Source organism: Jaculus jaculus, chromosome 8 (genome assembly GCF_020740685.1).
Source record: "Jaculus jaculus isolate mJacJac1 chromosome 8, mJacJac1.mat.Y.cur, whole genome shotgun sequence".
In the NCBI taxonomy this organism is placed as follows: domain Eukaryota; kingdom Metazoa; phylum Chordata; class Mammalia; order Rodentia; family Dipodidae; genus Jaculus; species Jaculus jaculus.
Window position 1 is genome coordinate 109,295,927 of NC_059109.1, and position 70,997 is coordinate 109,366,923.

Consider the following 70,997-nt stretch of genomic DNA (forward strand, 5'->3'; position numbering starts at 1 on the left):
GGATTGGTTTTAGCTTGCAGTTTGAGTCAGGGAAGGCAGCAGGAGCTTGAGGCTGTGTTCACAGTGGGCCCACAGAGAGGAAGCAGAGAGCAATGGCTGCTGGTGCTCAGCCCTCCCTCTCTTTTTTATCCAGTCCAGGCCCCCAGCCCATGGAGTGGCACTTTCTATGTTAAGGAGAGTCCCCCCACCTCAACCTGAGCTACATAACCCCACACAGGTGTGCCCAGAGGCTCATTTCCTAGGTGATTCTAGGTCCTGTCAGGTTGCCAATCAATGCGAGCCATCGCACACTGATCCACACACATGGGCTCACTCGTTAGTCGCACTGCATTCTATCATCCCCACAGAACACACTTTTTTGTTGTTCCATGATATCTCAGATTGGATGCAATGTGCTAATGGTATTTCACACAATTGCCTCGGGGCTCCATAGTACTGCCTGTGATGCCAGGAGGACCCCGATGAGCAGGAGGTGGGGCTTGGCATTCTTGCTGTCACTACCCCACTACGATGTCCCAGTGTTAGTCTCAATGCCCCAGGCTGGCTATAGTCACCTGAGGCTCCCCTCCCTAATTTCCACCTGTGCCTGTTTAGTCTCTCCCTAGGACTGATCTGCCTCATGTGAATGAGTCCCCACCTCTTGCAGGTTCCCAAGTCCCAAATAATGCTACCTACAGGTGGGTGACACCTGTGAGGCCATTGCGAGATGGACTTAGCAGACCTTTGGCAGACCCAAGGGACCCCGCTCATTTCTGTCCTAGACTCTGGCCTGGCCCTCTGTGGCCATCCTGCCCTTGTCCTAATCTGAAACCTTCCCTAAAGTTATGTCCTATGGGGTTCTGGCCAGCCAGGCAAATTCTTTGTCTCAGGGCCCCTCAAGCCTAGTGACATGGTGTACTTCCTGAGCCTGGATCCTTCTGGCCTGCCCCTGGGGCTTGTACCACCCTCTGTCCTCCTGGGCTCTCCACAGGGCATTCTCCCTTGAGAAATGCCACTCAGCTCAGGGGACAGGGCAGGGCAGCAGCGCAGAGGGGCTGAGAGGTCACTGATGTCGTTCCAGCTCCCTGACCTCAGGATGCTGTCCTGCACACTGGCCCTCAACTGGCATCTGCCATGAGCTACCCCAGTCACTGATGGACACCAACGGCAGCAGCGACGGGTGACAAACTCAATTACCCACTTTCAAGTGGCAAGCTGAACCATCTCCCCAGACATGCTGTCTAGTTTTATTGGATTGTTTGCCTATTACTCAGTTTTGACATTTCTTTATATATTTTGTATATAAATCCTTCAGATATAGGTTTTGCAAATATTTCCTCTTAGTCTACAGTTTGCTATTTCATGAGCTTATTCTAGTAAGAAGAATAAAACAAGGGGCACGAGAGATGGCTTAGCAGTTAAGGTGCTTGCCTGAGAAGTGTTAAGGACTCAGGTTGTAGTCCTCAGTACCCACATGAGCCAGATGCTCAAGGTGGTGCATGTGTCTGGATTTCATTTGCAGTGGCCAGAGGCCCTAGCATACCCATTCCCTCTCTCACTCTCTTTCTCTATCTCTCTCTCTGTCTGTGTCAAATAAATAAATAAAATATTTTTTTAAAAGAGCTAGGCAAGGTGGTGCATGCCTTTAATCCCAGCACTCAGGAGGCAGGGGTAGGAGGATTACCATAAATTCAAGGCCACCCTGAGACTACATAGTGAATTCCAGGTCAGCCTTAGCTAGAGTGAGACTCTACCTTGAAAAACCAAAATAAATAAATAAAATAAATAAAAGAGAAGAAAAAATAGTAAGAAGAATAAAAAAAGCTAATTGTGGTGATTCACTTTGCCAGTTGTTTATCTTATGGGTCATCTTGGTTTATACGACGCATTAATTACTTTGTGTCTCTGAGATCACAATACCTGATGTAGACAACTTAGTTACGGGAGGAACGATTGCATATTGACTGAGTTTCAGGGAAGGCACTGTGGCAGGGGCTTCTCATGTCAGTTGACCAGGAAGCACAGGGAGGCAGGAGCCAGCTGGTTGCCACCTTCAAAGTCCGCCTCTCATGACCAGGCCTCACCTCTTAAAGGTTCCACAGCCAGGATAGTGCCGCCAACTGGAGAGCAAGCATCCAAGCCATGAGCCATTGGTTCAAGGCATCCGTGGGTGCTGTCACTACTGACACGTGGCCACTCGCTTTCTGCCACCCTCTCATTGCTAATAGCTCTGATATTGCGGCCCCCCAACTTGCTCTGGTTTCCTGTCCCTCTGTGGAGGAGGCGGGTCCAGGCAGACACCCACCAACTCCCAAGACTGAGCCTGTAGGGACCTCCTTGAGGTTCAAACAACAGCCAACCATGCTCGTCTGTCGCATAGCTTTGGCACGGTGCCTACTGCATGGTCACTCCAAACCCACTGCCTGCGGAGTGGTGCTGGGGGCTCATTTGCCAAACAAACCCCCCAGGAGCACTGAGAGGATGGATATGACGGGATGAGCATGTGCCTTCCGCCCGGAAACTCTCACAGAACCCACCTGGGAGGACCGAGAGAGGTCACCACTGCTGTCATGTTGGTCTGTCCCTTCCTCAGGATGCCAAAACAAAGTACCACAAGTTGGGTGGCTTCAAAGTAACAGAACAGGAAAAAAAAGGGGGGACTTCCGGTTAAGATGGCTGCATAGGAACCATGCCAAAGTAGCCTAGGGGAGAAAAAGCCAAAGAAAACCCAGCAAAATACACACTTTTACTAAAAGGTGTATGAGAAATTAAAACGGCAGCAGAGAAGCAGGAGAGTCCCAGAGCATCCAGAGCCCGCACAGGCAGGCCGAAGCAGCTCCAGCAGCGGCGCGCAGGCTCCGGAAGTGGAAGCAGCGGTGGAAGCTGCTGCTTCGGCTCTGGCAGCAACAGCAGCGGCTCCAGCAGTGGCAGCAGCAGCTCCAGCAGCGGTGGCTATAGCAGCAGCAGCAGCGGGCCCAGCAACAGCAGCTTAAGCAGCAGCAGCAGCAGCGGATCCAGGAGCGGGGATGCCAATCTGCAGGGCCACAGTTGCCAGGCTCAGTTTGCCCCGCAGGAAAAGCCAGTGCCCAGCTCCAGAAAACAGAACAGTAGTCCAGTGACCCAGTCAGACTACTTGACTGAGACCAAAATCATCCAAAAAGGTAACTGGGATTGCACCAGGGAAGGGTCTCACTTGGTCACAAGCTGACTTGGAACCCTCAACAGAGCAGAAATCTTAACCTCTTTGTTGATAGAGGATCTGGTTGTTATAACACCTACTCTTGCATAAATACTTGGTGCTGTTGTTGACTGAATGTGTACAGTGTTTAGTTAAATATTAGAATCTACCTGTATTTTGTTCCACTCATCTTACTTGAATACTCCCATAGCAGGCAAATTCAACCCCTAGGAACACTTTCCTAGATACTCTGAGAGTGTTAAGATCCACACCTAACATCTTAATCTCCTACACCGAAGATATATTACATCAGATCAATTGATACAGCTAAGAATACCCAGAAAACTAGAAAATCCAAGCATTAACTTAATCCAAGATGCAAAAATATATACATTATAACACAAGAAACACCAAAAATCAAGACAATATAAATCCACCAAAAAGTATTAATGCATTAGAGATGACCTCCAGTGAGAACGAGTTGGAGGAAATGCCTGAGAAAGATTTCAAAAGAATGATTGTAAATATGTTCAAAGAAGTCAAAGAACACATCAAAGGAATCAAAGAGGAAATCAAATGAATCAAAGAGGATGCAGGACAACAATTTAATGAAATGAAGAAAGCAATGCAAGACACAAATAAGGAAATAATAAAGAAAAACCAGTCCAAATTACTAGCAATGAACAACACAGTAAATGAAATAAAAAACCCTGTAGAAAATCTCACCAGTAGGATGGATGAGGGAGAGGACAGAATATCTAAGCTAGTAGAACAAGTGGCAGACCTAATACAGTCCAACAAAGAGAAAGACAAACTAATAGAAAAGTATGAATGGGAATTTCAAGATATTAGGGACACTATGAAAAGATCAAACATAAGAATTCAGGGCATAGTAGAAGGAGAAGAATTTCACTCCACAGGCATAGTAGGCGTCCTCAACAAAATCATAGAAGACTTCCCACAAATTGGGAAAGAGGTGCCAATGCAGATACAGGAAGCCTTTAGAACACCAGCCAGACAAAACCTGAAAAGAACCTCTCCTCACCATATTATAATCAAACTACCAAACACACAAACCAAAGAAAAAATATTGAAAGCAGTCAGAGAGAAAAATCAAGTTACCTACAAAGGCAAGCCCATCAGGATTACAGCAGATTACTCAACACAACTTTAAAAACCAGAAGGGCTTAGAGTGATGTATTCCAAGTTCTGAAAGATAACAACTGTCAAACAAGGTTACTTTATCCTGCAAAGCTATCCATTCAAATAGACAGAGAAATAAGGACATTCCATGACAAAAGCAGTCTAAAGGAGTATTTGAAGACAAAACCAGCTCTACAGAAAATACTTGAAAGATTCCTCCATGCCGAAGAGAAGGAAAAGCACACATATAAGGAACCTGGAAAAAAAACAATTAAAATTCAAATACTAATCAACACAAGAGAACAAAGTTAGAACTGGAACCACAAAAAAAAAAAAATGGCAAACATAAATACACACCATTCAATAATATCACTTAATATCAATGGCGTCAACACCCCAACCAAAAGACATAGGTTTGCAGAATGGGTTAAAAAGCAGGATCCGGGCTGGAGAGATGGCTTAGCGGTTAAAGCGCTTGCCTGTGAAGCCTAAGGACCCCGGTTCGAGGCTCGGTTCCCCAGGTCCCACGTTAGCCAGATGCACAAGGGGGCGCACGCATCTGGAGTTCGTTTGCAGAGGCTGGAAGCCCTGGCGCGCCCATTCTCTCTCTCTCTCCCTCTATCTGTCTTTCTCTCTGTGTCTGTCACTCTCAAATAAATAAATAAAAAATTAAAAAAAAAAAAGCAGGATCCTACAATTTGTTGTTTCCAAGAAACTCTCCATTCTATAAAGGATGGACATTATCTTAGGGTGAAAGGCTGGAAAACGGTGTTTCAAGCAAATGGGCCTAGAAAACAAGCAGGGGTTGCTATCCTAATATCTGACAAGGTAGACTTCAGTCCAATGTTTGTCAAGCAAGATAAGGAAGGTCACTTTATATTGATTAAGGGCACACTCCAACAGGAGGACATTACAAACCTAAACATATACGCACCGAACATGGGGGCTCCCAAATTCATCAAACAAACACTATTAGAACTAAAGTCACAGATAACACCAAACACAGTGGTAGTGGGTGACTTCAACACCCCACTCTCATCAATTGACAGGTAATCCTGGGAAAAAATAAACAGAGAGGCATCTGGACTAAATGAGGTCATAGAAGGGATGGACCTAACAGATATATACAGGATATTTCATCCAAAGGCTGCAGAATATACATTGTTTTCAGCAGCACATGGAACATTCTATAAAATAGACCATATATTAGGACACAAAGCAAATCTTAACAAATACAGGAAAACTGAAATAATTCCTTGCATTCTATCTGACCACAATGGAATCAAACTACAAATCAGTAGCAAGAAAGGCTATAGAGCATACACAAAATCATGGAAACTAAACAATACACTACTAAATGATGAATGGGTTAATGAAGAAATCAAGAAGGAAATCAAAAAATTTATAGAGTCAAATGATAATAAGAACACAACATACCAAAATCTCTGGGACACGATGAAGGCAGTTCTAAGAGGTAAATATATAGCTTTAAGTGCCTATATTAAGAAATTAGAAAGGTTGCAAGTAAATGACCTAGTGCTTCACCTTAAAGCCTTGGAAAAAGAAGAACAAGACAAATCAAAAATCAGTAGGTGGGAAGAAATAATAAAGATTAGGGCAGAAATTAATGAAATAGAAACAAAAAAAAAAAAAATCCAAAGAACCAATGAAACTAAGAGTTGGTTCTTTGAAAGGATAAACAGGATTGATAAACCCTTAGCAAATCTGACCAAAAGAAAGAGAGAAGAGAGCCGGGCGTGGTGGCGCACGCCTTTAATCCCAGCACTCGGGAGGCAGAGGTAGGAGGATTGCCGTGAGTTCAAGGCCACCCTGAGACTACATAGTTAATTCCAGGTCAGCCTGGGCTAGAGTAAGACCCTACCTCGAAAAATCGAAAAAACCAAAAAAAAAAAAAAAAAAAAAAAAAAGAAAGAGAGAAGAGACACAAATTAATAAAATCAGAGATGAAAAAGGTAACATCACAACAGATGCCAGAGAAATTTAAAAAATCATAGGGGTATATTATAAAAGCATATACTCCACAAAGTATGAAAATCTGAAAGAAATGGATGATTTCCTTGATTTATATGACCTACCTAAATTAAATCAAAATGAGATTAATCACTTAAATAGACCTATAACAAGCATGGAGATCTGAACAGTTATCAAAAATCTCCCAACTTGGGCTGGAGGGATGGCTTAGCAGTTAAGATGTTTGCCTGCAAAGCCAAAGGACCCTGGTTCCATTCCCCAGGACCCACATAAGGTGGCACATGCATCTGGAGTTCGTTTGCAGTGGCTGGAGGCCCTGGTGTGCCCATTTTCTCTTTCTCACTTTCTCTCTCTCTCTCTCTCTCTGACTCTCTCAAATAAATAAATAAATAAACTTAAAAAAAAAAAAAAACTCCCAACTAAAAAAAGCCCAGATGGATACACGGCTGAATTTTACCAGACCTTCAAGGAAGAGCTAACACCATTGCTTCTTAAGCTTTTCCATGAAATAGAAAAAGAAGGAATTCTACCAAACTCCTTCTATGAAGCCAACATCACCCTGATACCAAAACCAGACAAAGATAGAACAAAAAAAGAAAATTACAGACCAGTCTTCCTCATGAACATAGATGCAAAAATTCTCAACAAAATATTGGCAAACAGAATACAAGAATATATCAGAAAGATCATTCACCTTGACCAAGTAGGCTTTATCCCAGAGATGCAGGGATGGTTCAATATATGCAAATATATAAATGTAATACATCATATTAATGGATTGAAGGACAAAAATCACATGATCATCTCATTAGACGCAGAGAAAGTATTTGACAAAATCCAACATCACTTCATGATGAAAGTCCTACAGAGACTGGGAATAGAAGGAACATATCTCAACATAATGAAGGCTATTTATGACAAGCCTACAGCCAACATATTACTAAATGGGGAAAAACTGGAAGCTTTTCCACTAAAATCAGGAACAAGACAAGGGTGTCCACTGTCCCCACTTTTATTTAATATAGTTTTGGAAGTCTTAGCCATAGCAATAAGGCAAGAGACACACATAAAAGGGATACAAATTGGAAAGGAAGAGATCAAGTTATCATTATTTGCAGATGACATGATTCTATATATAAAGGACCCTAAAGACTCTACTAGCAAACTGTTAGAGCTGATAAAAGTAACAGAACAGACTTCAACATGTGGGAGAGGAAGGATTGGGGATACAGCTCAATTTGCTACCAACATAAATAGCTCAAAGTACTGGGGTACCCCCACATGCATGAGGACCTGAGTTCAGATCCCCAGTACTCACATCAGTGATGGATGTGGTGTTATGTCCCTGTAATCCCAGCACAGGGGAGGTAGAGACAAAAGGATCCCTGGGCCAGCCAGTCTAGCCTACTTGTGAGCTCTAAGCCAGTGAGAGACCCTGTCTCAAAATAGGTGGACAGTGTTTTTGAGGATGACATCCAAGGCTGCCCTCGGACCTCTGTAGGCACACCCATACACGTGCACTACACAAACATGAAAACACAAACACGGGCTGGAGAGATGGCTTAGTGGTCAAGGCATTTGCCTGCAAAGACAAAGGACTCAGGTTCTATTCCCCAGGACCCACGTAAGCCAGATGCATAAGGTGGCACATGCGTCTGGAGTTCGTTTACAGTGACAGGAGGCCCTGGCACACCCATGCTCTCTGTCTCTCTTTCCTTGCAAATAAATAAATAAAATATATTTAAAACACACAAACACACAAGCAGACATACCACACACATGAAAAATAGACAAATAGCTTGACATCACAAAGATTTTTTTTTTCTTTCTCTTGCTTTGTGTCCAATGAGATCCCACCAGTGAACCTTGGAACATGGAACCCATGCAGGGAACAAGGGCAGAATATGGACCGTTTGATGTCACTTGCTGCTTCCACTCCAGAGTTTGGTTCCCTGCAAGAAGGGAAGAGAGTGTGAAATCACAACAGCACTTTGGAATGTCTGCTCCCTTTTGTTGGTCAAAGCCAGGGCACCTGCCCACAGGAAGTAAGGTTCCAAGAAAAAGCACGTGCCATCAGCCCTGGGCAGGTCCCTCCACAAGACCTGGATGGATGAGAGAGTTCAGAATAAAGGGGCAGCAGGAGAATTTGGGAAAGAAGAAAAATCATAGGTCCCACCTGAGACCAGACATGGGCAGGAACTGTGGCTGTCAACCTTCCCCATGTGACATGACCTATGCCTCTCACTCCATCCCACAGTGACTATGGGGCAGACATTTGTACCCCTACTTTATAGAGGAGCAAAGGAGGCTTAGAGTTGCACACGAGGCTCACAACCTATGGTCACCAGCTGACCAGAGCCTTGCGGACTCCCAGAGTGAGTGGCTTAAAGCAACCCTCTTCTCTACTTCTCCCTCTGAGGGCCAGCCAGGCTCCATAAAAGAGGATGGGCTGGCTCTTGGGTCAATGTCTCCTGGGATGACAGGAGGACATGGCGACATGTCCCACCCTGTAGTAGGTTGGCCAGCCTCATTTCACAGTGGCCACAGGTCCTGAGAAAGCAGAAAAAAAGAGCTCCAGGGTATAAGCCCTCTCCAAACCTCTGCCCACCTCTCTTTGAAAGCATCCCTTTGGCCAAAGCAAGTCACAAGCCAAAACCCGAGTCAAGAAGGACCGAAGACAGTCCACCTCTTGGAGGGAGGAGCCTCGGGGCCCTGTGACACAGTACGTGCTCATAGGGAGGGGGCAGTCTGTGGTCAGCTTTGTAATCTACCACACAAACAACCCCACTGTCCAACAGCAGCGGATCAAGTAAGAAAACTGCAGCTGCGTCCACTGGAGGCATTTATCACCACCAAACATGCACTGACGACAGAAAATCCAGCCGAGCGAAGTCTTTCCGAATGCATCATGAAGTGGGAAACGTGGTTCCAAGGCGATGTGTACCCCTCCCCAGCCACAAGTCTGGTTTGCAGGTCAAGCTTGACAGTCCCCTTGGCCTGGTGTGGAGCAGTGGGCCTGACTGGTGGGAGGGAGCACCCTGCAGCCACATTTCAGCAGGGACACCCTTCGCTCACCCTCGCAAGAACAAACCCTTGCTCTGGGCCAGCCACGGGGCTCTGGAGAGAGAGAGAGAGAGCAACCACAGCATCCCAGGAAAAGCAAAGGAGCTAAATGAAGCCAGCATCTCTCTGCCTGGGCTGGAGGACTAGATGGCCGTGTAATTACATGATGCTGCCCCATGGGAGAGAAAATGGCCCTGGGCCTGAGCCCAGATGTACAATTTAGATAGACCTGGAAATTGTGATCAGAACCCACACCCCACTGTGGGCCACAAGTTGGGAAAACACAAGATTGTGTGCACATGACAGATGTCTTTAGGAAGGCGCTAGAGAGGCATATACATTTCCTGAACTGTTTTGTTTCTTTCAGGCAAAGAAAGACAAATATGCAAAATGTTGACCCTAGCCCAGTTGGAGCAAGGGATGTATGCAGCATGTTTTCCTGTGTGGTTGTCTGACATTTTTCCAAAAGATAAATCCAAAAAACTAAAATAAAGAGCGATTTAGAGACTATTCCTCTGTGAAAGAGAGAGAGTTTGGAAACCCCACCGCACATGCATGGATTTAGATGACTGCGGGAAAGCAGGCAGGATCCGCTCACTGTGGGCTTTCACCCCAGGCCGGGAGAGCAGCAACGGAACTAACTTTCCGCCTCTGGCCAATCTACTTTCTAACCTCCCCACCAGGACATGCTGTGCTTGTTAAACAAAACAAACTGAATCCAGAGGGGGCTGTTGGTTCTCTGGTCACAGGCTTCTCTGGGCCTCTGCAAGGGCCCAGGCTCCAAAATAGATCTGCCCCCCCCCCCTCCAACCTGGCAGGCTTAGCCTTCTCACCCTGGAGGAATGCCAGGGCCAGGCCGGGCTCTCTGCCTGAGAAAGGACGGGCATGGTTGTGGCCCAGGCTGGCCAGAGCCAAAAGGGCACACGTCCTCCATACTGGCCGAATGGGCCTCTGAGGCAGCAGGGCCAGGATAACTGCATTGTTCAGAGGGTGAGGGAGGCTGGGGATATGAACCTCTGGAAAGATGGGGCAGCTGTGCCTAAGCCAGGGTCCATGTGCCTGGTTGGAGCTCTGGCACACTGGGTGACTTGGGACAAATCCCATGCATTGCTGGGCCCATTTCTATGACAGCAGCCATGAAAATAACCCTACCTTCTACTGTACCCTCAGCTGTTCCAGGGTCTGAAAGACTGGTGCAAGGAGATGCACGTCTTTCCAACAGCAGCAGAGGTGACAATGACTGCTACCAGCCACGGAGCACTGAGACATGCTAACCATTTAAAGAGCATCGCCTTACTCTTGCCCCACAAGACCAATTGCACCTTCCAGAACGGCCACACCAGCATTTCCCATCCCACTCCCCATCATGGTGTGATCTCGTCTCTCTCAGAAAACTGGGCTCTGTGTGACTTGGGTGTCACCTGCTCTGCCCTCTCTGGAGATGCTCGCACTTGAAAGTCACAGGGCCAGCACAGGTGAGGAAGACCTGGGCGTGGGAAGACCCGTATGGGGTTGTGCTAGCCAAAAGTCACAGCTGAGGCGTCACGTAAATGAGGGAGGAGATATCTAGTGACTCGGATGCCAGCCTTCAAGGGTCTACTTCTAATCCCAGATAGCACAAAGGTGAGCTCTGGCCACTGAAACTGGCCAAACCACCTGTATCATTGTCACTGTCCTAACCACAACATATCGGGGTACTCTGTGATTTCGCCATGACCTCGCCCATTTAGCAGATGAGGAAACAGGCCCGTCTGCTAATGTAAAGTCCACAGCCAGCTCCAAGAATATCTGGTCTGGGCCTTTAGTGGCCTTCTGACCCATCAACTGCCCCATGCCTCTGGATTTGGGTGCTGGAAGGGGGGGGGGCACAGGGGACACGTGACACAGTGTTGTATTGAGTGGAAAGATTTGGCCACAGCCTGCTGCACAAGGCTCACCCTGAGCCTCCTGAGGACATCGGCACACCATCCCCCAGGGTTATTATCTGGCCCAGAGCTTCCTGCCAAGACCTCACCATGCCCACCAGTGCTGTGGAATGAGGTGCCCATGTAATGTCTTTAGGGAGGTGGGCAGGGCAGTGAGGCCTGGGCTGACCTGAAACCCTCAATCAACAGCCTAGGTGTCAAAGACAGTGCCAGACACTGGGCAGTGGGGTGATGGCCGGCAGTGGGGACTCTGATTGGTGCCATTCATCTTCTTTCTGCTCCAGATACTTGAGGAGCCCAAGCTGATAAGTGGCCTACCACAATGGCCCCCGTCTCACCTCCATCCTCTGGAAAGGAAGGCCAGCTCGTTGAAGCCCAAGGGCCCCTGTGTGTGGCTCTGGGCCCAGGCCTCCCTCTCCCTCCCTGGGCCTCCGTTCCCAGGGAGCTAAGTGCAAGCCAACTAGTGAGACAGCCCAGACCCTGAGACCCTACGGATGTACGTACGTGGCCAGAGTGAGACAGGGGGAGGTAGGTGGGCAGGGGCTCTGTGGCCCTCTCCTGCAGACTACCTTTCAGTCCCAAGAGGTCGGCCCTGTCCCACGGCTTCAGGCCCCGACAGGAGGTGCAGCCCGAGCAGCCCCATCTGGCCTTCCAGCTGTAGCAGTCGATGCAGCAATGGCCACGTGACCCGAGCTGGAAGGCTGCAGAGTCATCAGGAGAGAAGCATTCCATTTCTGGGGTCTGCTGAACTGACAGGAGACAGCTGCTGCTCCCCCCGCCCCCCGGTGATAGAGATGACAGTGACAGAGACTGTCAGAGGATGAGGCCAACAGGAAATGAAGAGTCAAGAGAGGAAACTCTTCGTTATCACAAGAGCACCTAGATCCAGCCGTACCTGAAGTGAGAGCTGAGCTTCTCAGTTACATTGGCCACCAAGTTCCCTTTTTGCCTCGGCTCTTTGTGCAAAGGCTGAAGTCTTCAGAAGCTTGGGAGCATGTCGGCCACACTCTGATTCCCTGCTGGCAACAGGCTGGCAAAGTGGAAATACACCTGAAGCGTTGGTTGGTTCTGTATTTGGAGTCAGGTCACTCAGAACGTTCCAAGCAGAATCTCCCTGCTGTCCTTGGCCTGGAGCAGGAAGGTGACACCAGGTTTCTCTACTGGGTTTGCACCGAGCCAGCTCCTCCCTGGTGGTGGGGGGCGCATGGCTACGAGCCTGATACTTGTGGGTGATACTTGCGGGTGATGCTGTGATGTGCGTCCTCACATGACCCTGTAGGATGCAGGGACACGCTGTGATGCGGGTCCACTGGCAGGGGCATCGGTACTCCCACGGCAGGCAAGGGGATGGGAGACACACGACCTACGGGGGAGGGGATGCCAGGGCAACACAGGGCAAACACATCTGTCTCTAAGACTGTGGGCCCCAGGGCTCTCAGATGGCAGAGTGCACACAGAGAGGGCTGCCTTCATCACAAGCAAGCAGGGGAAGTGACAAGGCCAGAGGCCAGACCCCTGGGACCAGTGACCCCCTAGAGTGGCGGTGCTGGTTGGGGGAGAGGGAGGTAAAGCCAAAGGCTCAGTCTACAGAAGTCAGGGCTGCACCCATGTCAGGGAGACAGGCCGGGGCCCCACAGTGACGGGAACGGTGACAGCAGGGTGCCCTAGTCCCTGCTCCTGATTCTGAAGGTGGAAATTCCAAAAGCAAGGTGCCAGTCAGAGATCTTGTCAGGGCACCCTGCGCTTTTGCAACTCCGATCTCTCTCATGTCTCCTCTCTCCCTTCCTCCTTCTCTCTCTCTCTCTCTCTCTCTCTCTCTCTCTCTCTCTCACACACACACACACACACACACACACACACACACACACACGTGGGGCCAAACTCCACCTTTGCCAGGCAGTTACTCTGCCACTGAGCCCCACAGCAGCCCTTCTTGGTCTCTTTTCCCAGGGCAGTGCTCCGGCTCACAAGGACCCCACCATGACCTAACCACCCCCCCCCACACACACACACACAGCCTCACCATCTAATAATATCATGGGCTTGATTAGGAGCCAACTTATGACTTTGGGGAGACATGACATTTTCAGACCACAGCAGGGGGAGTGTTGGACAGCTGTCCTTTATTGCACACAGAGTGACCTTTCTATATGGGCTTTCCAACCTTCTAAGCATTATCACGAAATGTTGCGTAGCAGCCTCACTGGACAGAGGAAACTGAGAGTCAGAGAAGCAAAGGAATTTGACCAAAACCGTAAGCGGAGAAGGTGGGAAAGCCAGGATGCCAATCCAGACAGGTTCCCAGCCTCCGTGTCCCCTGAGCAGTAAGGAGGGACGGCGGAGGGGCAGTGACACAGCAAGGCTGGCCGCGCGCTGGCCAGGGCAGGGGGCTCCGAGAGAGGCCTCGACTCCAGGACCAGGACTGGCTACGTAGTCTAGGGTTCCCATGCACAAAACAGGAGCTCAGCCTTTCTTCTTTACATTTTTTTAAAATTTTTATTTATTTATTTATGAGAGACAGAGGGAGAAAGATAGAGGATGAATGGGCATACAAGGGTCTCTTGCCACTGCAAACATGCTCCAGACATGTGTGCCACTTTGTGTGTCTGCATTTATGAGGGTACTGGGGAATTGAACTCGGGTCATCAGGCTTTGCAAGAACATACCTTTAACCACTGAGCCAGCTCTCCAGCCCAAGGTGTTTTGTTGTTTGTTTATTGGGAATGTGAAGGTGGTGATGGAGCACTAAGCCAAGGTCGGTGGGTATAACCGGAGTGACTGCTGAAGCCAGGTAGTAAGAGGCCATGTAAGGGCCACCTGGCTCCCCTGGGACTATGAGCCTCTGTAGCTCTTAGCAGTATCCTGAGAATCCTGGCTACCTGAAGTCACTATGCCCGAGATAGCCCCAAAGAGACCAAGGATGCCCAGTGATCACAGTGAGGGAGGAAACTATTGAGCAAACCCTACATCCACCATGACCTGATGGGACTCCACAACAGAACTGTCCAGGTAAACTGCTCCTACACTCAGACCCCAGAAATCTGAGAAATAATAACTGGGTACTTTGTTTGAAATTAGCAAGTGTGGTGGTGATGTGTGGGAGCCATGTTGAAAGGAGGAGCAGAGTAAGTGGGCAACAGTGGTCTGGACAGAGAACACAGCATGTGCAAAGGCCCTGAGGTGAGGGTTGCTCTTGCAATGAAGATACAGGAGGTAACAAGCCAGATATGGAGGTTTTCCAGCTCTGGGCAAGGCACAGCCAGGCCACATCCCACATCCAGGGGGTTAGGGAGCGAGCTTTGCTTTTGGTCCTGTAAATATTCTTCTCAGTGTATCTCTGTCTTCCTTCTCTCTCTCTCTCTCTCCTTTTGTTTTTTAGCACGTGTGTGTGTGTGTGTGTGTGTGTGTGTGTGTGTGTGTGTGTGTGCCAAAGAGAGAGAATGTGTGTGACATACGCAATGTGTGTGCTGTGTGATGTATATGTATGTGCAGATGCATGCGCTCCATGCACATGCGTACAGAGGCCAGAGGAGAGTGGCCGGTGTCCTTCCCTGATTTCTCATCTACATATTTCCTTGACACATGGTCTCCCTCAACCTGGACCTGTTGCCCATCAGCAAGCCCCAACAGCTCCCCAGTCTCTGCCCCTCACGCACTGGCCTTACAGATGTGCATGGGTTCTGGGGATTGAAACTTGGCTGTCTCTGGCCCTAGAGGCCCTTGCACTTAAGCAGCAAGGGCTTGTAGTCACTGAGCCATCTCTCAGCTATCTGTTTCTTCTTCTGCGCTGAGTGGAGTCCTGGGGCCTGGTGTATTTAACAAAGCCTGTGCAGGGAAGGCTGCTACATTTCCTTTCTCCTTTTGCTTCCTTCCTTCTTTCCTTTCTTCTTCTATCTATCATGAAGATCAAAGGGTCTCCTTGATGGAAGCAACTTGCCCCATTGGAGCACAGCCCTGGGATTATAGAAACTGACTCTTTGCCCAAGTGGACTGGATGCTTCTTAGAGCAGAGCCTGAGGGAAAACTGAGCCTTGGAGTTGTTTAACCGAGGGTGAGCCCGCTGCTGCCGCCACTCCGCTGCTCTGATGTTTCGGCGGCTCCAGCGCTGCCGACAGGCACGCCCTGGTGTTTTGTTGAACAGCAAAACAAAAAAAAAATAATAATAATATGTGAACAAATTGAACATTGCATTGAGCAAAGGGCAAGGAACGTTTGATTCTAAATTATTCTACATTTGTTAAAGGAAGGGACTTAGGGGTATGACCTGTTGTACTCTGCTGATCCAGAACACACAAGCGCACACACACACACACACACACACACGCACACTCACAAATTTGATCACACTAAGTCCACTGCTTGTTGCTTTGCTTTCAACAGTCCTGTGGCAGTTTTGTGAGCAATCCATCACTTTTAATGCACGTTGTCTTCAATGTGGTCAGCATATTTCACTTATGCACACTTGTTCTGGGTCAAGAGTGCAACCAGGTCCCTGAGGAAGTAGGGCAAAGAGCACAGCTTAAAATCAGTCAGCGTCTCCACAAATTCCTTGTCGATATTGGTCATCGGTGCTGTTCAGGCCAAAGGTACACCAAGGCAGAAGACACCTAGTCACATTGCGCTAGTCACATGGTTGTGAGATTAACTTCAGGGCAAGTAACAAGACAGAACCTTAGGGGACAAAAAGCATCTCATGGGGCTGAAGAGATGGCTTAGCAGTTAAAGCACCACTTGCCTAAGGACACAGGCTCGATTCCTCAGTACCCGCATAAGCCAAATGCACAAAGTGGCATATGTGTCTAGAGTATGTTTGCAATGGCTGGAGTCCCTGGCATGCCTATTCTCTCTCTCTTCTTCTGCTCTGTCTCTTAAATAAATGAATAAATAAATATTTTTAAAGCATCTCATAGCAATACTCTCAGAAAAGTTATTTCCACAGTTCATTTCCGTTCATTCATTCCCACAGCATCTCACTGTCATCAAGGGGCTACACAACCATCTCCGGGGGATCTGAGCAACATCTCAGATGCAAGTCCAACAGCGAGAGGTCTGGGGTCCTCATCCCACACTGCTGGGGACAGGCAGTGGGAGGCAGGAGCACTGGCTGGGTACCAGCGTGGCAGCTGCGCCTACGCTCTTCACTCAGTCCCATCCAAGGCCTCTCAGGCTGTGTGACTTTGGCCAGATCACTCCACTGCTCTGGGCGGACTTCAGGGTTCTCTGTTGTAACATGGAAGGGAAAAGCCTCGTCGGAAACACAGAGTGTCCTTTGCTCTGGGCTCTCATGTGCCACAGGCTTGGGACACTCTGTGGGGATGGTGCTTCCTCCTCGGTGGCCCAGTGGAGGCACCTGAGGCACAGCTGGCCGGCCGAGCTCTGAGCACACAGGAAGGAAGGCCCAGTGAGCGCCTGCTGCCCCATCTGCTGTGGATGGCTCAGTCCCGGGGTGAGCTCCAAGTTCATGCTCATCATTCAAAGCTTTGTGGAGCTCTAGGCAAGCAAAGGGGAAGAAACGACACTATACAGCCACTCTGGCAGGGGGGGGCAGAGCCCAAAGGCCGCTCACTCAGGAGCAGCTGCCAGCTCCCGGTGTCCATGGCCCCAGTACCACATCCTTGCCCATGAGTGGCCTGCGTTCCAGTGGCCAGGAGAGGGAGAACACAAGGAACAAAATAGCTGTGCCCTGCACTCCCTATTCCAGAAGGGTTGTGGCTCACTTATTTTTATGTTCTGTGAAGTAGTGGAGCGGGGCGGGCAGGGGTTATTTTTCTCACTCTAGAAGAAGCCAAAACACAGAGAGGTTAAGTGACTTACTACTAGTCACACAGCTGGTATGTGGTAGAGCCTGGTCTTGAATGAATAAGAAACTGAAAATTCCTCAGTCCCTAAGCAAATGACTTAGATGGGTTACTCAGCTGAGAGCTGGGAGCTAGCTAGGTTTAGGGATTAGAGTATAAGGCTCTGAGAAAGGAATCCATCCACCCAAGTCTCCTGGCTAACAGCAGGGATGCAAAATTTAGGGTCAGCACCTCTGATTCTGGGGTTGCTAGCCAGGGTATCGCTGCAGGCCTCTACTTAACACCTCATTCCAGAATAGGCAATCCTGGGACAACCTACCCCAGGGCATGGTAATTTCTCATTCCTGGCATCTTAAGGGGACCAGGACTAGGGCCGCCTCAGGGCATAATATACGCACCCCCCCCCAGATCCCAAGGGAGAAAGAATAGGAGCCAGCTCAGCCAAGCACCCCTGTCTCTGGCCTTGGAAGGCTTCTCAGAGTTCCAGAAACAAACCATAGGCTGCCTCTCCCAGTTTCGCCCCGTTCCCACCCCTCCCTGGGCAGCTCGAGGGTCACTGCCTGTGTTCCAAGCCTAACTTGGAGCCAGAAGGGGAAGGTGGAGGGGTTGAAATTTGAGAACCAGGCCTTGGGGGGCAGGGGTGGGGTAAAGAGAGGAGAGAGAGAAGAGAGCAGAGGAAGAGAGCTCAGATGCTTTGGGTAGAGGGAGAAAGCACAGCCCGGGCTGTGGTCCTGCGCGTCCTTCTCTGGGGAGGCCAGGTCCCATGGAGCAATAAAAGGCCCAGAGACCAGGCGGAGGGTGGGGTGGGTGCCAGCAGGCAGCACGGGCCAGGCTGAGCACAGGAGGCTAGAAGGGACAGGGAGAGGAGCGAGGTGCCGGCGCCTGGGGGTGGGAGCAGGAGGCGAGGCCTCGCAGGGGAAGCCAGCAGCTGGGACTGCAGCAAATATAAACAGCCCAGGCGAGCTGGCCCGCAGAGTGCGGCATCAGGACTCTGCCGCCAGGTCTGTCCCCAGCCGGTCACAGCAGCGCATCCGGACCCGGGCTGGACGCGGGCGGGCACACCACGCCCCGGTGACTCTGACCAGACACTCTGTCTCGGATGCTCTTCCAGCCAGCCATGCTGCTAGGCGGCCTCCTCCTCGTGCTGGCCGCAGTGACCGCAGCCCAGCGGAGGGGCCAGGCAGCCGGAGGGCGACGCCAGACCCACCGAGTCCAGCACGGTCAGTGCAGTTACACCTTCGTGCTGCCAGAGCCCGACCCCTGCCCGATGGAGCCCGAGGCCTTCGGGGGCTCCAACAGCCTCCAGAGGGACTTGCCAGCTTCAGGGCTCCACCTGGGGGAGTGGCGAGCCCAGCGAGTGCGACAGCTGGAGAAGATGCTGGAGAATAACACGCAGTGGCTGCAGAAGGTATGGAGATGGGGCCTGGGCAGGTCTGTGAGGATCCATCAGCATGGGCTCTTCCCAGGGTACAGGGGCTGGGCTCTGGGATGATAGTTCCTCTGGGGTAGGTGGCCTAGAGAGGGCCTGATGAGTGTGAGGCTGCCCCGCCAGGATGAGCAACCTCAGAAACAGACTTCGTTCATTCATTCACTCATCCAAGAGAAATTCGCTGAGCGCCGACCTTTAGTGTTCCTATTCTAAGGGCTACGTACCCAGCAAGAACAGAGCCATACATCCCCATTTATTGGGTAGGTAAAGAAGCACCAAAGAGATGCCTGCTGGGTCAGACAGTGACTTACATGAAGGCCAGAGGGGATGAGATGTGGCGGGGCTGGACCTTATGACGTTAGATCATTGGCATCTTTGAGAAGGTGACCCAGTGGGGCAGATATTTTTTGGGGAGAGAGACCCTCAGCAGAAGTAGGGGTACAGGGAGGGAGGAATGAGCATGGACAGTCAGGGAGGAGAGAGCTAGCCACGAAGGCCTGTGGGGCATGGAAGAGCTTTGGCGTCTGCTCTGAGTGTCATGGAGTCACTGTGAGGTTTTGAGGAGGCGGAGGTTAGGTTTACTAGAGGAGACTGTAGGATGGAGGCTGGCAGCCCAGGTATAAAGTCTCTGAGGCCACAGCAGTGACCACAGGTGAGCGGGCTGGAGGCCTGCATGCCAACAGTCAGATTCTGGCTTTTTTCAGGTATAGCTGATTGACTCACCCATGAATTGGAGGTGTGGTGGCCACGAGAAAGGGGGTGAAGATGTCACTGCAGTTTGATCCTTGTGAATGAGGCTGGCTGGGCTCTGAGTGTGGGGACAGGGAGGCTGTCCTGTGGAGCCAGGATGCAGCCAACCACAGCCCTGGGCTAGGAGTTAGGGAGGGAAGGGAAGGGAAGGGACTGGAAGAAGAAAAGAAAAGGGAAGGGAAGGGAAGGGAAGGGAAGGGAAGGGGAAGGGGAAGGGGAAGGGGAAGGGGAAGGGGAAGGGGAAGGGGAAGGGGAAGGGAAGGGAAGGGAAACCCACAGCCCAATTTAGGAGTGGCTTGGGGAGGGGAGTGACCCAATCCAGGTAGGTTCAGAATATATTAGACGGCAGACAGGTCTGGCAGTTGACGCCACAGGCTGGGTCCGGGCAATCCCCAAGTGCCTCCCACCCCGTGGCTTTTAAAGTGGTTAAGTCACACAGCTAGTCAGCAGGAAAAGCTGGGTCCCTGAACACAAGCATACACACTTGGTACTTCTGCACACACACTCATTTAAGCATCATATCAGCAAAATGGAACCTTAAGAGGATGGCTCAGGAAGCCATGTCCACCCGTCCATGTTCCGAGAGTTTCCTCTGGGCGTCCGGAAGGTGGTCCTGTGCACGCTTGGGCCATCTGATCACAGGTGAGCAGGCTGTGCTACTCATATCGAAGACTGTCCTCCCACATCCTGCCGCACACACCCGGCCTCCTCCTCCCTCCGCTCACACGTAGGCCACCACTCTCAGTCCGCTGTCCACCTGCCTGTCCCCCCAACACTTCCGCCCACCACCATCCAGGGTCCGTGTGCCCATGAAGGGGGCGTTGGCCTCCCGCACTGAGAGCATCGGGCTGTGCTGGGCTCTGGAATCCGGGCATCTCCAGCAGCAGCTAGCTGTAACTTCCACGAGCTGTCCAAGCCTCCCCCTCCAGTCTCCTTCCCCTCCCCGTCCTACCTTTCATCAGACACCATCCACCTACCAGTCCCCAGAACTTTCTTCAGGCCCAGAGGGAGCTGGTCCTCCCTCCCATGCCCAGGGTTCTCTCCCTCTGTGTTCCACCCCGTTGTCTCCCAGCTTCCTCACACCAGCCTCCTCCTCGTGTCCCCAGAGACGTCACTCTTACCCCACCCTCCGAGTATGATCACCCCCAAGCATCTCTCATACTCAGAAGATATCAACAGTGAGAAGCAGCAGCCTGCAGCCCTGCCTCTGCCTCCTCCTCAGGCCACCTCCCAGGTCCTAATTCCAATGGCCACAGCTCAGCTTTCCTTTTTCCCAGAGCTCGTGACAAATAACACTGATGGCCATCCCCATTCCTTCTAGTTGTCCAGTAGAGCTCCTGTCCCTCTCCATCCCTACCTGGACCAGCCACCCTGGACTCTCTCGCCTCCCTGTCTCAGGTCATGTCAACCCTCCTCTGGACACTGCCTTCATTCCCTACTGGTCTGCTCCCCCAAGCCCCACCTTCTTGTTGCCCAAATCCCCTAAACTGAACACCTGGAAAACATTGGCTGAGCCAGCATGTCGTATCTTTAAATTGTTTTATTTTATGTATTTATTTATTTGAGGGAAAGAGAGAGAGGAGAGAATGGGCACACCAGAACCTACAGTTACTGCAAACAAACTCTAGACACATGCACCACCTTGTGCATCTGGCTTACGTGGTCCTGGGGAGGCTGGAACATTCTGTGACCCCCTTAGGCGCCACCTTCAACTGCTGCCTGGCTTGCAGGCACCAGACAGGCATGGGGCAGCCCACCCGGGCACAGCGGCAGCAGGTTGATGGGCTTGTTGGGGTCCCAGCACAGTCCCCACCTGAGCCTCTGTACCTCTGAGCTCAGCCTTCATCCCTCTTAGTCACATTGACCCAAGGGCAGTAGGGATTCTTGGGGTTAGGGATGTCAGCCACCCATGCTGTGCTCTCAACAGGTCCCCAAAGCAGGCCAGTCTCTGGTGGACAGTCTTGTCATCTTACAGGCAAGGGACCCCTTGGGCTGGGCACCCCCTCATGCCCTTTAGCATTCACTGCCTGTGGAGCCTGCTATAGGTCAGTGCCACTGGTCTATACCCTCCCCCCCAGAAGTCACTCTTCTTGGATCTGCCACCTTCTTGGGAAGAGCACTAGTTTTGTGCCTTCCTAGCTATATGATCTGGGACAAATGGCTTCGCCTCACCAAGCCTTGCTGAGGTGGCAATCTCCATGAGGTCTCAACAGACAGTGCCAGGATGTCCTTTGCCCAGTGCCAGGCACACAGTGGAGTGAGCTCTCAGTGACGAATGGCTGTTTTCTAGTGGGTCCATCCTGAAAAGAGACACAGCTCCTGCAACAGGTTTGGGTCGTTACCTCACCCCAATTGACATAGTAACACACACACATACACACACACACACACACACACACACACACACACACACACACACACACACACACACAGACAGTAGCTGGTACCTTCCTCTGGCGGCTCTCCCAGTCCAGGCATGCCTCAGAACTGCTGAAACTCAAAGTCTGCCTTTTGGCTTTTGTCACAGTATCATAGAAAGGTTCTGCTGACCTGGGTTATAGAGGAGAGACTCTCCCTACGGTGAGCTCTTCATGCCCCTCACTTGCCTCCTGTTGCCCCAGTGTGCAGATGAGTAAACTGAGGCCCGAGGGAGCAGTGTCTTGTACTTGGCCTGGATTCTCCCTCCAACTGCAGACTCCTTCTCCTCTCTGGAGCCAGGAAGGGACAAGAGTTGGAGAAAGTGAGGTGCTTTCTTTGGCCTTGAGTCACCACATCCCCGTCATGCCACTGCTAGGGCCAATCAGCCTTGCATGCTATTTTCCTACTCTTCCTCCCTCTACTCTTCCCTGCATCCCTCCTCTGCCTTTCTTCTTGCTGAATCCTCTCCTCCCCCTCCCCCCCCGCCCGTCCCCAACATCCTCCTCTGGACTCCGGGAAAGCTCCTGCCCAGTGACTCACATAGGCAGCAGCTCTTGTGGGCTACACACCAGCTCTGCTCCACCCCCTTGTCTGGGTGAACCACTGAGGGCAAGAGTCCTGAGGGGGCAGGGCAGGGCCACCCAAGGAAAGGGGTTCCTGCTGGACTGGGCGGCTCAGTGGTCAGCCACATGGCCTACTGGGTCCATGGAGCCCTTCATTCAGGGCCTCACCTGGCAGGCAGCAGGGGACAAAGGCAGCTGTTCCCAACCTTGGGTGTGGGGCAGAGAGAAGCTGGCAGGCAAACCACCCGGCCACAGTAGGTTTTCCAGATCACGCTATTGTTACTGTGGGTCTTGAAATACTTATGATAAATCACAACCCAGGAACCCAGGTCTCCCAGACAGGGAATTCCATTGTTTTACCTTCTCCCCATCCCCACAGAATGACTTTGTCTATAGGTGAGGAGACCCAGCCCAGACACCAGCCTCCAACCCTGACCTGTGTCCACAGCCCAAGGGAGGCACATCTTCCCCAGTTTCTGGATCCCAGGGTCAGAGCAGGCTCCAAACTGCTTAGCCCAAGACACGCTGCTTCCCCACCTGTTCCCATCAAAAGTTGGCCTGGCAGTAAGTTGAAAAGGAGACATAAAGGGAAGAGAAAGGAAGGGAGGATACTTAATAGGTGGATATTGTATATATGTAATTACAATGACTGTAATGGGGAGGTAATATGATGGAGAATGGAATTTCAAATGGGAAAGTGTGGGGGTGGGGAGGGAGGGAATTACCATGGGATATATTTTGTAATCATGGAAAATGTTAATAAGAATTAAAATAAATAAATAAATTAATTAATTTTTTAAAAAAGTTGGCCTGGGATTCCAAATCAGTGCACTCTCTCGCACGCTCTCTCTCTTGCCCCTCTCTCTCTCCCTTTCTCTCTCTCTCTCTCTCCCTCTCTATCTATCTATCTATCTATTTCTCTGTCTCTATCTTTATCTCTTTGTGTCTCTGGATCTCTCTGTGTCTCTATGTGTTTGTTTCTGTGTGTCCGTCTCCATATCTATTTCTCTCTCTGTCTATGTCTATCTCTCTTTGTATTTATATATCTGTCTCTCTCAGTATCTCATCGATTTCTGTCTCCATCTTTCTTTTTCTCTCTCTCATTTTCTCTCTCTCTCTCTGTCTGTCTTCCTCACCTGCCTCTACCTCCCTGAGAGTGCCCACCCTGGACTCCCAGGACACGAGAGCTAAGGCCAGTGCCACCCTCAGCCAGGCTGTTCAGCAGAGCTCTATGCCCCTTCCACTGGCAGCCATGGGGGAGGGCGGGTCAGTCTAAACTTCAGAATAATCACTCAGCTCCTCAGCTCCACGGTCTGGCATGCTGGCCGGGGGTCAGAAGGGCATCCAGCGTGAGCCTAGTGTGGGGTCCTGGCCAGCCCGAGACCCTCCCAGACTGAAGGGCGCTCCCCAGGCTGCCCGTAAATTCTTGGCATTTCCAGCCTCCGGTTATGCAAACAAGAAATGAATCTCTGTTGCCGAACGAAATATCTTGGGGTTGATTTCCTAACCTCTCGGCTGGCTTTCTGAGCGGTTGGTGCTCAGTGGGTGGGGTGGAGCGAACAGCCTCTGCTTCTCAGAGGAACGGGGTGATTTTTCCAAGAAGGATCTAGAAACAGCTGCTCTGAGGATGAGCAGTTGGTTGGTGTCTGGGCTGAGGCTAGCAGCAGAGGCTCTCCAGCTACCCCAGAGGGATCGGTTTATTTGTTCAAGTGGCTTGGCTGACTGTCCTATGGGGCCAGGGCCACATGTTTCTGCTGACCCCCTTCTCCAGGGCCCTGGAGTGTGTATGGCTGGGGTGTGCACCCGCTCCCTGTCTCCTGCTGGGGTAGGAAATGCCAGCCACGGGCCCCAGACCTGGAGGGGATCCTCACCTCCTGCCATACTCTGCCACCTCAGAGGGGCTCTGACATGTCTTTAGTGGCCTTGAGGGATGCCTAGGTCCTGTGCAAATGGAACTGTAGAGGAGGGAGTGTGTCCTAGAGGTGCCATTGACTAGCTGTGGCACCCTGGGGAAGTCACCGTGGAACTCAACATTCTCCCCATCTCCCAGAGTGAGAGATGGGCATGAGAAATTATGGTTGGCAATTTTTAGGCACTTACTGTGTGCCACACACTTTGTGTATTTATAGCATTGAATTCTTATGATTGTCCTAAGAGGTGGGAATATTTCTGAACAGGTAAGGAAACTGAGACACAAGAAGGTGAGGTGATCTTCCCAAGCTCACACATTCAGGAAGAGCAAAAATCAGGCTAGGAGGCTGGAGATATGGGAGATGGCTTAGTGGTTAAAGCATTTGCCTGCAAAGCCCAAGGATCCAGGTTCGATTTCCCAGAACCCACATAAGCCAGATGCACATGGTGGTACATGCATCTCTAGTTCATAGTGGCTAGGCCCTGGACTGCCCCCATAAATAAATAAATTAAAATAGGGCTGGGGAAATGGCTTAACAATTAAGGTGCTTGCCTATGAAGTCTAGGGACCCAGGTTTGATTCCCCAGTACCCACGTAGGCCAGATACACATAGTGGCACATGCATCTGGAATTTGTCTGTAGTGGTTGGAGGCCCTGGTGCACCCATTTTCTCTATGTCTTTTTCTCTCTGTCATGAATAAATAATTTTTAAAAAATTAGGCTAGGCCCATGTTCTCAGCACTGAGGTCATTTCTCCACAGCAGTGCAGCTCTCAAAAGTTAAGGGGTCCAGAAAGTCTACCCAGGGTCCTCACGGTGACACTTCAGCCTTGGCCCAGGCCCACAGAGGCCAGCTGCCTTGACTTGCATCCCACTACAGTGTTTGTGAATTCCATTGCCTCACGCAAATACTTGGCCTCTCTGGGCCTTAGGTTTCCTATCTCTGGGATGGGGACACAGAGCAGTTAGTGTGGAGATCAAATGGGTGAATCCACATGCAGGGCTGGGTACAGCAGCTGGTAAAGAGAGACAAGAGTCAGGGAGAATCCATGCTGGAGTCAGGTCCACAAGCCACCTCCAGCCTCTCCACAAGAACCCTAAGTGGGGGGTTATGACAAATACCTCAGATGAACACAAAGTGAGGCAAAGCATGTAAACAGGGCTGGAGGGATGGCTTAGTGGTTAAGGCATTTGCCTGCCAAGCCTAAGGACCCAGGTTCGATTCCCTAGGACCCACGTAAGCCAGATGCACAAGGGGGCACATGCATCTGGAGTTCTTTTGCAATGGCTAGAGGCCCTGGTGTGCCCATTCTCTCTTTTTCTCTATCTACCTCTTCCTCTCTCTCTCTCTCTCTCTCTCTCTCTCAAATAAATAAATAAAATATTTTTTAAAAGCATGTAAATACCTGGGAAGGGGGATTCTCTGGTCAAGGAGAGACCTTGGGGACCCTTGAATCTGAAAGCAAAGCCCTATAGACAAGGGCACTGGGCCTCAGAAATAGGCCACCAGAGCCTTCCGGCTCCTTACTCCCGGCCCTAGCACAATGCCCATTAATCTTCACAGTGTGGCCCCCAAGGACTAAACAAAGGAAAACCCTTTCTGAGCTGCCCCTGGCTGCTACGCAGGGAAGCTCTATGGAAGCGTTAGTAGACTTCTAGGTTGAGAGAAGTCAGCACTGTCCAGTCATCCTGGCCTCCAGGCCTAGCGGGCCTCCCACCAGCAGTCTTGCTCAGCTTTGAACTTAATTTTCAGCATGAGAAAACTGGAAAATATGGAAACATGTGGTGGCTCAGCACAAAAAAAAAAAAAAAAAAAAGAAAAGCTCCCAAGCCCTTGATCAACTTCCAGTCAATTTCCTAGTTTTCTTTCGGGCACTTTGCTTGTGGAAATGTTTCAGGTAGATGAAAGACAGCAAGAAATCAAATGCAATTCCTTGTTTCCAGCTGAAAAGACAAATCTTTACCAATATCCTTAAACCTCGTCCTCCCTGCCCACTTCTCCCGCCAGGAAGAGCTACTCTGAATCTGGCTTTCATTACCTCACACCTCTGACCCTGATCCTGTCCCTGAAGTCATCTGTGAAGAGTTAGCCTCAGCTTCCAGAAATGCAAGATGGGCGAGCTCAGCCATTATGTTAAAACTCTCATTTACCAAGTGTGGGCAATGCTTAACCTCTTGGGCCTCAGTTTACTCATTAGTCAAGTGGGACCGTCACTCTTTCCCTTTGCGGACCAAATGAGAAAAGAGCCTTGGGCTGGAGCTGATCAGGGAGAAAGGTGAATGCCACCTGGGAAGAGACTCCATCGGGTCTTCCTCTTTCTAGAACACTCTCTGGGGTTGGGGGCTGACAGGGGTGTTCTTGCCATTAGAAATGGGGCAGAGCCTGAAATACAGTTCCACATTGCCTAGTGCAAGGGCCTGAAGCTTGCTCTTCAGAGACCTGGACCCAGGAAAAGCCAGCGTCCTTGATTTCACTGCAGAGAAGAATTTCAGGAGGAGCCAGCTTGAAGCAGAGCTGGAGTTTATTAAGCAGACCATTTTAGGGACTGAAGATGGCTCAGCACTTCAAGCTTTGCAAAGCCTGCTGACCTGCGTTCAATTCCCAAGCCACCAGCATAGGCCAGATGCAAAAAAGTGATGCAAGCATCTGGTATTGATTTGCAGTGGCAAGAGGCCCAGCATGCCTATATACATACAAATAAATAAATAAAGGGCTAGAGAGATGGCTCAGCAGTTAAGGGCATTTCCTACGCAAGCGTAAAGGCCTGAGGCATCCCGAAACTGTCCAAATTCTAATCTCTCACGTGAACAGCTGAGTGTGGCCACCCATGCCTTATCAACCCCATCCTGCAAAGTGGAGCAGAGACCAAGGAATTCCCAGAATCCCAAAAAACAGCAACCTCTGGTATCACTAAGAGAGTCTGGCTCAAAATGAGAATATACCCAAAATTCTGTTCTGGCCACTACTGGCAAGCTCCTCCCCCATTCCAGTGCAGGCGAGCTCATGCACATGTGTCTACACACACATGCATACACTACACACATACATATACCACACCACATGCACACAAGCAAACAAAGTATCTTTTTAAGTCTGAAAAAGTGAAAGAGATTATTTACTTGAGAGAGAGAGGAGAGAGAGAATGGGTATACCAGGGCCTTCAGCCACTGCAAACTAAGTCCAAACACATGCGCCACCTTGTGCATCTGGTGTACATGGGTACTGGAGAATTGAACCTGAGGCTTTAGGCTTTGCAGGCAAGTGCCTGAACCACTAAGTCATTTCTCCAGCCCTGAGAAAGAGACTTTTGACATAGATTTAGGCAGTAGTGTTAACAGAAATAAAGACCCTCAGGGAAAAGGTAAGAGAGACTCACTAAGTATGGGTGTGGGCTTCTCAGAGGACAGTCACACAGGGTCTTAGCAGTAGCCACCATTTTGCTAAAGTTGCATCTCAAAAGGTTGCTAGAAAACTTTTCCTTTTTCCCCTCTTTTTCCATAAATGAGATTAAACTATGTCCCGCCTCCGTACCTTGGATAGGATTGCTAGATGGGATCTGTCTAGAGCCAGGTGCTTGGATAGGATCTGATAAGGCAAAACCATGGGTCAGAAGGGCTGCACAAGGGGGTTAAGTCATGTCTTTTACTATAAATGGAGTTTCTTGCCTTGCTTCCCAGAAAATCGCAGGTTTATAGCTGGAGGGAGGCCATATACACTCCAGCCTGCCTGACGCCTGGTTCATTATGATTTTAGCATTCTCATGTGAAGTATCTCCTTATGAAAGGACTATTGTCACCATGTAGACAAACTTCATAGCAACGCCTGTTGATTATGCTGGGATTCTTGCTTCTCAGCTAGCAAGAGACGTCAACCAGACCCAGGACAGGGCTCTTTTCCCTTCCCAGGTCCTCTTATTATTCTCTGTCTTTCTATCCTGTTTTCTCATCTTGCTTCTCTGATCCCTAACCCAGAGGAGAATCTCCTGGGTGGGGGGGGGGGAGCCCTGGGATGCCTGGGCCTCACGTCCAGCAAAGACAAGGCAAATTGCTTTGGCCACATTGAACCCCACAGTCTGGGCTTGTTGGGTTCAGGAGATGAGAAGATGGCTGGAGCCTTTAGCCGTCAGGCTCCCGGGCCACGAGTTGGCTCCATCATAAAAAAGGAAACTGAGGCCCAGGGATAGCATGAAGAGATATGACCTGCCCGGTTCAGAGGGCAGGAACCGGAAGTCAGAGAGTCTAACTCAGAAAACTCTGGGAAAGCAGCATGGCATGACAGATTTCCCAAGACCCCACGAGAAGTTACAATAGCAACAACTGAGCTGGAGAAATGGCTTAGTGGTTAAAGCACTTGCCTGTAAAGCCAAAGGACTCAGGTTTGATTTCCCAAGACCCACATAAGCCAGATGCACAAGGTGGCACATGCATCTGGAGTTTGTTTTCAGTGGCTGGAGGCCTTGAAGCTCCCATTCTCTCTCTCTCTCGCTCTCTCTCTGTCTCTCTCTCTCTCTCTCTGTCTCTCTCTCTCTCTCTCTCTCTCTCTCTCTCCCTATTTCAAATGAATAAATAAAAATAGGTTTTTTTTTTGGTTTTTCGAGGTAGGGTCTCACTCTGGTCCAGGCTGACCTGGAATTAACTCTGTCATCTCAGGGTGGCCTTGAACTCATGGCAATCCTCCTACCTCTGCCTCCCGAGTGCTGGGATTAAAGACGTGCGCCACCACGCCCGGCTTAAAATAAAGTATTTTTTAAAATAGCAACAACTATCTCTCCAGGTTCAAGGATCTAGGCTTCAGGAGCAACTAATGCTGGGGTTTGCACTGGCTGTGGTGAGAGGCTTGGGCTCCCATGGGCTCCCCCACAGGTATTTTGGACTTCTTCCAGTCATGGTGGCTGACTTTTTCCAGGGCGAGAGACCAGAGAGAGGGTAAGACATCACGACATAGCCATGGTGGTCCCCTCCAACATTTTTGCAGTATCTAATCCTGTCCCAATGCGCATGAACACTAGGATTCCTGGGGCCACCAGAGGCTTGCTGCCACCAGCAGCCACCCAGGAGGGCCAAAGCTGTGGTCTTCGAAGCCAAGCTGTCCCCTTACAACTTCAGCCTCTGCCACTCACAAGCTGTGTGGCATGGGTGTGGCACGCTTTTCCTTAGCCTTCTCAACTGCATCTGCATGATGGGAACAGTGAAAGCTAGAGGCTGCCAGAACACTGTCTGTATCTTCCTCAGGACCACATCTTACCCACGTAGGGTTCCAGACCTTCCTTCAGAGATACCTGACTGTTGGTTCCCAATCTTTTCCCATCACCTCAACCCCCAGCACGCACCACACATACCAGACCTTGCCTTGTCTGAATGGTTTTTCTGAATATGTGAGTGAGACGATCATTTCTAGAACTTTCCTCCTGCAGACGTCCAAAGCTGGGTCCTCTCAGTGCAGGCTTACCTCTACCCTCCTAGAGCACCCCCCTGCCCTCAGACTCTGTGCTGGCATTTCTTCTTCTGCCCATGCTCTGGATGGGAGCCTCTCCTGCCTGCCCTTCACCTAAGACACCAGCAGCGGCTGTTGGGCTTCTGGAAGTCCAGACCTCTTTCTAGCTGGTGGAAACCCAGTCCTTCCAGACAGCTGGACCCATTTGCTCCTTTAGCAAACACTGAGAAAGCATCTGTGCATGTCTGGCAGTGGGGCAATGGGGGCTGATCTTCCTGGGGGCTGGCACAAATCACGAGCAACTGTGGCGGCCTTAGGTAGTGTGAAATGTGGTGCAGGATGGGCATTGGGAACGATGGCATGGGTTGACTGGAAAGATTCATAGGAGGTGAGGTGTAAGACGGCCTATAAAGAGTCAGGGGGCACCTGGTGGGGGAAATGGAGCGTGGATGTGTGGTGTTGGAGATACAGGTAGATGAGCTCCTGTGGCAACCTCTGCAGACCTTTGGATCCTCCTCCAAACCCAGGGTGCACATGGCCTGGCAGTGCCCTCTGCCAACAGCAGTTTGTGAACAGTGGTGCCCACAAGGGCACACTCTCTATGACCCTACAGTTCCCTTGGGAAGGACTCATCCCCTTCCTGAAGTCGTGCAGGAATGTAGGTGACAAGTGCACGTGGACGTTCACAGCGGGGGATGTCAGAGGCTCAGCTGTGTGGAAGGAGACCGGAAGCCCCCTCTGCAGCGCTGCAAGGGAGGATCCACAAGCTGGGCAGGGATGGGAGCCTGCTTTCCACATCATTACTCTCGGTTCCTTGGGAGCTTGAACCGTGAGTTTGTATCTGCTCTCCAAAAAGTTAAAATGGTAGCCTGATATGGTGGCGCATGTCTGCAATCTCAGCACCTGAAAGGCTGAGGCAAGAGGAGTTCGAGGCCACCCTGGGCTACATGAGAGCCTGCCTCAACAAAAAAATTAAGATGTTAAAATTACAAAATTTACATTAATCGAAATACACACAGAGCTAGGGAAGTTCTGATTTTTCACAGATCTGGAGCGTCTGAGCGGTTCCTGTGGGCCTCCTGCAAGTCCCGGGGACTCTTGGAGCCCTGCCTCTTACCTTCTCCCTCCTCTGGCCCCTGCCCTTGGGCTGTTTCTGCCCCACCCTCTCCTCTTTTCCATGAGGCCAGATCTGATCTCTACCTCGCCCCACACTCAGGACCTGCTTGGGTCTGGAACCTGAAGAACGTCTCCCCCAGCTCCACCCCTCCCGCTCCACACACATGCTCCTGCTTCTGGAAACTTTTTTCCCAGAAGGCAATGCTCACAGAGGCCAGACCATGCAACACGGGACATGGTGGCATTGAGTTAAGGCTGTCCGAATGTGAGCAAGCCTCACCAGGACCTCTCTGGCTTCCCATGTGCACAAAGCCCTGCTTTCTTCCACAGCACTGGAAGGGGGTTAAATGCCCAGATATACAAAAGAAACCAATGGTCTTGAGGTACAGAGAATCATACAATTTGGGGTTTTGTTTCAGGGGGTGGGTTTGAGGTAGGGTCTCACTGTAGCCCTGGCTGACCTGGAACTCACGGTGATCCTCCGACCTCTGACCCCCCAAGTGCTGGGAGTAAAGGTGTGTGCTACCACGCCTGGCTTAATCACACAGTTGAAAAACCTAAAACAGATGTCTGGCACAGTCAAACCTTGCTTTGTTATTCATCTATTTCGTAGATCGAGCGGTAGAGATAAGTCCCTTCCTTCATTGAGAGGGGAAGCATTGAGGTGAACACAGCCATGTGATGACACGTGACAATGTGTCACTTCTACTGGTGACAAAACCCCAGGCACAGTGACCAGCACTCTGGCAGTTTGTGGCCTATTCACGCATGAAGGAAAAATTATTTCAGTAAGAGATTAGTAGGCAAAAATAATCACATATCATTTTTTAATTCATTTTATTTATTTGAAAGAGAGGAAGAGAGAATAGGGGTGCCAGGGCCTCCAGCCACTGCAAACGAACTCCAGACACAGGTGCCACCTTGTGCATCTGGCTTACATGGGTCCTGGAGAATCAAACCTGGGTCCTTTGCCTTTGTAGGCAAGTGCCTTAAACACTAAGCTATCTCCCTTCAGCCCCACATCATTTTTTTTTTAATCTAAATCTGCAGATTCCCTGAATTTCAGTGGCTAAAGATGGTTGTGTGGTTGCAAACCTACTGGCCTAAGTCCAAGTCCCCAGCACCCACATAAAGGTGGATGCCGAGTGGCACATGTGTCTGTAATTCCAACCGGCCTGTGGCAATGGGAGGCAGAGCCAGGAAAATGGAGAAGCTCACAGGCCAGCTAGACTGGCACATGAAGTAGCAAAAATAACAAGGGACACCCTGTCTCCAGCAAGGTGAACGGCGAGGACAAGCGCCCTAAGGTTGTCTCCTCAGACCTCCATACATGTGCCATGATGTACACGGGGCCATGCACACACACTCAGAATATCTGATAGATCCAGACACAGTGTGCACTCCTATGATCCCAGCACTCGGGAGGTGGAGGCAGGAGAATCATGAGTTGAAACCATATGTGCTGGATAGTGAGACCCTGTCTGAAAGCTAAACAACACAAAACTCAAGAATATTTGGTCTACGTAGCTGTTGTTAAATATATTGATTACTCTTGCATATGTCTTCATTGTATTTTTTAATTGTTTATTTTTATTTATTTATTTATTTGAGAGTGACAGACAGAGAAAGAAAGAGGGAGGGAGAGAAAGGGAGACAGAGAATGGGCGTGCCAGGGCCTCCAGCCACTGCAAACGAACTCCAGACGCATGCACCCCCTTGTGCATCTGGCTAACGTGAGAGGAATCAAGCCTCAAACCGGGGTCCTTAGGCTTCACAGGCAAGTGCTTAACTGCTAAGCCATCTTTCCAGCCCTCATTATATTATTTTTAAATCCAAACAATTGAAATACATAAAACAAAGAGCAGATACAGTCTGCCCCTTGTCCTTCTTCCCCAGGGGCTAGTCACTGTGGCTGACAACATGGGTCCCAGCCTTCCTGTTCCCACAACAATGCATCATCTGCATCTCTCTTCCACATAGGTGGGTCCACACTGTCATAAATGACCCCACACTGGAAAGAGTGGCTCCACAGGATTACATGAGTGAGGCCACACTGTGGGTGACACTCTGCATTATGCTGTTTTTCACTCAGAGTACCTCTGGGGGACATCTATTCAGATCAGCCTGGATGAGTTTCAGCCAGGTTCTTGTAAGCCAACGCCTCTGTGGGGTAGCCCATGACCCACGCATACCAGGATTCATTCATTGCATGTTAGTTGTGTGACCACACACCAGGCCAAAAACCCAGTAGTGCGCCCAACAGCCCAGTGGTAGGAGTTGTGCCTGTCACTGTTTTAAGGAAGAGGCTCAAACAGTAGCAATTACCTGGCCAAAGTCTCCCAGCCAGAAAACTGAGTTGCCACTCAACACAATGACCCCAAGGCCTTACCCTCTGCTTGGTAGTCAAATGCTTTTTCCATAAGCCACGTGTAACATTCCAACCCCCCTCCCACGCAGAAAAGACATGGCAAGCTATTGATCTTGCTCTTCAGATACCAGCCATGCTCCCATCTGCCTCAGGCAGGGTCTTCACACTTACTTCTGGAATTCCCTCCCTCCTGACTTTTCTATGTAGTCTCAGGGTGGCCTCGAACTCACGGCAATCCTCCTACCTCTGCCTCCCAAGTGCTGGGATTAAAGGCGTGTGCCACCACGCCCGGCCTTCCTGACTTTTCTATAGCTGGCTTGTCTCACTGTCTCAGCTCAATGAGGCTTTCCCTGGGACCCTGGCCTAACATGCCCAACCCATTCATAGTGAGTCATTTTCTTAAATATTTTTTTAGTTAGTTAGCTGCAAGCACAGACAGGGAGAGGAGACAGACAGAGAGAATCTGAGCACTCCAGGGTCTTTATGCAACTGACTTTACGTGGATACTGGGGAATAAAACCCAGGTCTTTATGCTTCGCAGGAAGTACCTCAACTGTTGAGGCATCTCTCTAGCCCTAACTTTTGTTTTTTGGTTTTTTTGGTTAGTGTTTTCCCCCCCATGGGAGACATCATGACAGCAAGTTGACTGGTGTGTTGAGTAGAAGAGCCCAGGAATCCTTAGGCTCCTTGCTGTCCATCCCTGACTCCCTAACACCAGGACACCTAGCACCCAGTAGGAACTCATTAAGTAACTACTGAATGGACACATGAAACAGTTAAAATTCCAACACATATTTACATCTGCAACATTTTCTAGAACCTTGTGTTGGCAGAGGTTTTTTTCACTGGGGTATAATATGGTCAAATTCATGTATACTTCTATGAGTTCTGGCAACTGTACAGACACGAAACTACTCCCAGACTCATGATATAGGACATGGCCAACACCCCTCCCCCACAAACTTTCTTTGTGTCGCTTTGTAGCCCAGGGCCTGTTGTGGGCAGATGTTGACTGTCCTAGAAAGCCACATCAGTGGACTCTCGCTGTATGCGGCTGTCAGAGGGTAGTTCATTCAGCATGCTCACCCGAGAGTCACCCAGCCACACAGTCAATGGCTCACTCATTCCTCTCCATTGCACAACGGAGCCCACTGGCCTAAACACAGCTGCTCACCCATGTGACGCTTAACGTCCATTTGTTCACATAGTACAGGACACACGCAAGCCCAAGTGGAGCTGCTCAACATGCACGCGCCAGGAGGCGCCGTGTCTGTCCGGAGCCCCCTTCCTTCTTCCCTGGCCCTGCCTATCAGAGCTCCTTTGCAAATGCCACTTTCCAGCAAAGTTCTCAGTTTGCTGACCCCCATCTCACAGCCTTGCAAAGTAAGGTTCAGAGACACACAGCGCCCTTCCAGGGTTCGGAGCTAGAGTACAGCAGAGCCAGAACTTGAACCCAGGCCTAGAGGAATGAGTGGGTGGTGGCAGACTAGAAGGGTGCTGGAGTCCAAGTCCCCCTTTCCTGGCTCAGGCCTGAGAATTTGCTAGCAGGAAGGTGATGAGAGAAGGAGCATATCTGCTCCTGAGGTAGAGAGGGGTCGAAGAGAACAGCAGATCCCAGCCTGCGGGGGTTTCTCCAGCAGAACCCTTTCCTGCCTTACGAGCCAGTGTCTGAGCTTGGGACCAGCTCCAGTCCCCACTATCCAGGCATCCAGGCTGGTGTTGGTGTCCAGGGCCCCAGCTTGGCTGAACTGGGCCATCTGGCCTGGATTATCCACCCAGGGCCAGTGCTGGTGGGTGGGCTACTAGATTGGGTGATGGGATACAGCTGTGGGTGGCCTCTGCCGCCCCCCACCCACCCAGCCACTTGTGGCCACAGATCAAGTAAGGGACCAGAGAGCCTGCTTAGGGAGCTGTAATCATTCAAGAAGGCCCCCAAGCTTCTTGAGTTGCCACCCTGAGTCTCCAGGCCAGCTCTGCAGACCTGAGCTAAGCCCTGAGCAAAGACCCTTGGAACCTAGCCTGGAAATGACTTTGGCCTCTGAGAGGCTTGGAAAGATGGCTGGGAGGGCCTACTTAGAATGAACTTGCTGCTAGAGTTCCCAAGCAGAGGCTCAAGGCCTGGAAGTCTGCACTCTAACCCAGGTTCCAGGAAGCTTATGCTGAAAGCTGTCTCAGCAGAGCCCTGCAGGCCTCAGCCGCTGGGAGCCCCCGCCCGCCACCCGCTAGCCTCCCTGGGGAGCTGAGTCCCATTGCAGGCTGCTGAGGGATGAAACCAACAGACCAGAAGCCCACAGCAGGCAGAACTTAGGAGCAGGTTGTGTGATGAGTAAGCAAAATAAATAAACAAGAAGAAGACGTCAGGGCTAGAGAGATGGCTTAGCGGTTAAGTGCTTGCCTGTGAAGCCTAAGGACCCCGGTTCGAGGCTCGCTTCCCCAGGTCCCACGTTAGCCAGATGCACAAGGGGGCGCACACGTCTCTGGAGTTTGTTTGCAGAGGCTGGAAGCCCTGGCGCGCCCATTCTCTCTCTCTCCCTCTATCTGTCTTTCTCTCTGTGTCTGTCACTCTCAAATAAATAATTAGACAAAAAAATTAAAAAAAAAAAAAAGAAGACGTCAGGGTTAAGGTCTGTCTAGGGCTTTAGAGCCTGGTGGAGCTATTTCCAGTAGGAGCAGCTATTGAGGACCCTGGCCTTGGGGAAGAAGGTCCGGGAAGGCCAAGGCCCATGGCTGGCCCACAATAGCACCATCACCATCATAGGAGCTGATGAGGGATGAGTCAAAGGGTGCCCAGGGAGTGGAGGGAGGGGCGAAGAGGGCTCATCGGGCAGTGTGTCCAGGGACTGTGCTGGTGACTAGCTAGTAAGAAAGGACCTGGAAGCACGCCTTGAGTGTGGGGGTCAAGGAGATCAGGACGGGGTGAGTTACAGAGGTTCTCTGGGGGCCAGATGTGGTGGTGCATGCTTTTAATCCCAGCACTCAGGAGGCAGAGGTAGAAAGCTCACTGTGAGTTCGAGGCCAGCCTGAAACTACATAGTGAATTCCAGGTCAGCCTGAGCTAGAGCAAAACCCTACTTTGAAAAACCAAAAGAGAGAGAGAGAGAGAGAGAGGGAGAGTCATTCCAGGGCACAGAGGGTTGCCAAAGTGCATCATTGATATTGGGAGGAAATGGTCTAAAGGGGAGGGAGAAGAAGGAGGAATGAGAGAAGATAATAGAATGCATGTTATACAAAAGGAGAGACTGTTAGGAAGGAAGAAAAGCACCAGCAAAAGGAAGAGGGGGGCCAGAAGTGAGGTAGGGGGAGAATGAAAACAAAACAAATGATGTAACTGTATTAAAATGTCACGATGCAGCCCATCCTTTTGAATGTTAACTAAGAAAAACTAATTTTAAAAAACAGAAAACTTCAACAAAAGGGGGAGATGTTGGGCTGGAGAGATGGCTTAGTGGTTAAGCGCTTGCCTGTGAAGCCTAAGGACCCCGGTTCGAGGCTCGGTTCCCCAGGTCCCACGTTAGCCAGATGCCCAAGGGGGCGCACGTGTTTGGAGTTTGTTTGCAGTGGCTGGAGGCCCTGGTGCACCCATTCTCTCTCTCTATCTGCCTCTTTCTCTTTGTCTGTCACTCTCAAATAAATAAATAAAAATAAAACAAAAGGGGGGAGATGTTGGTTACATTCTTTATCCTTTTATATGCAGAATACACCATACTCATATATTCACCTTTTTAGAAAAAATATATATATATTTGCATGTGTGTGTGTGTGTGTGTGTGTGTGCATGTGGGCACACCAGGGTCTCTTGCCACTGCAATGGAATGCTTTATGTGGGTGGCTGAAAATTGTGCTTAGGCCACCAAGTTTTGCAAACAATTGTCTTGAACCACTGAGCATCTATCCAACCTCCTTTATATTAACTTTTTAAGCAGGGAGGGAGGGCATGAAGATAAGAAAAACCAACATAGCTTACTCACAATGTGTTCTGAAGGAAGCAGAGAGATGGGAGGAGGTTGGCAGAATGGTATTTAGATGGCAGCTGTAAGCATGTGCCCATGTGTTCAAGGAAGGGTTGGGCTGCGGTGGATGATGCAGGGGAAGGAGAAGCTCCAGGGCTCATTGTGCTCGTCCCCCCTCCCTGACGCCCCGCCACAAGCCTCAGAAGCTTCCGCTAGGGGCTTGCTAACTCGGGCAGCCGCCTGCCCTCACCCCTTCCACATCCACTAGTGCTGGGCTGGGCTGGGAAATGCATATCTAGCTAGTTCCAGTGAAGCTGCCCCAAGGACCACTCCACCCTTGAGAACTCAGTGAGATCCTTCCAGAGCCTTGGGGGGAACAAGGGAAGGGTGGATAGTTGAGATGGGATGGAAGGGGGGGGCACATGAAGGAGGAAGAAACCAGAGCCTGGCCCCAAACCAAGATTCCCCACCCCTCCCTGGGGTGCCCTAGCCTTCCAAAGGGCCCCTACGAGCAGTCTGCTGGACTGCCAGGAACCCCGGGTATCCCCATGGTAGACGGAGCCCAGGCAGTGTGCAGGCAGCAGGGAATGGCAAAAAGTCTGCCCATGGACACGGAGCCTGAGAACGCTATTCACCTTTCCAACCTGACCGTCACTTCAAGCCAGACTAGCATCGTGGCGCCTTGGAAAGCACAGCCCCATCCAAGAAAGGAAGCCAGCATATGGGGTGCAGAGCACTTGGACTCTGAGGGATCCGCCCTGTTTGGCAGACAGAGCGACTAGAAGAGAGAAAGTCCACCTGTGTGAGGGAGAGCTATGCGCCCATCCTCTGCTGGCTGGTGTACCCCTGGGAAGCCAGGGAGAGGGCATGACACAAAGGGAACTCCCCTCTGACCCTGGCTGCCCTCCTCTTTCATCAATTCTGTGAACACAGAGCCACATGTGGAGATGAAGTATTGAGCAAGACCAATTCTCTGACTTCGTGTGACTGACATTCTAGAGGGTCAGGAAGAAAAGACAGAGAGAGACACAGCACCATGCCAGGGAGTGAGACGTGTGTGAAGCAACCTTGGGGGAGTGAGACCCGTCAGGGTGGGAGTGGATGCTGGGGAGCCATTCCAGGAATAGCTTGTACAGATGCCCTAACCGTGGCGCATGCTTGCTGTACTAGGCATGCCATGGAGTAGAATAATGAATCTGGAGTAGAATAAGGGAGAGAGCAAGAGAGGGGGGAAAGAGAGAGAAAGGAAGGGAGAAAATGAGAGTGACGATGGAGGCTGATCGTGGAGGAACCTGTCAGTGAGGACTTCAGTTTTTCCCCTGATGTGCGAACCCAGGATGTGGCTTGCCTTGGGCTTAACAGGATGCCTCTGGCTGCCCAGCGGGGGTCATACTGTGTTTGAGCCATGGTAGAGGCAGGGAGGCAGAGAAAAACCACTGGATATTCTGAAAGGTGGAGGCATGATGTGGTATATTCTGAGCTAGGTTCCTGCACCTGGCTATTCAGTACCTTGCCATGAAAGCACGTGGGAGGGACACGAGGTCTCCCCAAGCCCCCACACTGTCACCCCGCCCTCATCTCTCCACAGCTAGAGCAATCCATCCAGATGAACTTGAGATCAGAGATGGCACAGGCCCAGCAGCATGTGGGCCAGAACCAGACGGCCGCCATGCTCGAGCTGGGCACCAGCCTCGTGAACCAGACCACGGCGCAGACCCGCAAGCTCACCGCCATGGAGGCTCAGGTAACGGGAAGCAAGCCAGGGGCCAGGCTGCTCAGCCCGGGGCCATCTCATCTTCAGCCCCCTGAGCTCCGCTTCTTTTTTTATTTTTTACTTTTTTTATTTTTATTTTTATTTTTTTTTTTGAGGTAGGGTCTTGCTTTAGCCTGGGCTGACCTGGAATTCACTGTGTAGTCTCAGGGTGGTTTTGAACTCACGGTGATCCTCCTACCTCTGCCTCCCGAGCACTGGGATTAAAGGTGTGCGCCACAACGCCTGGCTCCATCTCCCCTTCTTGATGATCGGTTCATGTCATTACCTTCTCTAGGCTCTGAGCCCTGGGTAAGGTGAGTGGCACTGAGCCTGGCTCCTCTGCATAATCTGGGCATGATCCCAGCCCTTGAGGCAGGAAAATCAGAAGTTCAAGGTCATTCTAAGCTACATAGGGAGTTTGAGGCCAGCCTGGGCTACATGAAACCCTGCTGAAAGAGAGAGAAAGGAGAGAAGGAAGAAAGGAAGGAAGGAAGGAAGGAAGGAAGGAAGGAAGGAAGGAAGGAAGGAAGGAAGGAAGGAAGGAAGAGAGAAAGAGAAAGAGAAAGAAAGAAAGAAAGAAGGAAGGAAGGAAAGAAAGAGGAGAAAAATGTTGGGGAGATGGCCCAGTTGGTAAGGCACTCGTTACAGAAGCACGAGAGCCTCAGAGTTTGGAGCCCTAGAGCCCACATAAAGCTCCAGGTGTGACGTCACACACGTATATTCCTGGCTCTCAAGAGGATCTTCAGGACGAGCTAGTCAGCTACACTAGCCAGATCAGTGAGCCCTGGGTTCGGTGAGAGACCCTGTCTCGATAGATACGAAGCAGAGCAAGCAAGGATGACTCCCAACGCCGACCTCTGGCCTCCACACACAGGCCCACCCACGCACACCCCTCCCGCAAGCATGCCCGCACACATAGAAACACACATGCATGCACACCATACACGTACACGTGCCAAAGCTAAAAAGGAAAAGAATTTGTTAGACGCCACAGGCGTACAGAGCAGCAGAGCGGGAGGGGGAGCCACATGCTTGACACACAGGCTCCTGCGTATTGAGCTCCTACTGCGTGCCAGCACCACGGGAGATCCTGGCTCCAGGTTATAGCAGTAAACAGAAGCCCCCTGGCACTGGAGCTTCCCAAGAAAGAGGGCAAGATGAACAGCTTGAGTGTGTCACCCAGCGACCGGGGACCACACCAGGGAAACAGCATGGCAGACAGGAGCATGTGTTTGACACCCCAATGCGGGAAGCTGTGAGTCCACACACCAGGGCCAGAAGGACACTGAGATACAGGCAGGACACGGAGGAACCAGGGAGAGACCAGCAAGGAAAAACAATGACACGCGAGAGCCCAGAGGTGGGGCCACGCTGCCCGCTACAGGAGCATCCCGAAGACCAGTTGCTGGGGGTCCCAGAGAGAGGTTGGCACAGCACAGACAGATGACGATGGGTGCCTGAGCTGTGGGTGGGCCTGGCAGACCATGGTGAGGATGCACTCTCGAGGTTTTTCCCCCCTTTGGTACTAGGGATTGAACCCAGGGCTTTGCACGAATTACACAAGTGCTCTACCACTGAGCTACATCCCAAGCCCTCGGCCAGAGGATTTTGAGCAGAGGGACCACAACATGAAAGGCTGTCTCAGTCTGCCAAGTAGGAAATAAATATGGGGGGGCAAGGGAGCCCTGAGACCAGTGCAGAACACTGGACAAGAGACGACAGATGCAACCTGAGGGCAGAGGGGTCCATGGAGGGAAAGGAAGAGATGAGCATCATTTTGAAGGTAAGGCTGACAGCTCTTGTGGATGGATTAGAGGCAGGGTGTCAAAGATGCCCCAAGCAGCATGGCTGTTGCAATAATGGAGGAGGGCAAATTCAGAGGCACATGATCAACCGAGGGTCGGCCTGTGAGCAGTGGGAAGCTAGGAAACACAGGAGCTAATGGCTTGTAGGGTAGCAATGAGTCAGCAAGCTCCAGGAGTGGCAGCTGACCAGGGCTCCCGTGAGGTTCACATAGCACCCCGACGCCCCTGCTTGTTGCGACAGGTCCTGAACCAGACATCGCGCATGGAGATCCAGATGCTGGAAACCTCGCTGTCCACCAACAAGCTAGAGAAGCAGCTCCTACTGCAGGGCCACTTGCTGCACCGGCTGCAGGGTCGCAACAGGTGGGCACTGCCACCCGGCACTGGCAGGGACGGGGCTGGAGCGGGAAGCCGGACTTGGCCAATGTCTGGGATGGGGTGGGACCCGAACAAGGACAGCTATCAGGGACAGCGAGGACTAGGGACAAAACTGAGATAATGCTGAGCTGGGCAAGGACGGAAACCAGGCTGGAACACACACGCAAGCCAGGCCAGTGTGTGTTCCATTTAAACACACAGAGCACTGAGGGCATGAAGTCTGGCTCCCAATATTGGGTATGGACAGAGATGAAGCTCGGGATACCTTGATTCTTTCTCCATTCTTCCCTTCTTTCTTTTCTCCTTGTGTGGTGCTGGGAATTGAACCCAGGACTTTGCACATGCTGGGAAAGCATTTGACCACTGAGCCACACCTCCAGCCTTTGGTTTATTCTTATTTATTTATTTGAGAGAGAGAGAGAATGAGAGCTCCAGGGCCTCCAGCTGCTGCAAAGTCCAGAAGCATGCTCCACCTTGTACATCTGGGGAATCAAACCTTGGTCCTTTGACCCTGTAGGCAAACACCTTAACCGCTAAGCCATCTCTCCAGTCCCTGTTCATTTTTAATATATATATATTATAATAATATATATACATATTTATGAACAGAAAGAATGAACAGGAACATGAGGATCTCGTGCCATGGCATGCAAACTCAAAATGCCTGTGTTACTTGGGGTATCTGGTTTTACGTGGGTACCAGGGAATTGAACCTGGACCAACCCAAGCTCACGGTCTGTGCAAACAAGTGCCTTTAATCATTGAGCAATTGCCCCTGTTTGATTTTCTTTCTTTCTTTTTTTTTTCTGAGGCAAGTCCAACAGACTGGGCTTTTTATGAGAGAGAACAAGAGTGAGTGAGTGAGAGAGACAGACAGACAGAGAATTGGTGCGCCAGGACCTCCAGCCACTGTAACCAAACTCCAGATGCATGCACCACCTTGTGCTCATGTGTGACCTTGCACATGCATCACCTTGTGCATCTGGCTGACTTGGGATCTGAGGAGTCAAACATGGGTCCTTAGGCTCCACAGGCAAGCATCTTAACTGCTAAGCCATCTCTCCAGCCCCCCCTTTTTTGAGGCAGGGTTTCACTCTAGCCCAGGCTGACTTCAAACTCACCCTGTAGCCTAGGCTGGTCTCAAACTCACAGCAATGCTCCTACCTCAGCCTCTGGAGGGTTGGGATTAAAGGTGTGTGCCACCATGTTAGGACAGTCATTGGTATTTTTGATACAGGATCTCACTCTGTAGCCCAACTGGCCCTGAACACACCATCTCCTGCATCAGCTGCTCGCTCCCTCTCTCTCTCTCTCTCTCTCTCTCTCTCTCTCCAAGTGCTAGAATGATAGAAGTGTGCCACTGTCTCTTTCTTCCTTTATTCTATAAACTTTCACTGCTTTATTAAAATACAATTTGTGGGCTGGAGAGATGGCTTAGCGGTTAAGTGCTTGCCTGTGAAGCCTAAGGACACCGGTTCGAGGCTCGCTTCCCCAGGTCCCACGTTAGCCAGATGCACAAGGGGGCGCATGCGTCTGGAGTTCGTTTGCAGAGGCTGGAAGCCCTGGTGCGCCCATTCTCTCTCTCTCCCTCTATCTGTCTTTCTCTCTGTGACTGTCGCTCTCAAATAAATAAATAAATAAAAATTTTAAAAAAATACAATTTGCACACCCTACAATCCACCTTGTAATCTTTTTAAAGATTTTTTAAAATTTTTTATTTGCAAACAGACAGAGAGGGAGAGAGAGAAGGAAAATGAGTATGGGGGGCACCACTGCAAATGGGCTACAGACACATGCACCACTTTAGGCATCTGGCTTTGTGTGGGTACTAGGGAATCAAATCCTAGGCATTAAGCTTTGCAAGCAAGTGTCTTTAACTGCTGAGCCATCTCTCCAGCCCCCACCTTATAATCTTTGATTGACTTTCCATATCTGTAACTAACACAGCTTACCTGATCCATGGCTCCTGTACCCTGGAGGAAACAGCTCCCGGTTGGTCCTCACTGGTAGTCTTGCATCATACACAAACGGCACCAGACAGCGCCTTAACTTACACAGACAAAAACAATCCCGGGCCAAGTATGGTGGCACATGCCTTGAATCCCAGCATTCAAGAGGTGAAGATAGGAGGATCCCTATGAGTTCGAAGCCAACCTGAGGCTACATAGTAAATTCCAGATCAGCCTAAGCCAGAGCAAAACCCTGCTTAAAAAAAAAAAAAAGTCCTGGAATGTAAAGAGGCAGCAAAATCTCATATCCAAGGCCTGTGTCTTGGTTTCAAGTCTAGTGAAGAAAAAAATCCTGCCAAGGCTGGGGTTCAAGGAGATGCAAAATCTAGTCATTAAAACAAACCTAGGCCAATGAACAGGGCAAGAGGCTACCCTCAGTCATGTGCAGGGTCAGAACAAGACCAAGAAGATGACCTGCACTTCCACTCAGACTTTTTAAATTTAATTTTAATTTAATTACTTGAGAAAGAGAGAGAGAGAATGGGCATGCCAGGGCCTCTAGCTGCTGCAAACAAACTCCAGATACAAGCACCACCATGTGCATCTGGCTTATGTGGGCACTGGGGAATTAAACTTGGGTCCATAGGCTCGGCAGGCAAGGGCCTTAACCATTAAGCAACCTCTCCAGCCCCTACTCTGAGCTTTTAATTCTCATTCCTGCACCACTCAGTCTGCCTGGCAAGGACAGGGACACCCAAATGCTCTGAGTTCCTGCCTGTAGCCCAGAGGTGACGGAGTACATCATCACTTGGCTCTTGACTCATGAAGACAGCCAAAATTCTAGAGCTTGAATGCAACAAGTTCTTCTTGCATGATAATTTGAGGCCTGGAGGAAATTCCTTCTGGTCTGTTGGGACTCATTTCTTATTCTGGAAAATGGGTCATGGCCACCAGATAGGGTGAAAAGTCCCTCTCCCAGTTCTGCTGCTCCTCAGCCACTGCCGAGGTGCCTGAACCTGGTTCCTTGAATGTCCTCCCATTCATTCAACCAGCAAGTGCTTTGTCGGCTTCCGGGTTAGACACGGCGACGGACCCTGAGGATACAGAAGGGAGACGCAAATACACAGAAGCCTTGTCTCCATGGAGCCCATGAGCTCTGAGCTGATATTTCAGAGTCTTATGACTATGTAGACATGCCCACAAGGTCCATTTCACATCATGCTTTTTTTTGTATGTGGGTAGTATATATACATGTATGTGTGTGTGTTTGAGTGTGTGTAAGCTTGCACGGGTGGATGCCAGAGGTTGATGTCTTCCTCAGCCACTTTCCACCTGAGTTACCGAGGCAGGGTCCCTCACTTTAGCCTAGAGACCATCCAGCAAGTCTCCTCACCCAACTTGCCCCAATGAACCCTGTCTTGGCCTCCAGTGCCCTGGGATTGCAGGCAAGCCACCATGCCCACCTGGTATTTATGTGAGATGCTAGAGACCTAAATGCATGGCAAGTGCTTTCTCCAGAGCCATCTCCCCAGCATCCCCCCCCCTTTTTAGATCCTTTTAAAGCCTCTATGTAGGGTATCAACCTTCTGCACCTCATATTTTTTAATCTTGGAAGTGGATCTGTAACTCTAACCTCCCAGTGTTCCACAGTACTTACGTCCCCAGTCCCCAGTGAATGGACAGTGAGGTTGTTGCCAGCCTCGTGCTGATCCAACCAGTGAGGTAATGACCAACATTCCCAGGTCTCGTTGCACACAGACGGGAAGAAATCTCAAGGGCAAAATGCCGAAGGGGGAGGAACAGAGTCACAAGCTCTGTATTGATACCAGAATATGCTGTGTACTGGTAACAGAGACGGACCTACACAAAATCAAAGAGAGGGGGTGGGTATGGCTCAGTGGTAGACCACTTTCCCAACCCATGTGAGATGCTGGGTTCCATCCCCACCACTACGAGCAGACGAATAAACAAAGCAACTCCAGTGTCAGCCAGCCCGTCCACCCTGTTCTGCAGAAGACCGGCCTAGGGGAGATGTGCATCCCATTCTCCAATCCCCTCCTCCTCACGTGTCTTTTCACGCCCCTGCTCTGTCTTGCCTGGCATCACTGCACTGTCATATATGCCTTTCCTCTTTCTCTGTTTTTAAATAATTTTGTTTATTTATTTATGAGAGAGAGCGGGGAAGAGAGAAAATGAATGGGCAAATCAGGGCCTTTTGCCACTGCAAATGAACTCTGGACATATGCACCAGTTTGTGCATCTGGCTTTATGTGGGTACTAAGGCACTGAACCTGTGCCAGTAGACTGCAGGCAAACACCTTTAATTGCTGAGCCATCTCTCTCTCTCTCTCTCTCCCCTAGCTTTTCAAAACAGAGTCTTGTTCTATCCCAGGCTGACCTTGAACTCACTATGTAGTCTCAGGCTGGCCTCGAACTCACAGCGATCCACCTACCTCAGCCTCCTGAGTGCTGGGATTGAAGGGGTGTGCCACCACACCCGGCTCTCTTTCTCTCTCTCGTTTTGTCTTCCATACTTGAGGTTTCTCCATTGGCACTGGTGTGTCAGGTTGGTCCCCATCTCATGAGCATCTTGCCAATGCCTCCACCTGCTTCCTCGTCATGGCTACACAAATTGCCAGGGATACTGGCAGTCCTGGCTGTGGAACTTCAAAGCTGTCTCCGTTTGCTCACGTGTAAGCATGTCATCTCCCCAGGCTACTCCTGCCATGCTCTCTGGAGACTAACACTCTACTGTAGGACAAAAGTGCCCTTGAGCTTTGATCATGGCTACCTGGTTGTCACTGCACCCCTCCACCTGACCTCGCTTTTTTTCTTTTTTTTTTTTTTTTTTTTTTTTGGTTTTTCGAGGTAGGGTCTCACTCTGGCCCAGGCTGACCTGGAATTAACTCTGTCATCTCAGGGTGGCCTTGAACTCATGGCGATCCTCCTACCTCTGCCTCCCGAGTGCTGGGATTAAAGGAGTGTGCCACCATGCCTGACCTCACTTCTTTACTGGTCCCAAATTCATGTCTCTCTGGGGCCTCCTCTCGTCTATCTATGTCCACTGTGGGCACAGGCTGCCAGGCTGTGTGACGGTGAGTCAGTCTCTCTGAACTTCTAGGCATCTCAGTCACACCCGACCCAGGGGAAGCACGTCAGGGGTGAACGTCTGGCATGAGGACAGCGGGCTCAACCTTTTTGTGTCCCACCCTGCAGCGCGCTGGAGACTCGGCTGCAGGCCCTGGAAACGCAGCAGCAGGCCCAGATGGCCAGCCTCCAGGACCAGCGGGAGCGGCTTCGAGGCCTCCTGAGTCACCAGAGCAGCGCGCTCGCCAGCCTCCAGCATGGCCTGCGGGCTGCCAATAGCAACTCCAGCTTCCTGCAGCATCAGCAGCGCCAGCTGGTGGAGTTCATGCAACGCCTGATGCACATCATGACCCAGAACCAAGATCAGAGCCACAGGCCGGGTGAGCCGGGGCTGCCCAGGCTGAGGAGGAGGGTACGAGATGGGAGGGAGGACCTATATAGCTTCCTGAGCCACTGTGGGGCTGGGACCCATCGTGGGGGGAAGCTCCACCCTCCCCTGCCATCTGCAAAAAGAGAAATAGCAAACACAATAATCCGGTAAGTCACAACAGCCCCGAAAGACCAATCAAGACTACCCTTGACCTGATGAGAGCTCTTGACGTGCCCCTGTCCCACTCCTGACCTCAGTTTCCCCCGTCTGTTCACTGTGGCTGGGAAGAGAGCAATCACCGGAATCCCAAGTGAGGGTCTTGTGACCCTCCCCTCCTCCATCCACTTAGGAGAGTCAAGAGCTCCATTACTGGGACCACTGACCTGGCATCACAGTCTTGTTCCACATCTGCCATGGTCACTGGACCAGAGAATTCTTTATTCCAAGACAGCATCATGTTATATGTCTGGAGGGGGGAAAAAGTTCAGACAACACCACACAACACCACCCCTCTGTGGGTCTCGGGGGGAAGGGGAAGGAAATGCTTGTTCATTGAGGGCCTACTGTGTGCCAAGTACTGTGCTAGCTGCCTGTCTGCAACTTCCGCAGCTCAGAAGACCCAAGGGACTATGCTCAGGAGAGAGGGCTTCAGCTTGAGGCCAGCAGGGGACAGAAGAAGTTGGAAGGGTGGGACTACTTTTAGGAAAGCTGAACTGAAAGTTCTGAGCGGGCAATGCCTCGGTGGGAAAGACCACAGAGGCTCCTGCTACAACCAGACCACCTGTAAGGTGCCAGGTGTTCTAGCACGTGACAAGGACCGGGACGAAAGCGATTTGGGGCAGACGGACCCGCCACGACTCCTCTCCAAGTCCAGAAGACCAGGGCAGCCGCAAACAAAGGAGATGGATGCCCTCCAAACTAAGATGCGGGGTGACCCAGACCCATTACGGGTTTGTGTGCAGCCCTGGCAGCAAAGCGGCCCAAATGAATCCCATGTGTGGCTCTCTCAGGGCTCAGCCCAAGAAGAGAGTCTGGGCTGCTGCCTCTCCTCGCAGGTTCATGGCTCCCCAGTCTCCCACTGTAGATGAATGTCTGCCCCCCCAATTGGTAAGAGGACATGTTGGACACCTCATCTTGAGCACCTATTGTCCCAACATCTGTCCTCCTGTCCCACAATCACCAGAAAAGAGGATCAGTGATCAGGTATCCAGCAGAGGCCGAAGGACCTGGGGCATGAGAACCGGGCACCCTGAAGCCTGGCAAACGTGGCCAGTCTACAGGGCTTTGACCTGGGTGAGGATGAGGGTCCCATTTCTCAGAGTCAGGGTCATGCGATGAGAAGGACCAGAACACAGACTAGCAGAAAAGAAAAATCTGTTCAGGCATCTCTTTGCCCAGCCTCCTCTGCTCTGTCTGCACACCCAACTCTGGGAGGGGTGTGGCAAGGGGGGCGCTGGCTAGGCGGTGGAGTGGACCAGAGTCGAACCCTAACTCCTTCCCTTATGGCACACCTTCCTTTACTGAGGCTTTGCGCAGCCTTTTAACTTCTCACCTATACAATGAATCCAAACCTCCCAGCGCTCGTACACAGAGAGCGAGGTGAGGATATACCCCAGGCTGGGCTCAGCATAGTGTCCTTGGTTAGAAGGGGCGGGGGGAATAGGTCCAAACTCTGTTGTGTGCATCCATACCAGTGCATCCTATGTTTATGTTGGGCCCTGAGATCATTTTCTGGACTCCAAAATGCCCCTGGTAGAACACAGTAGTGGTGAATGTTGTTAAAAAAAAAACTCTTAACAACACAGTAGTGGTTGGTGCTATTAATTTTAGAGTTAGGGTCTCGCTCTAGCCCAGATTGACCTGGAATTTACTATGCAGCCTCAGGGTGACCTTGAACTCACAGCAATCCTCCTACTTCTGCCTCTCCAGTGCACCACCAGCCTTGGTATGGACCAAGGGCCTCCTTTAGACAATGTCCCCAGAGCTGGGATTTAGAAGGCAAAGTCTAGGCACAAGGCCCGCACAGGAAGTCCCGTCTCAGCCCCCCAGTGGGCCTCCTGGCTTCTCACTGATGTTCACACACCCCCCCCCTCTGGAACTTTAGCGCCATCCTCAGGTCCTGCTGCCCTGAGCTTGGGTTCTGGTGGCAACACAGCCCAAACTACATGAGCTGCAGAGAGGATTTAATGCCCTACAGTTTCCAGCAGTCACTTTGTCCAGGCCAGACCTGGAGACCTAGGCAGCCTTGGTTCTTGGTCTGAGGAATACAGTCCAGGGGGCAGAAATGGAAGTCCTTGAAAAGCTAATGGTCAGCTCCCAGGAAGAACAGGATGAGGGGCCTCTCTGCCCAGGGCTGCCAAGAGCTCCAAGGGAAGGCTCTGCCCACGTGGCTGGGTGCCTGTGCACCAGCGGCCTCAGCCTGGTGCCTCCATTTCCTAGTCCTTAAAGAGAGACCTCACTGGAGTACAGGCTCTGTGTGCTCTCTCCATGCACCCCAAGCCTTGCAGCCTGGCTCTGACCTCCTTACTTTGAACCTCCTCTTCTCCAGTGCCCCCCCCCACACACACACACACAACTCCACTCTAGCAAAGTGCTCTTCCGCAGCCCGGCAGTCAAGGCCACTGGCTCAGCAGAAACCCTTCCTCCTCTCTACCTGCTTCCTTCCTTGACCTCTCTGGGCTCGCCTTGCCCCTCCCTTCGACAGCCAGAGCCCTCATGGAGGGCACCACTCCCCTCACCAGAGCCTGTCCCCTACATGCCGAGGGTCTTTGCACATGCTGCTCCCTAAACCTGAAGTCCCCCTTCTCCACTTGGGTGGCCCCCGCATACTGTTCAGGTTCCAACTCACCATCAGCTCTCTTGAGAAACATTCGCAGGTCTGGTTCATCTTCCCTGTTCCCACACCTCCCTACCCAGAACTTACATGGAGCAGATGGGCATGCCTGCCTGGTCCCACCCTTCTCCTTGCTCACACCAAGCTGGACTTTTTTCTTTTTCCTTCTACTTTCATTTTCTTTTTCTTCCTTCCTTCTTTTCTTTCCCTCCTTCTGTTCTTCTTCCCTCCATCACCCTTTTCTTCTTTTTGTTCCTTTTAAAAATATATTTTATTTATTTATTTTGAGAGTGAAAGAGAGAGACAGAGGCAGATAGAGAGAGAATGGGTGCGCCAGGGCCTCCAGCCACTGTGAACGAACTCCAGACACGTGCGCCACTTTGAGCATCTGGTTTACACAGGTACTAGGGAATCAAACCTGGGTCCTTGGGCTTCGAAGACAAGCGCCTTAACCACTAAACCGTCTCTCCAGCCCCCTTTGTTCCTTTGTGAAGCAGCGTCTCATAGTCCAGGTTGGCCTCAGCTACCTGAAAGCTGGGATTACAGGCATGTGCCACCATCATGCTTGGCCTTCCAGCTGACATTTGCCTTGTCCCATTGCAGCCTCCTTGAGGACACCTGAGAGGGTGTTCCAGGACTGTGCAGAGATCCAGCACTCTGGGATCAACGTCAGCGGTGTCTACACTATCCATGTGGCCAATATGACGGAACCTTTGAAGGTTAGGGGGCTCCCAGGGACAGGGGCTGTCAGAGGGTGCTGAGCTGACAGAATCCCCGTCAGCACTGAGATAACAGGGAAAACGGGTGGGGGGGGGAGGGGAGTGACGTAGAAGACTCCAAAGCCCGAAGTGTATCCTTTGCTGGCATCTTCTCCGGAAGCTTCTAATTAGACTAGAAGGACGTCATTCTTCTGTGTTAGAATAACAAGTGATCTCTGACCCTTCCGCGTCTACGCAGACTAGTGGAAGCGGGAATTGGAGCTCTGCGCCCTGTGGGAAGCTGGTGATGGGCTCACAGACGTGCCACCATCTTCAGTGAATGGCACCCAAGGTTGCCCTGAGCATGGCAGTCTCATCGTGGTGGGGGAGTTGAGGGACGTGTGGGTGACAAGAGGGAGGTTTGGGACAGGCCTAGAAGGGAAGAGCATAGGAATGCATAGCCAGGTTTCCATTCTGCCTTTCTAAGTGTGTCAGGGACAATGGCCCTGCGTCCCCTCGGTGGTCTTCCGTGCTTTCCTCACACCGGCTGAGCCCCCTTTTCCACACAGAGATCAAGTGCAGGTCCTGGTGTTGGGGGAAAAAAGCGTTCAGCCACCTTCCCTGTAGCCCCTCTTCCCACTGCCCACTTCTGTGAAGGCACCATGGCACCTGTCTGTGTCCGGCAGGGGCATCCTCATTCGGTGCCTTCTCCCAGAGCAACCTCCTCCGGGAAGCCTTCCAGGGGTGACCCGTGACTTCTTCCAAGTAAGCTACCCAAATGTCTGCCTGCCCTAGCACGGCCTCCTCCAAGCCAGCCAATCCCGAGGGCTGATTTGCCATGGATGCACCAACCATTCATCTAGCACAGGGCCAGGCACCATGTCTGTATTCATACTTACTAAGTCTGTGCTAAACTGGCTGAAAAATAATGTGTGAACAAGAAAGGAAGGCTTCAAGACTTGGCTGTAATTGACAGTATGCTCTTTGAAAGAAACGATTTATTGATTTATTTATTTATCTATCTATTTATTTATTTATTTGACTGAGAAAGAGAGAGAGAGAACGGGTGCACCAGGGCCTCCAGCCACTGCAAATGAACTCCTGACGCATGCACCCCCTTGCGCATCTGGCTTACATGGGTCCTGGGGAATTGAACCAGGGTCCTTTGGCTTTGCAGGCAAATGCCTTAACCACTAAGCCAGCCCAGTTTTGTTTCTCTTATCCATATCAGCATCCCCAATGTCTTGAACACAGCATGGCACATAGTAGGTGCTCATAAACATTTTCCTACTGAATGGTCAAAGTAATAACATTGCCCAAGACTGCATTGTGTCTAAGCACTTTATGCCTGTTAAGGTTTGTAGAAAAAAAAAATCCCTGACAGATTTGTGTACTGGAGGATTGGTTCCCTGCTGGTGGCACTTTTCTGGCAAGTGAGGCCTAGTTGGAGAAAGTAGTCATGGGCGGGTGGGGGGTATACCTTTCCAGGTTCTATCTGGTCTGAAATCACTTTCTCATGCTATGCTTCCTGCCTTCCATGAGACGAAGACCCTCTCCCACCACATGCTCCTGTCACCATGTGACTATGAACTGATGCCCCCTCAGGTGGTTAGTGAGGAATGCCTACTGCCCTCTGCAGGAAGTGCAGATGAAAAGCCCCTGTGTGTGCCAGGCTCTGTTTTGAACATTTGTCATGATTCATCTAATCTAATTCTCACTCACGATAATGCCAGTTGGTAAAGGAGACACTGAGACACAAATAGGCTCAGGCGTGAACATCTCTATTTTACAAATGAGATGGGGCTGGGAAAATGGCTCAGACATTAAAGGTGCTTTCTTACAAAGCCTGGTGGCCTGGGTTTGATTCCCCACTACCCACATAAAGTGAGATGCACTAAGTGGTTCATGTGTCTGGAGTTCATTTGCAGCGACAGGAGGCCCTGGTGTGCCCATTCCTCACCCCCCTTTTCCTATCTCTCTCTACCTGCAAGTAAATAAATAAAATATTTTTTTAAAAATAACAAATGAGCCAGGAATGGTGGCACATGCCTTTAATCCCAGCTCTTGGGAAGTTGAGGTAGGAGGATCTCTGTGAGCTCTAAGGCCAGCCTAGTGAATTCCAGGTCAGCCTGGCCTAGAGCGAGACCCTACCTTGAAAAACAAACACAAACATTAACAAGCCAGGAGACAAAGGCTCTCAGAGGGCATCACTTGTCGCTGCCATAGATGATGACAGTGGGTGGGAAAGGGCTGAATTTTTCTGACGTCCTCAACCACCAGGTTCACTTGTTGTAGGGAATGGGGGCTGTCGCTCTCAAGTCACATGTAGGCTACCCTAGCATGGGCTTGTGAGGCTTCCAGGGGCTTCCAGCTGTGCCTCGTCCCCCAGGTGTTCTGTGACATGGAGGCCGAAGGAGGTGGCTGGACCCTCATCCAGCGACGGCAGGACGGCAGCGTGAATTTCCAACAGAACTGGAAGGGCTACAAAGAGGTACCGGGCTGCCTTGGGCAAGAGTTCTCAGCCTAGACAGGGACGCCTGTGAAGGGGTGATTTGTGGGCCAGCACTGGTCCGCGCGCATCCCTTTTCAGGGAGAAAAGCCACTCACCTAGACTGCCCGGTGCACATTCCCTTTCCTGGACCCCAGCCCCAGACTGAACTCTCCCTGACATTCCTGAATATGTCCCAATAAGGAAAACATAACCGTATTTTTGTTTTCAATCTTTTTAAATTTTTTTATCACCTTATTTATTTATTCATTAGATACAGAGGGAGAGAAGAGAGAGAATGGGTGCGCCAGGGCCTCTAGCCACTGCATATGAACGCCAGACACATGTGCCACGATGTGCATCTGGCTAACGTGGGACCTAGAGAATTGAACCTGGGTCCTTAGGCTTTGCAGGCAAGTGGCTTAACCGCTAAGCCATCTCTCCAGCCCTCGTTTTCACTTTTGAAAAGGGAATCCATGTCCATTGCTAAGACTGAAAAGGATGAAAGGGGAAAAGCCCTCCCCACACTTCTGTCTACAAGGCTCAAATAAACTTCCTTGTCTTTTTATATCTCTGTGAGCACATCGGCAGGACAACTTTTTTTATTTGTTTGTTTTTCAAGGTAGGGTCTCACAGTAGCCCAGGCTGACTTGGAATTCACTATGTCGTCTCAGGGTGGCCTTGAACTCACAGCGATCCTCCTACCTCTGCCTCCTGAATGCTGGGATTCAGGTGTGCACCACCATGCCCAGCTGGACAACTTCTTTAATGTGGGATTGCTGACTCGAAGACCACATGCATTTTATAGGATGACAAATTGTGCCCAATAGCCTTCCAATTTTTAAAATTAAATTTTGAGCAAAGGATTTTTGGCAAACTGGCTTAAAAGCTCTTAAAAGTCTTCAAAAGTAAAAGAAATAGAAAATGATAGCCGCAGGGAATCCAGCAATGCTATGATTTGTGGTCACTAGATAGATACGAAAGAGTGCTGGGTATTAACCACGGGGCTAATCAGAGGTCCAGTGGACCCTAAGGAGGTGTGGGCCTCAGCGTGCCCCTGTCCTTGGTCCTGACCGATTGCTCTGCCGAGAGCCTTGGCTTCTTGTCACCCTGGGTCTTGCTTCACAAAGGCACTTCCCACATTTTTAGCTTTACACTTCTATGGCACTGGAAATTTTCTTAACCAATTACTCTGTCACTGAAAAAAAAAAATGCCCTACCATTTTAACCATTCATCTGTGACTAATTTAATTCTATTTTTTAAATGAGGGTTAACATATAAGTAGCTAAGGACAAAACTATGAAGCATAAAGCTGGGTGGATTTCCACATGTGTTTGCCCATGTGGCCCCATTCACAGCTGCATATATAATCCATCCCCTTGTGCTCTAGAAGGTTCTCCTGTCCCCTCTCTGACTCTCTGGAGAAGGACAGAGCAGTAGCTGCTGTTCTGTTTTCTATCACCACAGGTTAGATTTGCCTGTTTCTTAACCTTAGAGAAATATGATTTCAATTCTTTTTAAAGGGTTTTAAAGTATACAAATGCCCTATCTTTTCCCCTCTGGGAGGCAGGGGCTCCTGGCTTCAGGCCTGCACACACTGTCCTTATGAACTTGCTCATTAGACTCAATGGTTTTGGATAAGTGGCCATGGAGCCTGGCCTGGCCCAGCAACTCAGCCAGGGACATTGCCTCCCTCCTCGGCATGCAGCCACCCTTCCCTCCTCTGCCCACAGGGCTTTGGTGACCCAGCTGGCGAGCACTGGCTAGGCAATGAGGTGGTACACCAGCTGACCCAAAGGACGGCCTACTCTCTGCGCATAGAGCTGCGGGACTGGGAAGGCCACGAGACCTCTGCCCAGTATGAGCATTTCCAACTGGGCAGCGAGGAGCAGATGTACAGGTGGGCTTGGGCCCAGGACTGTGGGTGGGTGGGGTCTCCAAGCTAATGGCCACAGAGTCTAAACCAAGGGTCATTCCCTGGGCGTCTCCAGCTTCTACCATCTGTCCCCCATTTGGGCGCACGTCACGGGATCTGGAGGCGGCTGGTTAGCACTCAGCACTCTCTGGCCACTGGGTGGAGTGGAGAGAATTTCATTGACGCCACCATCCCCAGAGCAGAAAGGGGCCTTCCAAGGTTAGTCACTCCATTTACAGAGACCTGGGGTGGAATGACATGCCAGTCTGTTCTACATCCTGGGGTAGGTTAGAAAGGTCCATGGGCTGCGAGGCAGGAGACCTGGTCCTTTCAGGCACTACGCAACTCTGTGAACTTGGATACATCAAGGTCAACGTTCTCTTCAGCAGCAAAACAGCCTTGAATCTGAGCCTGCCATCTAGCCTTCAAGGTTTCCCATCACTCCTCTGGCTCTTGGTGTGTTTAGGAAAAGAAGAGCACATTTCTTGAGCACTCACTATACTTCAGACACTGTATAATCCTCCCTTCAACTCTAAGAGGCAGACATTCCTATACCTGGTTTTGGTGATGTGGAGACCAAGACACTGATCTTAAGGCCTTCGTTCAGAATGACAAATTAAGTGGAACCTAGATTTGAACTCAGGTCTCCCTGTTGACAAACCTCACTATAACTCCATAGTATAAGGTCACCTCTTTGAGAGATTCGGTGATAATCAAAACAAGCGTGGGTCCTGGTTGTCTTTGAATCGGGCCAGAATGGACTCATGGACTCACTTACGAGGCTACCATGACCCCGCCTGGTATCTGGACCCTCCCAGGACATTGTTTCCCCTCCGTAGGCACAGTCATCTTCAGAGTGCTCATGGGCAGTCAGTTCCTTCTAAGGAATCTCCAAGCGGCTATCCTCCTCCATTATATGTCTTATGCCACATCTCGGGACCTCTGAGTGGCAGTTCCCCATGCCTCTCTCTTCTTAAAAAACACTCCTGCTTTCTCCAGCTGGGGAATCTGCCATCCTTCCTTGCAGTACCCATCTTAATCCTTGCAAGAGTCACCCCTTGAAGGGAGCACCAATGGATCTGGGCTGGGCTGAGCTGAAAGCCCCTGCTCCTGGCAGCTGACCAGGGGGCACCCACCACACCCTGCTGGCACCTAGTGAAGCTGCTGATCACCAAAGAAAGGCCTGTGTCTAACCTCCTGTCTCTCCAGGGGCCCTGAGCAAACCCTCCCACCCTCTCATCTGCAGGATGAGAGCCCTAGACCCCCACCTCGCTCGGAGGTTGCAGGCTCAAATGTGGTGTTGCACTGACACAGTGCCTGGCCTGCAGCAGATGCTCAGCTATTAGTATTCAGCCCCTAGTCCCTACAGCAGAAACATATCTATTCATTCGGGAAGAGCCTAGGAAATGAGCTGGGCATCCTGGAAACCATGGAGGGCCTGGAAACTGCCAGAGAAGGCTCGTGGCCAGGGGCTGGGGGACGCGGGGGACAGACAGCAGTTAGCCACTGCTGAGACGAGAAGGATAGCATCAGAGACCCCCAAAAAGCAAGGATGTGTGGACTAGCAGCAGGGGGGTGCCAGACAGGAGGCACCCGTACTTATCAGATACAGTGATGAGGACCAGAGTTCCCCACAAAGGTGCCTCAGTGCCTCATGTTCTCACTTGGGGATCCACAAAAAATTCAAGTATCTGGGTTTTTAGTTTTCAGAGACATCTGATGAATTAAGTGGGGTTTCCTGGTCCATGAGGTGGGGGTCTCCAGAGCTCACAGATACCCACTCCAGTTCCCAAGGGGGAGGAGATGACATCATAGAGTCCTTTAGTGTCCATAAAGAGAAGCCAGGACCCAAGAGTGGGTGGGAAGCCTGTGAGTCCCCACCTAAGAGAGCCCTTTTATGCAACACTAGTCCTCAGTCCAGGGTGGCATGTTTAAGGGCACACTGGGCCTTTTTATGAATGGTCACAGGCTCTGGATCCAGAGAGCCATCTGCCTTATTCCAGACAGACAGAGCTCTTGGGTGAAAGGTGTGAAGACTGAACCAGTTGCATATAACACCCTCCTGGTATTCCCTTGGGCCCCTAGGACCATCTCCTAGCTCCTACCCTGGGGACCAGCCAGGCCCTGCACTGGGGACATTTGTTATCTGCTTGCCTCCATCATATAGGGGCTTCTTAATCACTCCAAAACTGACTCCTGCCTCAGCTACCCATGCAGCCCTGTGGCACAAGCTCCTGACACTTTTCAGCCAGGTTGACCTGTGCCTGAGGCTGAAAATGAAGCCTTGAATGCATTGAGCACTTGCTACCTGTGCCCACCACCCAGCACACTTCACATGCTGCTGCCAAATCACACAGTGAACAAGGTCCTGTCAACACTACTATTTTTTTTTTTTTTTAGTTCGGATATGGTTTTTTTTTTTATTTTATTTTTGGATTTTGAGGTAGGGTCTTGCTCTAGCCCAGCTTGTCCTGGAATTCACTACGTAGTCTCAGGGTGGCCTCGAACTCACAGCCATCCTCTTATCTCTTACTACTGCTCTTTGAACAGATGAAGAACATGAGGCCCAGGGAATGGAGATATCTCCCCAAGCCGTCAGGCAGTTATCAAATGGCTGGGCTAGGCTTTGAATTCAGGCACTCCGTCCCCTAGAGCTCCTGGCTATCATCACTGTTCAGGCTTGGATGTGTCTACCAGGGACACAGTCTGTCAAAGAAACTTAAGCTCTCTGTTCCCAATCCGGGGGTGCCCTGGGTTGTAGATGCATGCAGGCTGGTATGATCAGGGAAGGCTTCCTGGAAGAGGTGTGTGCACTTGAGGAACTGTGATGAGACTGTGGCTGTAGCAGCAGGTGAGGGGTATGCACCCCCAACCCCGTGGGGCCACACCAGGCTGGAATCTGGCTGGGACCCTTATGTTTCTGAGACTCAGACCAAATAATTTCAGCTTTTGGGGACCCCCCCCCCAACACACACATATTTAACAATGTCTCATGGGATTTAAATGAGAATGACTTAACCAGACAAAGCACTTTCCACAATGCCCAGCACATAGCAGATGGTCAGAAACCCATCGTCCTCCTTATGGGACCTCCCGCTTCTAAGACCCAAGTTCAGGGACACAAGGAAGGCTCAGCACCCAGGAAGTGTGTTGAGCTCAGACGTCAGCAGGCGAGGAGGCCCACCAGGAGAAAATGGCTGCGGCACACTAGCAGGCTGCCCCTCCCCCACCGGGAACAACTGGAGGGAAACCTGGTTGGGACAAAACCCCTGGGGGAGGCCTTTCCTCACAGCCCCAGCCTGACTCGGTGCCCCTCTCCACCCCACCCCTGGTGACCGCCAGCCTCTCTCTGCGAGGAAACAAGGACTCTGCCACACAAAAGAACAGCCTGGCCCCACAGGGCACCAAGTTCAGCACCCGCGACACGGACAACGACAACTGTGTCTGCAAGTGTGCCCAGATGATGTCTGGAGGTAGGTGCCCCTGGCTTGGCTGGGTCCTCGGGGTCCCCATGATGTTGCGTGTCTTGCTAAGGTGGCACCTCCAGCTCTCCTCACGGAGTGGCTGGGGGTTGCAAAGAGCATGGCTAAGGAGGCGTGAAGCCTACCGCTCCTGCCCGCTGGTTGAGAATTTTCCATGTCCCTGGTCAGGTGGGGACAGCTTCAGGGAGGCCAGCAACCCAGCGGGCAGCATACAGCACTGGGCAGTGCAGTGTTTCCAGCAGGGACATAATGCCAGAGGAAAGGAGATGGAGTAGGAGGGACACAGACAAGAGACACAAGTCGCAGAGACAGAGGCTGAGGGAGGCAGAGAGGGGCAGAGGGTTGTAGAAGCAGAGAGGCGTAGGGGGCAGAGAAACAAAAAGGGTACAAGGAAAGGAGCAAAGTGCAGGGGAAGGCTGGGAGGTGACAGAACAGCTGAGACAGAGTCCCAAGGGACGACTGCACAACAGACAGAGACAGGGGGACAAGGTGACCACGGTTGGAGGACCCACACAAATACAAAACCAGTGGGTCTCTTTCTTGTGTCCGCATGCCTCATGGCTGCCCAAAAAGAGCCTAGAGTAGGCGGCTTTCTCCAAGTTCACTTACGGAAAGTCAAGCCCTATTTGTCACGCCGCAGGGCCGTGAATTCTCTTGGGAAGAACTGGTCTCATGTCATGAGGAGGAGCCTTAGGACCCCACTCTCTCCCCTGGCTTTACCCACCCTTTCTGACTACAAGGATCATGGAGGCAGCCTCAAATGAGAGAGAGAGAGAGACAAAGACAGACAGAGAGCCCACTGGGAACCAGTGTGACAGCCAGGTGGAGCCTAGCATGCTTAAATAGAGAAGGCCAATGCAGGAAGCAGAGGATCACAGGGGGTCAGAGAAAAAGCAGGAAGACCCAGAGGGAGCCGAGCGATGACCAGAGACCCCAGCCACACCCTGCCTGTGTCCAGTTGGCTGGCCCTACAGCAAACCTACACCCAAAGGAGCCAACAGCCTAATTAACCTTGTTTTGAGGTTCAAGGCTGCCTCACTCCACCTTCCCCCAAGCCCTCTGTCATCCCTCTCCCACCAGGGTGGTGGTTCGACGCCTGCGGCCTCTCCAACCTCAACGGCATCTACTACCCGGCTCGCCACCACATGCGCAAGCTCAATGGCATCCGCTGGCACTACTTCCGGGGCCCCAGCTACTCGCTGCGTGCCACACGCATGATGCTGAGGCCGGTGGATGACTGACACACCGAGCCGCAGAATGTGGCCAAGCAGGAGGAGCCGTGACCGGGGTGCCCTGTGCGAGCTGGACCCAGCGCAGTACCCAGGGCTGGGGGACTTGTCCTCCACGCGCTGGGTCACCAGAGCCAACGCTCCTTGTCCCCCAAGTCCAAAGAGTCACTTGCCTTCTCATGCCCCCTCCCCGATTTGTGAGATGCTGAGTCCTCGGGGCGCTGCCTCTACCACACTTTGTCCTCCCACAGGGACAAGACAGACTGATGTTGGCTCCTCTGGGGAATATGGGGCTCATGGTGGGGCGACAGTGGGTGAAGGGAGCCTGCGGGCAGGGAGCTCCCTCCTTCGGGAGGTCCAGGCTTCCTGGTCTTGAGATGTCAGTGGACTTTCTTTACCAGCCTTGATGGCGTTGCACTCATCCCTCTCATGGTGGCCAGCACTTCCCCTCCACGCTCCCCAGATCCTACGATCCAGTGTCCAGCACTCACATCTGGTCTCTGAGGGGACTTGTGGAGGTCTAAGAAAGGATTCCTTTACTCCCAGCGGGCCCCAAAGTGTGTTCCGTAGGTGATCACAAGAGCTCCTTTCTCAAGTACCTATGGTTAAGCGAGAGAAACACCAGGCTAAATAAAAAGGAACAAGCATTCTTAACCTCAGGGTCTGCCAGAGCCTTTCTTGGGTTCCCACTTTGCTGGCTGCCCATGAAGGGACTAATCAGGCAACTTGTCTCAAATTCACCTAGACTGGTCCCGTTTGTCCTACCAGAGGTGTGAATGCCCTTGGGAAAAGCTGGCCCTTACCTATCAAGGGAGGAGTCCTGGTGTCCCATCCTCCACTCCATGCTATAGTCACCCTTGCTGGATACAAGGACCATGAGGGCAGCCTTAAATATCCTCCAAAAACAAATAGAAGGAACCTTGAGTTAAAATAAGTGCACACCATTCCTGAAGAATGTTCTAGAACACAGACCCCCATCTGTGTCCAAAAGTCCTCCAGGGCTTCTACAGCCTGCTGCAGAGGAGGCTGAGCCTTGGTGTGAATTGGGAGCTCCACGCCCTTCTTTTTCAAAAAATATTTATCTATTTACTTGAGAAAGAGAAAGAGGCAAATAGAGAATGGGTGCCCCAGGGCCTCCAGACATGTGCACCACTTTGTGCATCTGGCTTTACATGGGTACTGGGGAATCAAACCTGGGTCCTTAGGCTTTGCAGGAAATCACCTTAACCTCTAAGCCATCTCTCCAGCCCTCTATCCCTTCTTGGCAGACAGACAGAAAGAGATCACAGCCTCTTTGCTGCAGAGACCATCACTGTGTCCCTTGCATAGCCTGGATGAGGCCCCACAGTATTGTGACCATCCTCCTCAATGCCCAGCCTAGCCAGGAAGCATCTTCCTCGGGTCTCCTGGGTAAGCTGGGCCCACAGCAATGGTTCCTTGGACCCATGCCCCAGTGTGACCCTTGTGCTCAGTGACCCTGGGCAGGCCAGAGCAGCTCTCCAGCTCCTTGCAGAGGACAGGGCCTTGCCCTGAGGTTCAGCTGTGAAGCAGCTAATGCGGGCACCGCAGGTAGGGGCAAGGCTGCCACCCAAAAAGCTCAAGTGTTTGCCTGGCAGAACTTTATTTAGCACCTACTGTGTGCAGAGTGAGAACATAAGCAGGGCTTTGGGGGTCACACCTCACTGCCCTGACCCAGACCCTAGGCCAGCAGCTCAGCTTCCCAAAGGCCTCCATCATCTTACCTGTGAAATGGAGGTGGTAATTAATGCTCCCTCCTGGCTGGACTATGGTAAGGAGGAACAAAGTCACATGTGAAGCAGGTACATAAAAAAAAATTCCAGGGCCTGGAGAGGTGGCTTAGTGGGTAGGGTGCTTGCCTGTGAAGCCTAAGGACCCAGGTTCGATTCCCCAGAACCCAAGTAAGCCAGATGCACGTGGTAGTGCATGTGTCTGATGTTTATTTGCAGTGGCTAGAGACCCTGGAATGTACCATTCTCTTTCCCTCACTTTCTCTCACACAAATTAATTAAAATAAAATATTCTTTTAAAAAATGCTCTATCCCCAAAAGGCCAGAGAGGTGAGAAGGGCAGCCCTCCCCATGCCCCCACCACACACACATTCCTTCTACAGCCAGATGTGGAGAGGGGCATTTTGCTCTTGCATCCACAGCATTTATCACTGGGCCACAACTCTACTAGGTCCTATGTACTAGAGGGAAGAAAAGACAATGCTGTGGGCCCCAGAGTACAGCCCCTCTGTCAGGAATCAGGATTCTAAAAAGGCCAATATGGCTCAGCTCCTTCTCAGATGCCTGTTCCAAATATTCACACCGCATTCCCTCTCTCCTTACCAGGGCACAGTAATGCCATCCTAAGCATGGGTTGAGGCTGGAGATGGTAGAATGCTTTCCTAACATGCACAAGACCCCAAGGATGGTTTGATCCCCAGAACCACATATACTACTAGGGCATGGTAGAACATACCTATAATCTTAGCACATTGGAGGGAGAGGTAAGAAGATTAGAAGTTCAAGGTCATCCTCAGCTACATAGGGAGTTTGAGGCCAACCTGACCCTGTCTCAAAAATAAAATGGTTTGGCTCACATACATGGGGAGCATGGGAGAGGTTTCAGCCATGGGTAGCTCCCATCCTGTGGCTTGCCTTCCCACTGGTTAACTCCATTCTCAGCCAGGGTCTCTGACACGATGGCTCCAGCAGGCTGGGTTCATGTCCCCACTGTGAATCCCAAGCCAGGAAGCTTGGGAGGCCCCAGAAGTTCTAGCCAAGGCCAACCTCTCCAGCCAGCCTGGCTCCTGTGTCCATCCCTGCATACATCACTGTGTTTCTGAGTAGCCAGATCTGGGTCTCCAGAGAATGCCTTGCCAGCGGATGAGGCCTTTCCAAACCAATGCAGTTTTGTCTTCATAAAGTAGGAATGCCAAAAGGCTGGAGTGAGAGTTCACTTCCTCCTCTCCAATCTTCTCTCTACCTCTTCCCCTCTCCTAGCCTTCCTGTCCCTAAGTCCTTCCTCAAGTGTCAGCTCAGCTCCATGTTACACCAGATGATCAAGGACACAGCTGTGTCTTGCCCAGAGATGCTAGAGTCTTCCAGTCCTGTCCCCATAGGGCCCTTGGTCTTCTCTGAGCCTCAGTTACCCATGAAGTACCCACTGACCTCTGATAGCCCTGTGGACAGCAGTGCTGACTCACATGGCTGTCAAAGGAGCCCTGTGAGGATGAGAGTGGCCAAGGGCACAGGCTGGGTCTCCTGGGGCCATAGCTCATAGGAACTGGCTCGGGAACACTTATATCTGTAGGTTCCTATGCAAAATCTTTGGCCCCCGTCATCCCCTGCATCAGAACAGTGGTGAACAAGGTTGCACAACCAGTCACCACAACACTCATGTACCTATGAACTGCCTTCCTCCTCCAGGGCCATCTGGAGGCATTTTGCCACCCATGATAAGAATGTTAGAATGCTGCCCCCTCTGCCTATAGCAAGGGCTAAAGAAATGTTCTAGAAAGGCTGCAAAGACCAGCCTGTTCTCCCCACTGGCGCCTGGTGGACCCTGATAGAACTGGCCAGGCAGAACACAATGTTCCTGAGAACACTGCATGTCGCCAGCAGTGGTGACTTCTACAACGGAGCTGTGGAATTTCCACAATTGGGCACATCCCAGAGACCCAGCCATAGGCAAGGCGGACAGTGGCCCTTGGGGGAGGTGGGGTAGGAAATGGACAGACACCTTCCAAGTGGTTCCTCAGTGGTGGGGAGATTTGACCCTTTCCCTGGGTTTTCTTCTCATCAGTGTCTATGCAGGCCTTTGTCTTGCCATTTTTAAGATACTTAGAAAGCTAGCAGCATTGCCTTGGCAACCTCGGCATCTTTTGAGGAAGCAGCTCTTCAGGGAATAGGGTCTGATTCAGGCCATGTCCAGTATCTGTCCCACAGGGATGTCATGAGAGTCTGGTGTTACATCAGACTTGACATACTTATGCCATGTTGTCCATTCCTTCACACTTACATTCAGCTGTAATTGGCTAAGAACATACCTGAACCTAGGTCTGGCTGAGTGATAGGGAAGAGGCAGTGAATAATCCAATAAATGTCCACAACCCCACAGTCACTGAGCTGACCTCGCTTAGGAAGAGTCTGACCAAAAAAAAAAAAAATTAAAGATAGGGCTGGAGGGATGGCTTAGCAGTTAAGGTGTTTGCCTGCAAAGCCAAAGGATCCAGGTTCGATTCCCCAGAACCCACATTAGCCAGATGCACGGGCGGGGGGGGTGGGAGCGCATGCATTTGGAGTTTGTCTGCAGTGGCTAGCGGCCCTGACGTGCCCATTCTCTCCCTCTCTCTCCCTCCTTTTCTCTGGAGCTGGGCTCAGGTGGTGGGGGAGGGGAGGGAGCCGCAGCTGCTCTGGTTCTCTCGCTGCTCCACGTGTTCTTCTACCTCGCGGTCTTCTCCTCCGTTGCTCGCTGCCGCTCTCCCCTCACGTTTCCCGAGTTGCGGAGAGCGCGGTGTGAGGGGAAAATCCCGCACCTGGCTTTTCCTGCGGCTGGAGCCGAGTCTGGCGGCTTTCTGGTGCGCCCCGCTGCCGCCGTGGTTGGCAGAGCTGCCAGAGCCGTTGTTGCCGGCCTGTGTGGGCTCTGGATGCTCTGGATCTCTCCTACTTCTCCGCTGCTGCTTCATTTTCCTATACACCTCACTTTTTAGTAAAAGTGTGTATTTTGCTGAGTTTATTTTGGTCTTTTCCCCCCCAGGCTGCTTTGGCGTGGTACCTACGCCACCATCTTAACCAGAAGTCTCCCTCCTTTTCTGTCAAATAAATAAATAAATTTTTTAAAAATTAAAAATAGGGGCTGGAGAGATGGCTTAGTGGTTAAGCGCTTGCCTGTGAAGCCTAAGGACCCCGGTTCGAGGCTCGGTTCCCCAGGTCCCACATTAGCCAGATGCACAAGGGGGCGCACACATCTGGAGTTCGTTTGCAGAGGCTGGAAGCCCTGGCGCACCCATTCTCTCTCTCTTCCTCTACCTGTCTTTCTCTCTGTGTCTGTCACTCTCAAATAAATAAATAAATAAAATTTAAAAAAAATTAAAAATAGTTTCAGCAGCTGGGGAGATGGCAGTGAGTACAGAGATTGCCGGTGAAGCTTGAGGACCTGCAGGTCCCCAGCACTCCTGTAAAAGTCGCCCAGGCCTGGTTCCATTCTCCCATAATCCCAACACTGGGGAGGCCAGGACAAGAGGATCCCTGGGACTTGCTAGCTAGCTAGCCTAGCCAAATTGGTCAGCTTCAGATTCAGTAAGAGACTCTGTCTCAAAAAAAAAAAATAATAATAATAATGTGGAGGGCTGGAGAGATTGCTCAGTGGTTAAGGCACTTGCCTGAGAAGCCTAAGGACCCAGGTTTGATTCTTCAGGTCCCATGTAAGCCAGATGCACAAGGTGGCACATGTATCTGGAGTTCGTCTGCAGTGGCTAGAGGCCCATTCTCCCTCTCTCTCTCTCTCTTTCCCTCTCTCTGTGTCTAATAAATAAAATAAATAAATAAATATCTTAAAAAAGATAATAAGGTGGAGAGCAATTGAGCTACACACCCAGTGTTTGTCTATCCTCCCACACACATCTGCCCACACAAACGAACGTACACACACGCGTGCATACCACACACAATTAATTACTTAAGAATAAATTAATTGCCAGGCATCCAGGCATGGTGGCACACGCCTTTAATCCCAGCACTTGGGAGGCAGAAGTAGGATGATTGCTGTGAGTTCAAGACGACATAGTAAATTCCAGGGCAGCCTGGACTACAGCAATACCCTACCTCAAATAACAAGAAGAAGAAATGAGCAAAGCTTGTGCTGCAAATGCAGGTGATGCGCAGGAGGCAGGCCTGAGGGGGTTACAGAGGGTCCTGCTCAGAGGAACTAGGGATGGCCCCTCAAAGGAGATGATCTTTTTTGTTGTTATTGTTTTTTGTTTGTTTGTTTTTATTTTTCAAGGTAGGGTCTCACTCTAGCTCAGGCTGACCTGGAACTCACTATGTGTTCATGGTGATCCTCTGCCTCCCAAGTACTAGGATTAAAGGGGTGCGCCACCACGCGCGGCAAAAGAGGTGATCTTTGAATCAAAACCCAAACAGGTATGGAGGACACAGCCATGTGAAGAGTTGTGAGAACTGGGCTGGAGAGATGGCTTAGCAGTTAAGGCGCTTGCCTGCAAAACCACGGGATGCGGGTTTGATTCTCCAGAACCCACCTAAGCCAGCCGCACAAGGTGGCACACGGATCTGGAGTTCATTTGTAGTGGCTGGAAGCCCTGGAGCACCCATTCTCTCCCTCTCCCTCTTTCTCTCCCTCTCTCTTTCTCTGAGAATAGCACACTAAGGGGAACAGCCAATGCAAAGGCCCTGAGAACAGTGTGTCCAGAAGCCGGTGAGCAAACAGGAAGTGATGGAAAAGTATGGCTCCGGAGCATCAGAGACCAGATGGTTGGCTCCTGCCGCCTTGCTGCCCGACTCACTGGGGGTCTGGGACAAATATCTGCCCTTCCCTGGGCCTCAGTTTTCCCATCTGTAAACTGTATGGAGGGAGCATCCACCCTTCCTCCATCTGAAAGTCCTCCAGACTGTTGCTGGGTCAGTTGTGGCCAAGAGTCTGTTCTGTCCACCGCCCTGAGCCTGGTGTCGGGGTGCAGGGGGAGGGGGGACAGAGGGAGGGAAATGTGGGTCTTCCCTTATGGGTCGATGAGGAAAGAAGGACTCCTTCCTTGGGTCACCCAGGAGATTAATGTGGTAATGGGCATTGGCCATGTGCCTCTGTGTGAATACCAATGCCCTGAACCCAGCAGGGTCACCATCAACTGTCTCGTGTCACAGACGTGCACACTGAAGCTCAGAAAGCCTCTTAGCACATCATGTGCCTGGATGAGGGTTCAGGCAAGCTGCTGAAGCCAATAGACACCAGAATCCAGTGGGTTAAATCGATCACTTGTTAGGAGCGACGGCTGTGCTTATCTCTCCTCTCTGGGAAGGGAAGCTGATGCAAAGGTGCCATGACCCAGCTGGCAGGAAGGGCAGCAGGACAACCAGCCTGTCCCTCTCAGCCCAGCATCATGTTCACAGCAGAGCACACCTGCCTCCTAACATCTCGGCCCGCTCCCCGCTCCTCCTGACATGCGGTCCTGCCACTGCTTCCTGCCTGGAGCCCTCCATGGCTCCTAAGTACTCCAAGAAGAATGTGTAGTGCTCAGCCCACGATCAGGGCTCTTTGGGGTTTTGTTCATTCCTTCAGCAGCCTTGCCTCCATCCGGGGCTTCCTACTGTGAAGTAAAGGACCCAGGAGTCCATCGGTTGTCCTGGAAGTTGCCTATTTCCAGTTGATTTTCACATCCCTGTAACATGATTCAGGGATCATACCCTGCTTCTAACCCCTTGCAGGGGGGGCCATCAGGGCCTGTAGGTTCCCTGCAAATTAGTAAATGCTCAGCCCCCAGACAGAGCCATGTGCTTTCTAGTCTCTGTGATGGCCTCTCCAAGTATTCTCCATGCTGAACTCTACTCAAAAACTTCCCTTTGGGTATATGCACAGCCTCACTGCTACCTAACCACAGCCTGGTATTGTTATCACCCCTTTTCACTGGTGGGAAAACTGAGACCAGGGAAGAGATGTCATATGGCCAAAGTCTCACTCAAGGGGTTACAGAGGCAGCTTTGGCCCCAAGCCACCTGCTACAGACTGTATTTTTTTAAATGTATTTATTTATTTTTATTTTTTTATCAGCAAGAGATAACTGGCATGCCAGGGCCTCCAGCCACTGCAATCAAACTCCAGACGCATGCGCCACCTTGTGGGCAAGTGTGTGACCTTGTGTGCTTGCGTCACCTTTGTGCACCTGACTTATGTAGGATCTGGAGAGTCAAGCATGGGTCCTTAGGCTTTGCAGCAAGCACCTTAACTGCTAAGCCATCTCTCCAGCCCCAGAGTACGTTTTATTTTGATCTGTTGCTCTCTCCTGACCAGGTTCAAAGGAAGTAATTTCGTATATAGCATTTGCTGGGGAATTCACAGGTCCTGCTGGGTCTCCCTGCCTAGCCCAGGGGGCAGGACCCTCCTTGACACTTCTGACCATCTGGCTATCCTGCCCTGGCTCAGGACAGATGGCCACAGGGCTGCCAACCACGCCTTAGCACATCATGCTATGCAAACAGTCTATTGTTGAACTTGAGCCCCCTCACCCCTGCCCTCCAACTCTCTTCTGCTAGGATCTAACTTTCTTCCTGGTTAGTTTCCTGGGTGTCCTTACACCACCTCCAGTTCTCTGGGGAGTGCCAGGTCAGCGTGGATGTTGATTCTGGTCTGGGGGCATCTGTTGGAGGAGTCTGGGCACTCCCGGGCTGGCCCAAGCCCTTCCCTTGGCTGACACTCACCTCTTCTTACCCAGGGCCTGGGAGCCATTGGCCAAGGCCTTGGGATAGAGAAGAGCTAGTGAGCCAGCGACAAAAGGCCCACACACCAAAGAGCTGCTCCACAGCTGGGCTCAGTTCTGCCCATGTCCCATGTCCCCTGTTTCTTGCTCCTTGGTCACTCTAAAACTTAGGAGTGAACTGCAAAAGCTCTCGAGTCCATTTCAGAGAAGTCAATCCACTCATCGGCTATTTTCCTCCTGTTTGGGAAAGAACCCTAGGGTTCCCTAGAACCTGGCCTGAGAACAAGCCCCACAGAACAGCAGAAGGATGTCTGATATGACTGACATCTGGGCCACAGGGCCTGAGGACTGTGGCCAGAGCTGGAGAGCAAATTAGCCCCTGACTGGAAGCAACGACAAGAAAATGGGAGATTGACTCAGACTATGGAACAAAGAGTTTACTAGGCAGAGGTTGCCTCCAAGGTCACAGGCAGGTTCCATGTGCAAAAGCCCATCAGGCTGCCCCTGCATGCCTGTACTTTTCCCAAGTGTGTCTCTGTGTGAAAGTAGGCATGTCAGGAGGGGACAGCCATGTACAAGTATATTGAAAATGAAAAGAAAGCTATCGGGGAGAAACACGAATGACACAAATGACACATGCATTTCCCTCTTGATACAGCGGTCCCCGAGTTCTAGGAACTCCCTGATATATAATATATGAACCAGGTTAGTCATTGTGGTGGTTTGATTCAGGGAAGGAGTGTATTGTTGGGGGCTGGCTTATGGGAAGCCAGTTTCCCCTTGCCAATGTTTGGCACACCCTCTTGTTGCTATGGTCCACCTTATGTTGGCTAGGGGGTGATGTCCACCCTCTGCTCATGCCATCGTTTTCCCCTGCCATCATGGAGCTTCCCCTTGAGCCAGTAAGCCAAAATAAACCTCTTTTTCCCAGAAGCTGCTCTTGGTTGGGTGATTTCTATCAGCGATGTGAACCGGACTGCAACAGTCATGCACTCAGTTTCTATTAAGGAAAGACTGGAATGAACCGAATTAATAAACTGTGCTGTTATCTCTGCATATCAAAGCAGATTTAGTAGCAGAAACAAACACAGTGTATTTTATCAGGCTCCATAATGAGAGAGTTCACGGGGCTCCGCAGGAGGGGGTGTCCGGGCTTCAGGACTACAAGCACACTTACCTTGCTTGTGCTGGCTTTGGGCCTTGCTGAGCAAGCACAGATTGTGGGTTCTCTAAAATTCCATGCTTGTGCAACACTGGTGACACCCCATGTAAGCTGTGAACCCCCGCTTCTTCATGGTCATGCCTCACGTCTAATGTCAAGTTCAAAGATACAGAATTTCAACATGGTACGCAGCCTCACCCCACCCGGAGGACCTCTGTGTGTAGTTAATAGTTGCTGGAGGAGAGAGACATTTTCTTCAATGGCGCTGCAGCCACTGGGGAGTTGACCACACTCCAGTAAAGGAGGCTTCACCCATGCTCTGGTAAGCAACTTTAATTAAACTCACTGGGTCACATACACAAAAAGACATGAAAGTAAAGGTGGGGGGACTAGCTGGAAAGATGAAGGGATTAGCAGGAGTGGGAGGGAGACAAGAGGGAGTAATGGGGGTGAATATGATCAAGATGTATTATGAACATGCGTGAAAATGTCACAGTGAAACCCATTATTACGGATAACTAAAATATCTTAATTTTTAAAAAGTAAAAAACAAAAAGAAATGTTAACAAGGTAACAGTATCGTGTTAAAACAAGACAGTGGGACTGGAGAGATGCTCAGCAGTTAAGGCGCTTGCCTGCTAAGCCTAATGAGCTGGATTCGATTCTCTAGTACCCACGTAAAGCCAGATGCACAAAGTGGTGCATGTGTCTGGAGTTTGTTTGCAGTGGCTAGAGGCCTTGGTGAACTCATTCTCTCTTTCCATCTCTCTCTTCTCTGTCTCTCTCTCCTTGCAAATAAATAAATAAACTTAAAAAAAATCAGGCTGGAGAGATAGCTTAGCAGTTAAGCGCTTGCCTGTGAAGCCTAAGGACCCTGGTTCAAAGCTTGATTCCCCAGGATCCACGTTAGCCAGATGCACAAGGGGGCGCACGCATCTGGAGTTCGTTTGCAGTGGCTGGAGGCCCTGGCGCGCCCATTCTCCCTCTCTCTCTCTATCTGCCTCTTTCTCTCTGTCACTAAATAAAGAAAGAAAGAAAAGAAAAGAAAGACAGAAGCCCTCCCAGCTGACAAACAGGACCAGGAAGTTCCAGAGGCCATGCAGCCCGCAAACCCAACATGAGAACTAGAAGATAAGGCGGGGGGGGGGGGGGGGAAACGGGGGACAGGAAGAGGGCAGCAAGGAAGGGTATCCCTTGCAGAGACACCCCGCTCCTCTCTCTCCCACACTAAACACGAGGTAAAACATGAGAACTGGAGGACCACAGGGGAGTCTTCAAGCAAATGCTTTCAGTCACCCACCAAGCTGACTCTCATTCCAGGCTCCTCATGCAGACTGTGGAGCCTTTATGAGCTGGCAGGGAAGGTCACCTCACCACAGCATCACTTCCACCCTGCTGTACTGGTTTGAGCACTTATAGAGCCCAGCCAGATTCCAGTGGGGGAGGGGCACAGACCATAAATGCCACCCTTTGATAGGAAAAATATCAAAGATTTACAGCCTTACACACACACACACACACACACACACGTTATGGGTAATAATATACACATATAAAGTCACAGTTCCCTATTAGGTGGGCCATGTGACCTGGTTCTGTAGGTCATATGTAAGAATTTCCATGAGCAGCCAGTGGAGAAGCTGCTCAACGAAGCTGACTTAACCAGCAGCTGGGCCCTTTGCTTTCCTTCTACAAAGCTACAGGAGATTGAATCATCAGTAACTTTGACGATAATAGGACCTTGAGCCTCTCTGGGCCAGCCCTCACCCATCTTACACAGAAATGAATATTTGTCAAGTTTAAACTATCACTAATTTGGGACTTCAAATCGTAGCTAAAGAAAATATTTTCCGGGCTGGAGAGATGGCTTAGCGGTTAAGCGCTTGCCTGTGAAGCCTAAGGACCCCAGTTTGAGGCTCGATTTCCCCAGGACCCATGTAAGCCAGATGCACAAGGGGGCGCACGCATCTGGAGTTTGTTTGCAGTAGCTGGAGGCCCTGGTGCGCCCATCCTCTCTCTCTCTCTCTTTCTCTGCCTCTTTCTCTATCACTCTCAAATAAATAAATAAAAATAAACAAAAATGTATTTTAAAAAAAAAAAAGAAAGAAAATATTTTCCCCTCAGAGACTTGGTGAGATATATAAGATTCCAAAAAGAGAGCCCAAGCGCGCGCCTTTAATCCCAGCACTCAAGAGGTTGAGGTAGGAGGATTGCTGTGAGTTCAAGGCCAAAAAGAGAGCCCAAGCGCACGCCTTTAATCCCAGCACTCAGGAGGTTGAGGTAGGAGGATTGCTGTGAGTTCAAGGCCACCCTGAGATACATAGTGAATTCCAGGTTGACCTGGGCTAGAGCAACACTCTACCTTGGGGGAGGGGGAGGGAAGAAAACAAAAGACA

At 50.9% G+C, this 70,997-nt stretch overlaps 1 protein-coding gene across 2 annotated transcripts; it reads left to right on the plus strand.

The window, feature by feature from the left end:
- The first annotated feature begins 17,788 nt into the window (after positions 1-17,788).
- Angpt4 (angiopoietin 4) lies at positions 17,789-59,659 on the plus strand. Of its 2 annotated transcripts, XM_045156640.1 has the most exons (10): positions 17,789-18,079; positions 18,190-18,486; positions 38,606-38,761; positions 40,817-40,938; positions 46,119-46,369; positions 49,796-49,911; positions 52,280-52,381; positions 54,113-54,279; positions 57,637-57,767; positions 58,857-59,659. In XM_045156640.1, exons 2-10 carry the CDS (start codon positions 18,196-18,198, stop codon positions 59,015-59,017), a joined length of 1,497 nt encoding a protein of 498 aa, XP_045012575.1. In that variant the 5' UTR covers positions 17,789-18,079; positions 18,190-18,195; the 3' UTR covers positions 59,018-59,659. The 2 variants fall into 2 exon arrangements, with proteins under 2 accessions (XP_045012575.1, XP_004668038.1); XM_004667981.2 differs by having other exon boundaries at positions 17,789-18,486.
- Positions 59,660-70,997: the final 11,338 nt, after the last annotated feature.

Excerpts from the sequence above, each read along its gene's own strand:
- Angpt4 (XM_004667981.2), top strand. The coding sequence starts at position 18,178 with ATGCTCTTCCAGCCAGCCATGCTGCTAGGCGGCCTCCTCCTCGTGCTG. Across the intron at positions 40,939-46,118 it reads CGGCTGCAGGGTCGCAACAG|CGCGCTGGAGACTCGGCTGC; the intron begins GTGGGCACTGCC and ends CCCACCCTGCAG. Across the intron at positions 57,768-58,856 it reads TGCCCAGATGATGTCTGGAG|GGTGGTGGTTCGACGCCTGC; the intron begins GTAGGTGCCCCT and ends CTCTCCCACCAG.